Source organism: Plecotus auritus (assembly GCF_963455305.1).
Source record: "Plecotus auritus genome assembly, chromosome: 6".
NCBI classification, from domain to species: domain Eukaryota; kingdom Metazoa; phylum Chordata; class Mammalia; order Chiroptera; family Vespertilionidae; genus Plecotus; species Plecotus auritus.
The window spans coordinates 55549075-55600030 of record NC_137773.1 but is presented as its reverse complement, the minus strand read 5'-3'; the positions used below and the strand labels follow the sequence as shown (position 1 = coordinate 55600030).

The 50956-nt window shown below is 41.7% G+C and overlaps 2 protein-coding genes across 4 annotated transcripts in view; both read right to left on the bottom strand.

The window, feature by feature from the left end:
- LOC308251646 (uncharacterized protein C4orf51) overlaps positions 1 to 16224 on the bottom strand; it is a gene marked incomplete at both ends in the record, with an annotated part of 22813 nt that extends 6589 nt beyond the window's left edge. The window contains 5 exons of the mRNA XM_080675390.1: positions 1095 to 1171; positions 1891 to 1948; positions 2862 to 2920; positions 12745 to 12821; positions 15992 to 16224. Of these exons, the coding sequence (XP_080531516.1) occupies positions 1095 to 1171; positions 1891 to 1948; positions 2862 to 2920; positions 12745 to 12821; positions 15992 to 16224 (504 nt within the window). The remainder of the gene's footprint in view (positions 1 to 1094; positions 1172 to 1890; positions 1949 to 2861; positions 2921 to 12744; positions 12822 to 15991) is intronic.
- A 9998-nt stretch (positions 16225 to 26222) lies between these two features.
- MMAA (metabolism of cobalamin associated A) lies at positions 26223 to 49910 on the bottom strand. 3 transcript variants are annotated; one of them, XM_080672323.1, is made up of 7 exons: positions 49885 to 49910; positions 40093 to 40592; positions 36050 to 36172; positions 32953 to 33123; positions 29740 to 29825; positions 27765 to 27914; positions 26223 to 26607 (listed from the first exon to the last, which is right to left on the bottom strand). In XM_080672323.1, the coding sequence occupies exons 2-7, from the start codon at positions 40532 to 40534 to the stop codon at positions 26311 to 26313; spliced, it is 1269 nt and encodes a 422-aa protein (XP_080528449.1). In that variant the 5' UTR covers positions 40535 to 40592; positions 49885 to 49910; the 3' UTR covers positions 26223 to 26310. The 3 variants fall into 3 exon arrangements, with proteins under 3 accessions (XP_080528449.1, XP_080528448.1, XP_080528450.1); XM_080672322.1 differs by having other exon boundaries at positions 49627 to 49892; XM_080672324.1 differs by lacking the exon at positions 32953 to 33123.
- Between the last annotated feature and the right edge of the window lie 1046 nt (positions 49911 to 50956).

Genomic DNA, 50956 nt, shown 5'->3' with positions numbered 1-50956 from the left:
ATGGCGTTTCCTCAAAAAATTAAAAATGTAACTCCCATTTGACCCAGTAATCCCACTTCTAGGAATATATCCCAAGGAAACAGAAATACCAATCAGAAAGGATATATGCACCCCTATGTTCATAGCAGCACAATTCACCATAGCTAAAATTTGGAAACAGCCTAAGTGCCCATCAGCAGATGAGTGGATTAGAAAATTGTGGTACACTACACAGTGGAATACTAAGCTGCTGTAAAAAAGAAGGAATTCTTACTATTTGCAACAGCATGGATGGAACTGGAGAGCATTATGCTAAGTGAAATAAGCCAGTCAGAGAAAGATAAAAATCACATGATCTCACTCATTTGTGGAATATAATGAACAACATAAACGATGAACAAAAACAGATCCAGAGTCACAGAAGCATCAAACAGACTGTCCAACTATGAGGGAAGGTGGGAGGTGAGGGGGTAAGAGATCAACCAAAAGACTTGTATGCATGCATATGAGTATAACCAATAGACACAGATGGGGGGGTGAGGACATATGCTGGGGGTTGGGGGCGGCCGGGGAGAGGTCAATGGGAGAAAAAGGAGACTTATGTAAAACTTTAAATAATAAAGAATTTAAATTAAAAAAAAATTACTGGGCTTTGAGAAAGTCTGATCAGGCAAGACGGAGCAGCCCCTTGCTCTGGAGGGCCATGTCAGGGGGCGTGGGGACAGTAGATGCCGGAGCCAGAGCAGCCACATGAAGAGAGTGTGCCCAGGACACTAGGCACCCATGTGGGTCCCCAGAGGTGAGGACAGTCTGAGAACTTAATGCCTTGTTTGCAAAAGGCAGGACCCAGCCAATCACAGGTGGAAATCTAGACAGTACAAGAGAAACTTGCTTCCCACTGGAGAGCTGGAGAGGAGAAATGTTCACAGTGCTTTAAGGCAGATCGCTTCTCAGAACAGTCTACATGCCTTTGTCACTTGAATGTAAATTAGGGATTACCTTCACTCCGATGCTAAACACACACACACTAACACCCACACTGCCACACCAACAGGCACACCCACTGGCACTACCCTGGGGATCCACTGTGGGGTGAGAGGTAAAAAGATTCTCACACATCTCAGCAGGAAGTCTGTCCGTCGTTGATTGGCCTTCACCAGGTTCTCAGGTGCTGGTTTTTTCGTTTTCACATCTAACGTGGAGACACAGACATCCAGGGGGTAAGTGCTTGTGGCAAACAGAAGCTCCAAGAGTATGAACAAATGAAGTTTACTGACTTTCCTGAACCTTTTTAAATCAATTGTTCCAAATCCTTCTCTACAATCTACCACACCCCCATCCCTGCCACCACCACCACCTTCTCACGTTTGCTCTTTTCCAGAGCTGCGCTGGCATGTCTCTGGGAGTTCTCCCTCCTTCACTTCTGCATCCTACCGTCCTTATTGTCAGGAGAGGCACAATGAAGTCACATGTGGTGACAGGAGGGAGGAGGCAGAAATGCAAAAGACCTTAACCAGCCTCAGACTCAGAAAGGGATGAAAAAATATCAGATGAAGATCATAATTAAAATAAAGGCAGCCTGGTCAGCATGGCTCAGTGGTTGAGCATCGACCTATGAACTAGGAAGTCACGGTTCGATTCCTGGTCAGGACACATGCCCAGGTTTCGGGCTTGATCCCCAGTGGGGGGTATGCAGGAGGCAGCCGATCAATGATTCTCTCTCATCATTGGTGTTTCTATCTCTCCCTCTTTTTTCCTCTCTGAACTCAATAAAAAACATTTTTTTAAAAAAAATAATTTTTTAAAAAAGAATTGGTGAATCTTGGCAATATGTATATGAAAGTATATTTAAAAAATAATAAAATAAAGGCAGGACATGGATCTAAAGTGATGGTTTAGGGTAGGACTTACATGATTTTTCATAATTTGGAGGCACTAGAGAAAGATCACGAAACAGAATCTGGTGTGCCTGTGAAGAAGAGAGATAAAAATAAATTAGCAATCACTTTCCCAACCATAGAAATGTAACAAAAGTCCTTTTCCAGCATTGTCCTCCCCATTCAAAAGGCCCTTTGGTACTGTTGCCAAAAGCCATTATAATAACAGACACTAACAGTAAAAGGGAAAGACAAAATTGGGGAAATTATTTATAAAATAGGATTGGCAGAAGAGTCCTATCCCAATATGCAAATAGCTTATACAAATCAATAAGAAAAGCTAAACATCCTAATAGGGAAATGGGCAGAGGAAATGAATACCATCAATGCTTACTATTCATGGATTTCATATTTGCGAGTTTGCCTACTCATTAAAATGTATTTGTAACCCCAAGTTAATACTCCAGCACTTTTGAGGTCTTTCAAGGACATGCACAGAGGGGCAAACAATTTGAGTCACTTGACACGCACCTTCTCAGTCAAGGTCGGACACCAGGACACATTTTCCCCTCTTGCTGCAGCTCTCATGCTGTAAACAAGTGTTCTTGTTGGGATCTATTTAGTGCCCTATTTTCTAAATATTTTATGCTTTTTGTTCTTGATTTATTTGTTTAAACTGCCCCCACTCAGTGCTGTCTAGAGTCCTCAGCACAAGAAGGCTGTGATGTGCCTTACAGAGAAAATACGTGTTATATAATCTTCACTTAGGCATGAATTATAGTCCTGTTGGCTGTAAGTTCAATGTCAATGAATCAACAATATATATTCAATAAGGTGTCTTTGCACAGAAACACTCATAAAACAAATTTACGTATTGCTCAGTTAATGAAAATGTTGTGAGCGGAGGCTCATGGGAACCTGACCCTGCATTTCCCCTAGGAGCAATGGTGTGCCGTCGGTTAAGCTCTCTACAAGTAAACCATCATTGAGGAATGTTGGACTTACCACTCTGTGCTTGACATCAAGTGGCTTTTTAAAGGAACTGGTTATATGAGGGAATAGTCCTGCATGCAAACAAAGAGGAAAAACCAGGCTTAAACCCAGTGTTAGAACATAATATTTCCTACACTCCCAAGTGGGCTATACCAACAAGTTATACACACATCACTTATTTCCTTTTAGAATCTGACCAACAGAAAAGTAAGAGCCAGGTAAGATGAAACTGTGACTAAGAGTTAATTCATAGTAAACATTCTGGAGCTTTTGGTGGGAGGGGTGTAAACATTTTTTGAATAATACACATTTCTTTTAATTTTTAAATTTATTTATTGTATTTGTGTGACAGAGAGAGAGTGAATGAGAGAGAGAGAGAGAGAGAGAGAGAGAGAGAGAGAGAGAGATTTGTTGTTCCACTTATTCATGCATTCACTGGTTGATTCTTGTATGTGCCCTGACCTGGATCAAACCCACAACCTTGATGTTATCGGGATGATGCTCCAACCAACGGAGCTACTCAGCCAGGGTGGTATGGTACACATTTCAACTTTATTTTAAAACTAGAGGCCTGGTGCATAAAAATTCATGCACTGGAGGGGGGGATCCCTCAGCCCAGCCTGCCCCCTCTCACAGTCCAGGAGCCCTCAGGGGCGGGAGGCAACCTGGCAATCAGGGGAAGGCAACACCCCCATCACACCTCTGCTGCTGCCACTGCCAGCAGTGCAAGCCTTGACCGGCCCTGGTTACCTGAGCCTCAGGTGGCCCTGGGTGGCTAGGCAGCCACCATCCGAGGCTTGCTTGCGCCTCGGGCCAGCCCTGGGCAGCTGGGAGGCTGAGGGCAGGTCCGGCCGCACCGTGTGCCTGCCGCCACACTCTCCACCCCTTGCAGGGCTGAAAGGACTGGAGGATTCTGGTGGGGCTGAGGGGACTGGACACTGCCATCTTGTGGCTATGGGTGCTGCCATATATGTGATGGTGTGATGGTCAATTTGCATATTCCCTCTTTATTAAGGTGGTACTGATAACAGCTAAGGAGACATTGAAATTATGAGATTATAATAAAAAATGTTATCAGAATAATTCCGTTTTACATGCCCTTTGGCTTTCTCTATGAGGTTTTCCTGACGGGATCCTATGATTAGTTCTTGGTCTTAAGTGATCTGTGCCTCTGGACTGAGAACTAGTGTTTGTTTCCCCCCCACCACCACCACACCCCCTTAGGTGGAACCGGATAGTTAGAATGGGCTGGAGGTGGGTATTCCCCTCCCCCGGGTCAGTTATGCTGGGATAGTACCCTGGCAGATTAAGTTCTGGCTGCCTAGTTTCTCCTGAGGGCAGACCTCATTAAGAACAGTGTCTGAAATGTTTCAAAATGGCTTCTTTTCCCCTCCCTCTGCTTGAAACACAAAGGGGATTTTTCTCTGATGTTTACTCTAAGATCCCGGTCAAGTTCCTGGAAGTAAATCTTACAATACTATAGGGACTCCTCTCTGCCTGGGTCCCCCTGGAGTTTTAACTCCCAGGCTTGTCCACGTTGAGCCTCCAGCAGTTTGTCAATTACAGTTCTGACATTCCTGCCCTGGCTGGTAGCTGGTGAGTCTCCTGTGGCTCCTGTCTCTCTCTCCAATTTTGGGCACAGTGGTTTGCCCGGGATCCACCCTTCTCTTAATGGTCTGAGAAGAGTTGCTGATTTTTCAGTCTGCTCAGCTTGGTACCTGTTATCAGGATGGAGTGATGATTTCCAAGCTCCTTACATGCAGGACCGCAGGTTGGGGTAAAGATTTCTCTGCCCGAAACATTCTTCTATGATACGCAGCTTAAACTCTTAGAATCATAGGGAACCAAGACCATGCTGAAATTCTAGGGCTATCAAATTTTCTCAAGGTCTAAAGCAGCTCTGGTGTATATTTTAACCCTGGCAGATTAAGTTCCTAGTTGATGTATATAACTTATATACCATAAAATTCACCCATTTTAAGTGTACGGTTCAATGATTTTGAGTAAATATGTCAAGTTATGCAACTATCACCATAATACCATAAACTAGTAGTAGAACATTTTCATTATCCCAATAAGATCCCTCACACCCTCTTATGGCCTAATCTCCTTTACTCTCTCCAGTCCCAGGAAACCACTCACCCACTTTCTTTCTGTATAGATTTGCCTTTATTGGACACTTCATATCAATGGAATCATACATCACGTGGTCTTTCATGTCTGGCTTCTTTTACTCATCATGTTTTTGAGGCCCATCCACATTGCAGCTTTTTAGTATGTTATTCCTTTTTATCGATGGTGGTATTCCATTGTATGAATAAACAATATTTTGTTATCCACTTACCAGTTGATGGACATAAGGGTTATTTCCAATTTGGACTATTATGGATCATGCTGCAGTGAACATTCATGTGGTAAGTCTTTATGTAGACAGATGTTTTCATTTTTCTTGGATAAAAGAAAGTAAATACCTAGGTGTGGAAATGTTGGATCCTATGGTAAATTTGTTTCACTTTTAAAGAAAATGTCAATGTGTTTCCCAAAATGGCTGCACTATTTTACATCCCCACAGCCAATGAATGAAAGTTCCAGTTCTCCATAGCCTCAACAACACTTGTTAGTGTCTTTGTGATAAGAATCATTCTTATGGATGTGAAGAGGTATCTCATTGCAATTTTAATTTGCATTTCCCTAATGACTAATCATGTTGAGTTCTCTCAAAATTCTAATTTGATTAAAACAAATAAACACTGATCAAAAAAAAGGGGGGGGTTGTTGGCATAATATGATGGGGCCTAGTCATTAGGGTTGGGTCAAGGGAATGGAATAGCACTTGTCAAATACTCATTGTGATTTGTGCTATTTTACACTAATGCTTTTTAAAACAAGATACCTTCAGCTAAAGTCAAATAAAGATACCAACAATTATTTAGCTAAATTCAAGAAAGACGCACCTATAGTGAAAGCAGGTGGACAAGAAGTTTATATTGCTCATTAGCTCTGATTATCCCATTGGTCATGAATCCTTAGCCTTTCAAAGCTCTGTTAATCTTTATAAATCCTATCATCCTGCCAGAGGCTTTAACTAGTTCTTTGTCACCTTCTGTTAAAAAATTATGTGAGATAATCATTAGTTAGTAAATGAAATTACAATATAATATTAGAGTTTTACAAAGAGTAATATTAAGGCATTTGGTAGATTATGGAGGAGAGAGAGGCATTAGATTTTTTGTTAAACCTTTGCATGTGGGATTTACACATTTATGTCCATCTTTTGGCCAAACTTGGTCATTTTTCTAACTGAGCTAGAAATGTCTCTCATTTTCTCTGTCTGTTTATGAAGAGGAAGGAACACCAGCAAGCTCACATATGTTGAAGTATGGTTAGCTAATGATTTTTTTTCCTTGTGAGTGCACAGTTGATAAAATAGAGCCCACAGTGCAACTTGACCTTGGCAGTTCCAGCTAACCTTTTCAATAAGGACATTTAATGTTATCCCAGTTTTCTAGTGTGTATCCACCTCCCTGCTTCCACTTCCTCATCTTAAAACTGTAACCAAACTGGGCGATTTTGTGGATAAAAACAACAGTGTTAGTAACTGCCAACATAGTCCACCTTTATGTATTAGGCCCTGATAGGATGCTACATGTATTTGGTTTATTAAAGAAAGTTATCAGGAAAGCAAGTATGGTTTGGTGACCATGGCTTTTCCAGAATCGGAGAAGCTTAAGTCTGGAAGTATTCTTCTAGATTTTCTAACCAGTTAGTCTACCTACTGGGTGTCTGTCACAGGACAGCTCTCAGCTGTATTTGAGATTCTGTTTCTGTTTCACAGATTGGGGATAATATGATCTCCTACCTACCCATATCTGAGTTCCTTGAAATTTTGAGTTTCTTGAAATGGAGCCTCATGAACACAGAACATAATGCTGGAAAACGAAGACAAACTATTCTTATCTTTCTGAGTATGTGGTCTTACATTGTACGTACACAAAAGAGGAGACTTTAGATCAAAGATTAACAACACTTAACCTAGAGTCCATGGCCACCTGCAGGGATCCAAGGTGTGTGCTTTGTTGGCTTGCACAGTGTCCTTATAGAGATTTTTCTGAAGGTAAGGGCCCAGAGCTTTCATCCAATTTTTCAAACTGCCTTAAAACCAGGAGGTGCCTTAGACAGAGAGCTGCTAACCACTGGGATAGATGATATAGAAAATCTTCTCCGGTAGATTTCAAAGAATAAGGCATTTAATTATCTGTATATTAGGGTTTTTAAAAAGCTTTCTGTCAATATGGAGTGGAGTTTCTTAAGGGTGATAACAGTATTATTGTTCTGTAAGAGAACATTCTTACTCTTAGGAGGCACACACTGGAGTATTGAAGGACATACTGTTGTGATGTCTGTAATTTACTCCCAATAGTTCAGCAAAGAAGTCTATACAAGCATCAATAGAGAGAGACTGAGATAAAACTCCATATAAACAAATGTGGCAAAATGCTCACAACTGGTAAATCTAGGTGAGAGTAGGTGAATACTGTGTGTACTACTCCTTCAACTTCCCTACGGGTTAAACAAAATTTTAGGTTGTGAGTAAAAGAGTAAGACATTCATTCATCGGCCTTAATTTCACAATGACAGGTAAAGAAGGGGTGCTATTATATTTTACAGATGGCTAACGCAAGGCAGGAAAAGATTAGGAAGACCAGCCAGCAACATCCCAATTACACGTGAGCCATCACCAAGGACAGACCTAAAACAATGCTTTGCCTTCTCTTCCTCTTCTCCCCACCTAACCCCCGCCGCCCCGCAGGCAGACACGGGCTTGTTCACACAGGCCCACTGAAGTCCCTGTGCTGTCCACTGCAGCGCTCCCTAAGTTCCCGGGCAAGGGGGCATATGTAATACTTTCTACAATAAGACTTTTTTAAAAATATGCTCATCTTCGATTATAAAAGATATGGCAAAACTAAATTATTTTTTTAAAAGGAGAAAGTTCACACGCAAAGCACACACAGCCACCTCCTAGTGGAAGTGATGCTTGAACAGTAAAGCGCACAAGGTAACAGATGGCATCTGGTGACCTTCTTAACAACAGGCTCCGCTGCCAACGTCCCCTTGTGTCCAATCTCTGCAGGGGATTTGGAAACTGTTGCCTTAGACTTGAATACTTTCTGGCCATTTATTAGATGGTTTCCTAATTTTCTATCCATTTATTGGATGGTTTCCTAATTCAAAATAGAGATTGCAAAACAAAGTTCCCAACCGCTGAGGGGGAGGTTGTTATTCCTGGGTTGGGGGGCTGGGGGATCGCTTCTGGAATTCTCCGGAGCCTGCTGGCAGTCATCCAGCATATCTGTCATTTTAACGGGGTGAGGACCTCAGTCCCAGGCTAACTGTTTTTCAGGCTTTCTAGATTTACTGGGGGCCAATGGGAGCTTTTATTTTTTCTGTGGTTTAAAAGAAATATATGCACTTCCCACAGCAAGACAGGCAAATTAGTCAGAAAACAAACTAAAGCCAGCATCCGAAGGTCCCTCTGCTGTGACAGCCCCCACACCAGCAGTGAATGTGGGAACCCCAGGGCGAGTCGGGCTTGTTCTAAGTCACCTTGTTCCCTCGCTGCATGCCCTGGCCGGCCACCACGTTGGTCAGTAGGAGGGAGGGGTGGGAGGGGGAGGGATGAGGACAGTTCCGGTGAGGGCACCGGCCCATCGGGCCTTCCTCGTCCACAACCATCCCACAGGGGCAGCTTTCCTCTGTGAGCCGTGGAAGGCAAACCAGTGTGGCCCTGGGAACAGACAGCGAAGACACACATGCCAAAGCCCGAAGAGTTCTGTTCTGCCCTCACCAGAGTGGACTGGGAAGGCCTGGACCAGAGGGAGGTGGTACAGTCAGTGCCCACCAGGCAACGGGTGTGGGAGGTGGCGGAGAAAGGGCAAGAACGTCCCTGTCCCTGGGCATATGGTGGGAGTGGGAAGTGTGGAGCCTCAGGGGAGAAACAACTCAGCTGACAGAGGCAGGACTGTGTGGAGTCTCTCTCTCTCTCACACACACACACACACACGGATGACAGCTAGGTTTCTAGGTTTCTGTTTGGGGGGAAGCATTTATTCCGGGGTCTCCCCTGGTCTCTGCGGGGGAGGTGAGTCTTCCCTGGTGGCCCCACTTTTAGGCTTCGTTTTCAAGTTATTAAAAGAAGCCACTGGAACTGGAACAGAATGAGCAAAAGGGAGGAAAGGCACAGCATGAGCCTGGAAAGATAGGCAGGGTCACATTCCTGAAAGACCTGAAAGGCCTTGCTGAGGAATAAGGGTTGATAGCAAGTGCAACAGGAAACAGAAGCCACATCGGCTTGTTCAGGCTTTAAGATTCCCCTGTGTAAAGGCATGATTTCTGGGGTGGTCTGGCAAGCTCTTTTTGCTTTTAGAAGTCTTTCGAGGTTTGGAGAAGGCTTCACAGAGAAAAAAAAAATGGGGATAAAGGGAGGGAAGGAAAGGGATGTTAAAAATGGACACAAACGCTCTTGAAGTAACATGACAAACCATATCGATGCTGCCTCCTAGAATCTTATTTGGTTCTCGTCCATATTCTCCTATCACTGTCATCCTTGTAAAAGGGTATATGCCAAGAAAGCAGTTCCAGGGAGCTGCTTCAGACCCTTGGAATGTGTTACCTGTAGTCAGCGACTCTCCCAAGGAGATCTTACACACATTGTCATACCTGGGCTTTGATGTGGTCATACGATTTAAAACCTCTTCCCTGACACATATTACATCTCCTGGACCAGCAAGAATAAAAGAGGCCTGTGTAGCCTTTTGCAAGGGTAAATAGGGCTCATCTTAGAGGGGTGCAGGCGTGGGACACAGGGATAGCGCTAAGAACAAGAGAAGAGACAGGGACGGCCAGTGAGTGCTGCCCCAGCTCCGCCAGGCCTGCATGGAGCCATGCTCTTCATAAATTGCTCCTGCTGGAGAGAAGCTTTGGAAGTGAACACAACTTGCTAGAATCTATTTTTGCAGAGTGTAAATGGAAAGTTGAATGGTTTATCAATTTCTGTTTGTTGTACTACAGTTTTACGACACTTGGCTTTTATAGTTATTAGCTATTGCTTCATTCTTCTTTGAACATAAGAGATGAGCATATGCTGGGGCCATAGGAGGGGAAAGCCACAGACAAATAAAAAAATTGGAAAGAAATTGATGGAATGCAAAAGGAAAGCCACCTTCATGTAAGGCAGAGCAAATACTACTGATTGTCTGGAAGGCAGTTGTGAGAAGGAATTTGAGAACTTTTTTGCTATGATAACCTCGAGAATCAAACATAAGCCCTGCCCTTCTGATTTGCATATCTGTATGAATAGATACATTTCTACAAAGAGATCATCAACAGACCACTTTCCACAAGTGGTTAGCAGATTTATACAGTTGGCCTGTATTGGTAATTTGACCCTTGGCTTCATGCTTTAACTCCTTTCATTAAAGTTGATCATCCAAACATTAAACAATGAAAATTGAAAAGAAGGACAAAGAGCCAAGCCAGTGTGGCTCAGTGGTTGAGCATTGACCTATGAACCAGGAGGTCATGGTTCGGTTCCCGGTCAGGGCACATGTAGTCGGCCCTCAATAGTCGGCATGCAGGAGGCAACCAATCAATGATTCTCTTTCATCATTGATGTTTCTATCTCTCCCTTTCCCTTCCTCTCTGAAATCAATAAAAATGTTTTTTTTAAAAAAGAAAGAAAACAAAAGAAGCACAAGGAGAGGTTATCTTGTGGCCAAATGACATAATTCTGCCTTGATACACTGTCACCTCTTAATGAAACGAGTACAGTAAGTCCTCACTTAACTCTGTGGATATAGGTTCTGAACTTTTAAGTGAAACGATGTATAACAAAACCAATTTTGCTGAAGGCTGATTCATATAAGCAAGAGTAAGTTCCTACAGCATCACATCAACGTTAGAAGGAAACGACATTGACCAAAACATTATTTCAGGACCTGCTGTAGCTATCATTTAAATTAAAATGACCATTTGAAGAGAGTGAAAAAGGTGATATGGGAGAAATCTATTAAGAAGTCATCATTATGAATATATACACTTATGTCATTTCCTCCTACCAACACTTCACCATAAAAACGGGAAAGGATAGGAAAACAAAGTCATACCTGTCATATAGTGGCAAATTATTGCTTTTGCTGCTCGTGTTACTACCCTTGAAATACTCCCCCCTTCCCCCCATCTGACTGTGGGACTGCTGGCTCTCAGATCCCCCAGGGCTCAGGTGATCAGTGGGTTAATCAGAATTCTGAAGGGCACAAATAGAATATAAATGTAATAGGATTGTACTTGGCGCTACTCAGATCAGATGCGCTGTCACCTCAGCTTACAATGAATGATGTGACCGGGCTGTTTAATTTCCTGGACCCCAGCTCAGTCTTGTCTCTCAATGATGTAGTGTGTTTCAATTTTATGTTCATTACTGCAAAGGGGAGAAAGTAAGTCTTTCCTGATTTTAACAACTGCACAAATGGTTAGCTGTCCCGTCCTTTTTTTTTTTTTTTTTTTCCTCAACAAACCACAGAGGAATGCATAAAACCCATCTCAAACATGCTAGTCCCATAAAGTCCAATTTCATTAGGAAAGCCAGCAGAACAATGATCATCCCAGGCAGCCGTTATAAACCTTTATCTCCATTCCTTGAGAAACCCCATAGGGCTGCAGGGTAGCTCTTTCACTCTCACACCTCTCCCAGCACACACATACCTCTTCAAGCTTTAAATACTACAGCAAAAAAGTATTTCCAGAAAATTTCCTTAAGTGCTACACAATCCTCATTTGAAATGACATTAGTCTTATTAAACTTGGAAGATTTAACCCTGAGAGATGGAAGTTATATGAGAAAAGCCTATTGTTTCTTCCTCAGAATCAGAGTGTGTAGCAGTATGGCCAGCTCTTTCTTCGCAGTGTGTGTAGTTGGTACCAGGAGGTGCTGCCCAGGGAGGAACCCATTTCTGAACTCCTTGGCATCTAGGTGGAGCCCGGTGACTACTTCTACCATTGGAATGTGAGTGTGAGAGATGCATGCCACTTCCACCTGCCAGCTAGAGACAAAGGACTCTGGGGTCCCAGGGGATGGTGGAACCCCAAGATGAATGAAGTCTGTACCCTTAAATCACCATGTGGGAGATCTGCCTGCAGAACCCCCACATTTGCCTTTAAATAAAGAAAAGAATATATTTTCTTGTTTCAGTCACTGTAATTTGGAGGTTTATCTATTATAGCAGCCAGCGTTACCCTAATTTAACTAAAACAGGGTGGAGGTGGTTATAGATGAGCAAATATCATTTACTAGCTGGTGGTTTATAGCTTTGGTTTCTCTTTTTCGTTCTTTGATGCACCCAGGAAAGCTCGGATTACATTACCTAGAGCTCCATGCTCTGGCACAGTTACATTTGGGGACTAATTGGAGGAGGAAAAGGTTTCCCTAAAGCAGTGGTCGGCAAACGGTGGCTCACGAGCCACCGTTTGCCGCTCTCTTGACTAATGAGTTTGCCGACCACTGACCTAGACTCTCGATTCCAATAATTACAGGCTGTTGTTGTTCCTTGTGATTAGGCCCCTATCCCAGTGGTCGACAAACTCAGTCAACAGAGCGGCAAACCGCGGCTCGCGAGCCGCATGTGGCTCGCGAGCCGCGGTTTGCCGACCACTGCCCTAAAGTAACTGCCATTTTTAAGAGTGACAGACCCAGAGTAGAATACATTCGTTTTCCTTCTGAAGACACCTTGTCTGGCGTCGGCAAATGGAAACCACATGGACTCAAATCAAGAACCTGGAAGTTACAATGAGAGCAGCCCTGCCCAAGGCTCTGTTCAGACTGATGGGCTGCACTTACCTTTACCACCTGCAGTGTCTTGGGGACCAGCCCTGCAGAGTATGGGGCTGTAGGCAGAGGCCTTTGGCGATGACATCCTGCAGAAAGCAAATAGAAGACACAAGTTGTAAGTTTATGGATTTATAAATCACAGCCTATGGACTTAAGAGGGATTTCCACTCATCTTTTCATTTAATTTCTGAAACTTTTGCTTCCTCTCATCCCCTTTCCACACTCCCAACCATAATCCTGCACACCCCTTAGGTCAACCCAAGTTTGACTTTTGTTACACAGGTTCACTGGTGCCTCATAATCAGAATTTCTGAAGGGAGTGGCTTGAAAATCATCATTTTCAACAAAATAGATCATTCTCACGATCAAACATGTGTAGGAACCATTATTCTCAAGAACTATCAAGGGGATGAGAGTGGCCAAGTTTCTATGCCAAAAACCCTGCTGTTTTTACCAAAGTTTTGCAGATTTCCTTGAAAACACTCCTCAGATTGTTGCACACCTTTGGATAATTTTGAAAGAGATGATTTTGACAATATTTTTTCCAGAGTTTTTATGGTTTTATGGAGGATTATATTCTGGAAGTCCTGTCCTTCACAAGTTATTATTATAAAATGAACATAACATAAAATTTACCATTTTAGCCACCTTTAAATGTACAATTTAGTGGCATTAAGCACATTCACAGTGTTGTGCAACCATTACTACTACCATCTCCAGAACTTTTTCATCATCCTCCACAGAAACTCTGTGCCCCTTGAATGATAATTTCCTGTTCCCTCCTTCCCAGCAGCCCTGGGTGACCTGTATTCTACTTTCTCCTACAAGTAGAATCATGCGATATTTGTCTTCTGTGTCTGGTTCTTTCAGCTAGCATAATGTTCTTAAGGTTCTATAAACATGCATGTGTAGGGTTTTGTGCAGACAGAAATTTACAAATCAGTGAAGTAAATACCTAGGAGCATGACTGCCAGATCTTATAGTGTGACTATGCTTAGTTTTGTGAGAAATCGCCACCCCTCTTCTTTTTTTAACCAACGTCCCCATTCCTTTCCTTCAAAGCACATACGGCTTGTTTACCTGGTGGGTGCTCCCTCACCAGACTGTAAACTCCATGAAGACAAGGGCCATGGATGTTTTCATCACAGCCCCAGCCCCAGCCCCAGCATCTAGCCTAAAAGACCTTACACAAAAGTAGGATCTTAAAGAATATTTGATTAATGAATGAATAAATGAATAATTTAATAAATAGAGCATCAAGGCCTAAAAATTGATCCTCTTGCCATCCTTTTGTCTGAGGAATTCCAAAATGCAACTTTTCCCTCATTTTAACCTCGGCAGACAACTGGAATAGATACCAATATTCCATAGTAGCGTAAGTTTTGTGCTACACTCACCTCCACACTCCCAAAAAGCAGGAGCTTTTTTTCCTGCATGGTTATGAATTTTACATATTTGCTGTTAAAACTGGTTCAGAACCAAATGACCACCTTTCCTCCATCTTGCACAATATGGGTATTCAATGTATGTGATGGGAAAAAAAAGTATTATGTTTTGTATACTTTAATATATTCCTGACCTGACATTTTAAATGATCAGTCACTTCATATTTTATTCAGTAATCCCCCTTGGACCATTTTATAGCAGAGATTTTATAGCAGTGTAAAAATGTCTCTTCACGGCCTTCCCAAATTTTAATCAAACAGCTTTTGCTCCTAACTTAAGACATTTGTCTTTGGGTCTAAAATTAACCAAGAGAAAGATTTAAAAAAAAAAAAAAAAAAAAAAGCAAATTTAAACTATAACCAGCACTTTCCAAATGAGCTGAATCTGCCCTCCATCTTCATTCATAACCCTTGCCGTGGCTTAGCCTGTAACAGAATAAGCAGCCATTCTGCAAAGGATATATTTACATTTCTGAGGTTCCAAAAAACAAGTAAACCTCATGAGCTTGTGTTCTCTGTGGTTTGCAATGTCACAGGGCACCTTGGTTGGAATGATTCACATAATGATCACACTCTCAATAAGAAAGAAGTTCCAAGTTCTGTACATTTTCACCAGCTACTTCTGCATTTTTTCTATTTATTAACTATTTCTTTCCTACTCTGATAGCAGCTTTCAAACTATCTACTTGGATACCAGCTTTAAAACTATTTATTTTCAGAGAGGACCCCAGCGGTACTAGAAAGATTCCCCGATCTGGCCAAGAGATGCCTTGAAATTCACAGAATTAGTCAAGGTGCTTCCCAAATTAATTGAAGGATCAACATACTTGAGAGCTATTAGAGATGCAGAGACTGTGGAATAAACCAGACAAGGATCCCAATCAGAAAGCATTTCTGAGACATCTGAGCTTTCAGCATTGTTTTGATCATTTGAAGAGCCCTGGACGGCAATATAACTAATATTTATTAGGGGATTAGTTGAGTGAGTCCTCACATCTCAAGTCGGAGCCAATAACCCAATTGATTTTTCAAATAGATTTCCAGAATTTGGACAAGATAGTTGACAATTAACACACAGAGGGACAACTTTCATCCTGAGTCCTCGTGTTTTCCCACATCTCCATGTACGTTTCCTGCAGCTCTGATTACACTGGGGATTAAACACTCCTTTCCCTCTGCGCACCTTCCCTCCAGCAGGGTGGTTTCCCCACTTTCCAGACCAGCTCAGCGGAAACCTGCTTCAACTGAGATCTTTCTCGCAACAGCCCCTCACTGATAGCATCTCCCTCCCATGTGCTGGTTACATATCTCTGTGGTTTCAGTTACCATATTAAACTGAAAATACTTTTTTTTTTTTTTTTTTTTTGGTGGGCCTCAACATAGGGCTTGACTTATAGCAAACATTTGGAAACTGTGTTTCGGGCTCTCAACACTGCAATAATTGGTAGACATTAGCAAGTGGAAAGCAAAGGAGGATTAGTCAACTTACTTCCTGCTCTGGGGGAATTTTTCAGCTAAAAGTGGTAAAACTCAGCACCTATTTGCTGAGCAGAGAACACCAAATACCTACAGTTTAATAAAACACTTATAGTTTTATGTTTTCAAGAGTACACAGTTCTAATTCTACAAGCACTAAGCTGAAGACAATCATCATTTCAGCTGATAACTGACATTTAGGCCCTTCTTCCCACTGACATTTATAGCAGGAAAATACGCAGACGTTTCTCCCGGGTTTCAATACCCTCTTTCTCTAATAGCATTCTTGTCTATTATAGTGACATATTCAGGTGCAAATTACAAAGAAATCTTACTGGCGGCACTCAGGCCTCTGCTTTCCTGCTTCCAAACAAAACTGGCCGCTTGTGGATTTATCCAGTTCTTTCCTCCGGTAACTGCCCGAGTAGGTTGTCAGAGAAGAATCTGACCATCTCGTTTCATTCTGCCAAGATGCTCCAGCCTTGCATCTGATCATATCAAACTCCTGAGAAGTAAGAGGGCTAAAGGGCAGAAGAATTTGTGGAGTCAAGTAGAGAAAGTGCGACATGGCTATGGATGGCCTGCTCTGGGTGACTTTTCAAGCCCTCTGCATAATGAGGAGTTAATTTCCTTTTAGTGGCAGGAAGTAATTGACTGGGCTCATCCAAAGTTGCCAAGCAACAGATTCCACAGACACTCCTGCCCTCATGCCCCCCAATTTTAACTAGCAAATTTGTAAGTTATTTAACTTTCTGGCCTTTGTTCTTCCAAGCAATATATATTGCTACAAAGTATGGCAAGAAAGCAGGTGGCAACCGCTCTTATAAATAGAACAGTAAATCTTAAAGATGGTGGTTTAAGAGGTGGGAACAAGAGATCATAGGGCAGTGCCAAGCATTCATTTCTTCTAACGGGTCTGGAAGCAAACATGAACTGCTTGTGATGTAACAATAGCAGGTGACTCAAACTGTTTATGTCACAGAGCGATGGTGCTTAGGCTGGCTGCACACAAGGTCGACCCAGGAGCTGTTAAGATAAGCAGCAGCTCAGGCCTCACCTCTTTCCACCCCTGAAGATTCTGATCTAATTGGTCTGGAGTAGGACCCAGGCGTTGGCATTTTTTAAAAGCTCACTCCTGGAGGATTCTAAAGAGCAGCCAAGGTTAAGAATTCAGGTCGTTGAAATGTCACTGTGAACCTTTTTTAGGTTGATAGGTCATGGCATTCAATCTTTTTTTATTCACATGATTTCCTGTATCCGTCATGAATAATTACTCTAAATTTGGTTAATATGTTTGCCTATCTTTCTCCACATTCACAAACAATCCATTGGCAAATAGTTCCTCCCTTCTTTAACCATCTCTTGGAGCAGTTCTCAATCCTTGTACTTATTCAAGTAACCTGTGGAATTCTTATAAATATAGATGTCGTGCCTCACCTCCATCAGCCACTCTGAGCGATCCATCATCAGCACTAAGAACTAAGAATCTCTACAGGGGATTGGATCAGCACCTACGGGGCATGTTACACATTTTGAGGACTGAGCCCTACTTTCACAAACCACAGGTCTGAGGAAAAGCCCAAAAACCAGCGTATTTACATTGTTACACGTTCTGATGCAACTGATTTCTGAATACTAGGAATACTGCTCCAGGAGCTGAATCTAAACAGCCTTTCACAGCGAGGCTGACACACCATAGGGCATGTTTCTTTGAGAATAGCATTATTTGCAAATAATTGCTAGTATTTAAAATTAGGGCCCTAGCCGGTTTGGCTCAGTGGATAGAGCATCAGCCTGCGGACTGAAGGGTCCTGGGTTTGATTCCGGTCAAGGGCACATACTGGGGTTGTGGGCTTGATCCCCAGTGTGGGGTGTGCAGGAGGCAGCTGACCAATGATTCTCTCATCATTGATGTTTCTATCTCTCTCTCCCTCTCCCTTCCTCTCTGAAATCAATAAAAATATAATTTAAAAAATAAAATAAAATGGGTGCACTTTATTGTGTAAAAATTTTTTTAAAATAGGAATTTATTTCCTTAACTTTGAAGTTTGGACCATGGCACCTTTGCCCTAGTAGGATTAGGTAGGTGTTGGCACACCCAGCTGTGTTTGCTCGTGGAGTTGAAGACAGGGATTTCTTCAGAGATCTCTTGGAGGAATCTAGATATGACGAGAAGAAGATGAAGATGAAGAGTGAAAGAGGGGCGAAATGGACTGACCTCTCTTTTTGGCCCACCCAGTGTTAGGTAGCAACTGCTTGTGTGCTTAAACCTTTAGCCATTAGGGCAAAAATGGTGGTTTTAAAGAAATCTCTGCTAGTGATATATATTGTTTTGAGACAGGAAAATAAATAGAACACATTATGTAAGATTATTTGTAGAAAATATTTTAAAACTTTCTTCTTATATTGTGAGGTAGTCTATAAGAATATGTAGTGTAATAAGCTCTTTACAAAACAAATAATTGTACTTTACCATAACTTACCACATTTCTGGTCCTTTATATTATTTTTATTTCTTTTCCCCAAATCAATTACAATATCCTTTTTATAATTATAACCTCAAGAATCAAGAGTAGTAAAATGTAACAATTTAAGTGACAATGTCTAATATTGGGTGTGGATGGAATTATAGCTTAGCTCATCAGTCTATTAGATATTGAACAAGTCTGTTAAAATAACTTAGACTTCAAATTAGAGAATAAATAGAACAGACTAATTAAATTTATTTTCATAGGTATTTACTGTAGAATGTCCTAGAATTCTAAAGGCCTTTGTAAGTATATTATATTTACTCTACAACATCCAAGAATTCTGAAGGCCTTTGCACTCATTCTTGGCTCTCATTTGATCAAATGCTTCACTTCCTTGTCTTGGACACTGGTATTCAGCACTGATTCATATGGTCTGACTTCCAGGTTGAGAGTTTGCACTAAAAACTTCCTTTTGTAATTGAATATGGCAAGTTATGTTGCTCAGTCCCTGGTATGTTAAATGTGAAAAAATCTAATAAAGAGCACCTTGACAATGAACTCTGTATTGTGAGTACATTTAGTGAAAATAGAAGCTTTCAGTGAGTGACCTCATACCCAATAAAACCAGCAGGTGGCATACATATCACCTGATTGGGAGGAGGGGCGGGCCTTGACCAGGCTTCTGTCTAAACACAAGGCAATTATTCTAATAAAGTGTTAACAGATACTAATTAAAAGAGTGTCAGGGTTAAGTTTCAGACAGTTGGGATACACATGTTTCTTTGCTGTAGGACATACAGCCTTTACTATTTCAATGTTCATGGTCAGTCTTTTGAAGGGGCCTAAAAAGTGAGCATTTCCTAAACTTACTGGACCACACACCCCTTTTGTGGGGTGGGGATTATCTTGGGGTATTGCTGTTCTATAACAGTCCATGAACTGAAAAGGCTAGAGGTTTCTACCACTAGGACAAGGGCTGATGTGTCGTCTATGGAATTTACTAGATCTTGACCAGATCTCCAGCCCCATCCACTGACAGCCTGGCAAGAGGTTGGATCAAGCACTATTCTTTTTTTTTAACTGAGACGTAACATCAAACAGTAAAGTACACAAGTACACTGATTACATGTGTGTACATCCATGTAACTACTACCCAGATGTATCATTTTGGTCCCTTTCCAGTCAAAACAGCACACACACACACACACACACACACACACACACACACACACACACTATTTCAATTTCTATCACCAAAGACTGGACAGTTCAGGCTGTAAGCTATGGAGGCAGAAACTTCCTGATGCCATTCCAAGGTAAAACCGAGGAAGAAAACAAAGGCCAGGAAAAGCAGAATTCCCTTGAGAAGATCCCACATAAAGCTGACGCTTCCACCTCAGCAAGAATCTGTCTCCTCCATAAGGTGCTAAATTCTGATATTTGGGTAAGTGTGGCAAACAGCTGAATGAGTATACAGAATGTGTTACAGTCCATAACTGTTTGTGTCAATCCTAATAATATTCTCAGTCCTTGATCTTGGAATAATTTCCTCATGCTTACCAACTGTGTCATTTTGGAAATTTTCGGTCACTTATCAAACACTGTGTGGCCCATGGTCTAAAGGACATAGGAACCAAGGAACCAGTTGCAAAAGGACTAGGTAGAAAATAAAAGAGGGTAAACATGCAAAGGAACAGGAAAAGGAAATTGATAAAATTAATGAGGAGATGCCTACAAGGAAGGATATTTTTCTTTTTAGAAATTTATTGTTTGGTTATTTTTTACTATTTGAAAATTGAAACTGATTTCAAATCTGTGATCCCAATTTTGTTTAATAAACCAATTAGTTTTATAAGGGCAGAACACGTTTTATATGCTCCACCCTTTCCCCACTCCCTGGTGGGTATCAGGCATTATCGCCTCAGGCAGAAAAGCCTGCAGTGGCCAGACGGGTCATGGTGGTTTCTCTGTTGCTCATAGCTAATAGCCTTAGATTGTCTCTGTGATGTCCTGAATCCCTCCCTACAGAAATCCAACCTCCCAGACTTATAAAATTTAGGCCCTTTGGGATAGTCAATGCCCAATACTGAATATCAACAGAAGCAGGGTACCTTGTCAAAAGAAGCATGAGGAATCTCTTGTGTTCCTATGGTTTCATGGGTTTTCAAGGTCCTGAAGGAAAGGCAGAATTGGGAGGTCAAAAAGGCATTCTTATTTGGGGTGGGGAGGAGCATATTAAATCTTTGTAGAATGTCCCTCTTTGAGTTAGACTCAGACGGAGGTTGACACTAGTGTCCTAGGGCTTCTGTATCCAAGTACAACAAACTGGGTGGCTTCAAACACAGAAATGGACTGTGTCGCCGTTCTGGAGTCTAGACATCCACAATCAAGGTGTCAGCAGGGCCCAGGCCCCTCTGGAATGTGGGAGAATCCGTCCTCGCCTCTTCCCAGATGCCAGTGGTTTTCCAGTCATCTTTGGCATTCTTTGGCTTGAAGCTGGATCACTCCAGTCTCTGTCTTCATCATCACAGAGTTCTCCCTCTGCCTTTTGTCTTCACATGACTGTGTTCTTATGAGGACATCAGTCACATTGGATCAAGGCCCATCGGACTCCAGCATGACCTCAGCCTAGCATATCTGCAACAACCTTATTGCCAAGTAAGGTCCCATTCTGAGATACTGGGAATTAGGACCTCAGTGTATCTAATTCACACCATAACAATGATGATGATGCTCTACAAGTCACTGAGTAAAATGATCTGTGTCAGCTCTTATTCCAAGAGCCCCAAGTGACTGGAGCTAGTGAGAAGAACGATGCTGGGACCAGCAACATCACTGGTTTTATCCAGAGGTGGTGTGATTTCTCAAGTTCTTATCTATACATATAAAAGCCAAGCAACCATAATGACGGAACGACCGGAATGACCAGTTGCTATGATGAGCACTGCAGCGGCCAACCAGCCTGATTGGGGCCCCGATCAACCCCAATCGGCCCCCCACACCCTGATTGGGGCAGGGCTGGCCAGCCAACCACCCACGGCCCCTCCCCCCCACTGGCCCGACCACAATCGACCCCATTGGGGCGGGCCGACCGGACCCCACCCATGCACAAATTTGTGCACCAGGCCTCTAGTCTATATATATATATATATATATATATATATATATATATATATATGCCTAAATAACCAGCCGACTGGCCGACTGGCCGACCGGCCAACTGGCTGGTAGCTATGACATGCACTGACCACCAGGGAGCAGATGCTAAACTCAGGAGCTGCCAAGTGACAGCAACTTTGCAGAGTGCCCTCTTGCACTCTGGGACCCCTTGGGGGATGCTGGTTTCAGCCCCATCCCCGCAGGCCAGAGGGACCCCGCTCACTCCGCAGATGCCCTTCAAGCCCCGGTACTAACCCAGGTGTGGCCAGCTAGGGGAGGGACCATGAGAGGTTGGCTCTAGGGGGTGTCCAGCCTGTCTCACCCTGCCAGCCACCTTCTAATTAATTTACTTTCAATGTGCATGAATCTGTGCACAGGGCCTCTAGTCCTAAATAAAGATGCAGTGTGTGCAGCACATCTCCAGTAAACAATGACATTTCTAGAGTTAAACAGACTGATAACCTTCAAAGGAAGAGCAGGAATCATATAAAAGATTATGGTCATCAGGCAATACATTTTCTTTAAGAGCTGGTTTCTAATTCATGTAATAGATGACTGAGCAAAGAGTTAGGAGAAGTAGGCTTGAGTCCAAGTCACAATGGCTGCTTAAGCACTTCACCCCTCTGAAACCCACTTACCCACCCAATAATTTGTTCTGTGGTGGAAATATACATCATGCCTGCCCCACCCAGGAACCTGAAGAAACTGGGCCCTACAAACTGCTCCTGCAGAATAGGAAGGAACTGTATTTATACTTTATTCACCCCCTGAAACAACCCACCACAGATCTCCCTCAGTGACCTCTGTTGGCTCCCAAAGATAAACAGACCCATCCTATTTCTGTCAGGAATTTGAAATTGGGAACCAAGAAACTATGAAGTATTAAAGTGGAAACTAGAGTTGTAAAATATGAGACAAAATTGGAGCTAGAAAGGCCCTCATGACTTGTGTGTTTTGGTAGCATATTACCAATAATTAGGTTAATAATTAATCAACCCTTTCCCTGAAGTTCATGTTTTTTAGTATGACAGTGATTTTTAACTGGCATGCTGCAAGAATGCAATCCCTGACTACTTAGTCAGGGGCACTGACCTCTTTTCTCTTAGGTTGGCAAATAAGAAAATGACAACAGCCAACACAACAATAGCCATTCGGTGTGACTAAATCAAACTTATACCTATTCTCTTTGTCAGATCAGCAAAAAACGTATTTTTTGGTGTGCCACAGAATTTTGGCAATTAGTTTACATGTCCCATGAGCTGAAAAAGGTTGAAAATCGCTGGTATAACACATCAATAACACCTATTTATTTATACCTTAACTTATTTCAAGTATTTGGAGATTAAAGTATTTGCAGTAGATGTTTGTTTTGCCTGCCTGGCATCTACTTTATTCTGTGACTGACATCCCACTTATTTTGAAGACCAGGTCCTTCCCCAACTCCAAGTGTTTCTTGTCAATCATAGTACCCCACACACTGGCCATGAAGACGGGCCTGTGACCTTTCAGGCAGGCCAATCGAGTGCTTCTATGGAACTTTCAGGATTACCAGTAAATCTGTGGAGTCAGGAAGTCCTTCCTCGGGACCCAGGTGCTGCTGGCTGCCACACCTCACATGTGGAGGAAGCCAGGAGCATGCAGTCAACACACAAGAAGAGATGAGGACACGGAGAATCCTCACGTCATGTGTGTTCCTAAGGCTTGCTGCACCCCTCCCCTTCTCCCTGTCTGAGTAGATGAGCCAACAATTCCCTTTTTGCCTAAGCTAGTGGGTTTCTGTTATTTCTAGCCAAGAGTCCTGGCTACTATAGAAGCTGATATTGTTTTCTTTTGTTTTGTTTTTTTAATGTCTAAAATAGTATCTTCAAACTTAAGCAGAAAAGTCTACTGGGAAAACTACCTTGAGGCACCATTTTCCAAAAGAACAAAATCTAAGACAGTGGTTACAGGAGAAAGGCCCTAAAGATAAACTACTGCACAGAAACTTACGGGTTACGCACAATCCCTTATCCACACCACACCACAGAGGCGTCTATAATGAAGGGAATGCCTGTCACTGTACTATCTCATAGAAAGCATGAGATGAAGGTCATGAAGTGCTCCGAGCAACTCTGAAAACAATATTTTTTAAATCTATTGTATAAATACATCATATTTAGGAATGGTGAATTTAAATAAATTTCTTAGTCTTCCTCTTGCTCAATTTCCCTTTGTGTAAAGTGGGAGTAGCAATGCCTCTCTTGAGGGGAGGCTCACAGAATCAGCAGTAACATATAGGGCAAAGTAGGTTTACAGTTGCAAGTACACAAAACAGAGTTTGTTCTTGTATTAATGTTTATTAGTTATTGTATTACTTATTTGTATTGCACTGTAAACCCCGGCATACGTGAAGCTGGGAGAACAGGACTCCACCTGCTGTTGATATGCCAGAAAAGGAGAGAATGCTCACTATCCGGGCATCTTTTGGAGTTGAAAGGCATTTTGAAAGGAGGCTTTTGGGGGACCTAGTCTTCTGCAGAGATTCTATGTTTATTAGGTCCTGGGGGAAGAGGCAGGAGAGCTACCCCAGCCCGAAGAGATGTGAGGATCCTGTGCTCTGGGCACACAGTTTGGGAACACCTAAGCAGGGCCACATTCCCTACAGGAGCAGTGGCAAGGGAAACAGTGGAGGCCCAGCACGAACCTGGCAGGAGTGAGCTGTACCCAAGAGTGTGAGCTTACTTGTGAATCAGTGAGGAACCTCTGGAACTTCCAAAAATACTTGGGAGAGGACTTTCCAGGGGACTGGGATCCTTTGTAATGTGAGGGAATCCCAAGCCAGCAAAATTTGGGTATAAAAGCTAATGTGACTTTATTCTTAGGAAGAACATGTTGATCATTGAAATAGTTGGGTTCCATATGTAACAGGATTTGGTACCTGAGTATGAGCCTAATAAATAGCTGTCCTGTCATCCATCTTAAAACATCTCTCTACAGAATTCTAAGATTGGCCAGAACTCTGAGAATGAAGTCACACGATGTCCTCTGTGTTAATTAAAAGCAACATTAATTAAGAATTTAGACTTGCTGAGAATAGAATAGTTTACTGGCTTACATGTACCCTCACCTCATTCCATCAAGATGCTGAGGTCGCTAAGCAAAATAAAATACCCCAAGATTACCTTTATGTACCAAAGTTTCAGGTACGTATTAACGTACTTTGACTCACACTAGCATCATCTACATTTTACAGTACAAAGTTCACTTTCCTCTGGGGGGAAAAAATTCAATATTTTAGAACTACTTTTGTACCGACTCTAATATTTCGTCAAACTTACCACTAGTGACAAAAAAGTAAACTTATATATACCTCATGGGACAGGATTATCACCAAGCATTCATGTCAAATGGGTTAAAAAAAAGTTCATAAATTTAGTAACCAAGCCCTGACCGGTTTGGCTCAGTGGATAGAGCGTTGGCCTGCGGACTCAAGGGTCCCAAGTTCGATTCCGGTCAAGGGCATGTACCTTGGTTGCGGGCACATACCCGGTGGGGAGTGTGCAGGAGGCAGCTGATCAATTGTTCTCTCTCAGCGATGTTTCTAACTCTCTATCCCTCTCCCTTCCTCTCTGTAAAAAATCAATAAAAAAAATATTTTAAAAAAATTTAGTAACCAACTAACCAAAATACTATTGTGGAAGCAAAGAAAGACAAATAGGCTAAAATTTCTTTCAGATAGTTCCTTTTTAAGAAAAATTTCAGCTTGTTCATCGTTATTCATTTTCCTTGCATGACAATGCTAACACCGAGTGAGTGCCAGCCACCACGCGTTCACCAGCTTCTGCCTTCAGTGTAGCCCGGGCAATGGCTACAGAGCTCAGGGGAGGAGGTGAGCAGCCGTGCTTAGAGCGATTATGAAAGAAAGTTCCTTGCTAGGCTGCAGGGTGATCGCTAATGTTCCCCGCAGCTGTAACTGTACAAGGAACAGTAGTCACTTTAATGAAATTTGGTATGGTTTTAGCAACATGCCTGCCAATTTTGGAGCTCAGTTTGGAACATAGCATATATATGCCTACCTACATAAATTAGTGGTAATTATGCTTTTGACAAAGGCGAAGTCAACCTATGAGGTTTTCTTCAGAAAAGAATTATCCTTCTAAGCTGGAGGGAGACTAATCCATTTAATCCTCACCACCACCCTAAGAGGTAGGGACTATTGGTAAATATTTCTTTAGCACTTACTATGTCCAGGCACTATGTATGTTAAATAAAATAGTCCCTTTCAACAACTCTGGGTGGACACTGTTGTCAACCCCATTTACTAACAAGGGAAGTGAGACACAGGGAGATTAAGCAGTTTGCCCAAACTAAAATTAAATGATGCTAGTCCGTATTATAGATCAGAGACCTGGCAGGGGTGTCCAAGTGTAATATTTCTAGCAACACCTACCAATTATTGAGTGCTAGCCATTTTACAATTTCTCTTTTAGTTATTCCAACAACCCTGTAAAGTAGCTTTTCTTACACTCATTTTCAGATAAGGAAACCTGAACATTGTGCTCACATCACAGCACATTCCAACTGCTTTGTCATGCATGTACATGGCCATTTCAGAAATTCTTGGAGCAGTCACTCATGATTTTCGGCTCTTAGAAACCCTCTGTGTATCATTCTGGCCTCAGAAATGTGGTGACTCTTTGCTTCCAGTTTCTCTTGAAATTCCCAGAGGACACAGAATCAAAGGAGGTACTTTAAGGTACACGATCTACCACTCAGCTTTCTCTGCTCCTGACTGATGAGAATAAACTATTTTACAGGCCACTGTGCCGGGTACAAGAATAGAAGGGAACAGAAAAAAATGGAAAACAGTAACATACAATAGGCACCTTACGAACACTGTCCGACCACCTGACCTTGGCCATCCACATCTAACATTCTTCAGTTTTCAAGCACGGTTCACAAATAGGGAGGCCGAGGGCACCACAGAAGAATCACTTTTAATATTAAAATACTTTATGAAACAATATGTACAATTACCGTGTAGCCTACATCTCATTAGTCTCTGCTTTAAAAGCTTTCAGCAACAAGTCTGCCGCTAGCCCTGGGGAAAGGGCCCCGCTGAGCACCTTCCTTTCCAGGAGAGGAATCTGGCCCCGCACGGTGGGATGGGTCCTGAAAAGTTCTAGCACGCTCTCCTGAATGAGGTTCCACATCCAGATTTTCTGCTGCTTCTGTCGTCTGGATGTCAGCTCACCGCTGGCAAGCATCAGGTCCTGGAATTCTCTCATTTTATCCCACATCTCAGCGATCCCCTCTCCAGTTCTGGAAGAAATACGAACTACCTATTGAAAAGGGAAAAACCAGAACTGTGTTACTTAAAATGATAGAACACACTTTCATGGGACTCTGACACTTGCCAATTCATACTTACAGTCTAAGGACCGAAGCAATGGCAAGGAGGAGACATTTTATTGATGTGTCAAAGTTAATATACTGGGAAATACACCGAGGTAACTTACTAGGATTCCTAAGTGCACAGCAGAAATGAATTACTGATTCAAGGTCAAGTTTTCTAGCCCAGAGATTTATTTGGATTTAGGGTTGCTCAGATGGTCTTCAGAGGCATCCTGGGAAACTGTGAGAGGGTCGCAAGGATGAGAAGGGCCTTGCTAGGTAGGTTTCTTTGAGGCCTGAGTGCCAGAAAATGAAACCCAGTTGAGCAACTCTGTCCAAGTTGCCTGATTCAGCAAATGTTAAGAGCAGAACATCTAGCACCTGACTGCTCTGGACCAACACACACGTGACTGGGGGAGGCTGGGAGCTAAAGGTAACTATGTCATCACTGTTCTCACTACAGTGATTACAGCTTAGTCTTTTTTTCAATCCTCACCTGAGGATATGTTTGTATTGATTTTTAGGGAGAGAGAGAGAAACATTGATGGACTGTCTCCCGTATGCAGCCTGACTGGAGAGCAATCCCGAAACCTTTTGGTGTGCTGGACTTTGCTCCAACCAACTGAGCCACTTGGCGAGGGCTAGTTTAGTCTTTAATAACAGAGTCCTCCTGCAGATAAAGCTGCCCACGTCAATATTATTGCATCACTTATTACAGGATTTTCCTTTTTCTTTTCCCTAATTGAAAACAGCACCCACCAAGCATAATGGGAAGTTATCACTTCAAAAGCCTTTTCTGTCTTACTCAAACTCTATAATAGATCATCAAATCATTAATTACTCCATAATCTTAAGGATGGTTCCTTTCGGAATGGATCTGCTATCACTTCCAAATGGCTCAGGTCAAGCATTAAGCAATCTAATCTATCACCTCACATCTAGTTGTTGGCATCTAGTGGTTAAAGAATTATATTTAAAATCATGACTACATACTCATAATTTTACATACAAGCAAAGACTGATTATATGTCTAGCTGGGGACTTCCATCCTCTAACATGCCCAGTGTACTCAGCGTGAAAAATGCAGAATGGAGCGTAAGCTCACCTTTGGTCTCCAGACTTCTGAACGCTTGCGGAGTAATTTCAGCGCACTCACATACTCTGCTTGTATCCTCCGAGCTGGCACAACCAAGTCTCCGTCAGACTTGGTGATAGCTACCAGATCTGCCATCTCAATTATACCTCTTTTGATACCCTGAAGAGAAAAGGAGAAGGAAGTGATTTATCAGAAATATTTAATTGCAGCAAACAAATGGGACAACTATGGGTACTAAGGTTTTGAAAGTCGTACACTTCATTAACTAATGTCTTCTCTGCACCTTCCCAAGCCCTGGGTACCAGGAATCACAATTACTGACAGAAATTACTCAAAAGCATCACCTCCTGGGATATGAAAGTAATCTGTAATGCCTCTTTTCAGTTTAGAGCCTAACCTGCTGAAATGCATTCAGAATTAGAGTAGCTAAGTCATCAAGACACATGGCAGGAGACAGGCACATTGTCTGGTGAAGGATTCTTCTCATGTGCTAACAATGCAAGATGCAAAAGCACCCATCATTGAGGTGCTTGAGCAGAAAACATCTGTCACCACATCTGTTTCTGGAAACAAAGTCTGTGAAGTTTTCCTTAAATGTACACAGCGTTGTTTTTTCTAATTTGCTGTTGAGGAAAAATAACCTGATGGCTAAAAATGCCTCAATCTCTTGATTTAAATTACATCGCATAAAAACACTGGAAATCTAAGGCCAAACCTTATTTGGAAAATGTAGATTTTTCTATCTAAGATCAATATTTCTTTTCAAATATTTTTAAATGTAATTTTCAATGATTAAGTCTAAGTTAATGTTTCTAGATTGCAGCATCCATAGTCTGCTGTCATTGTTTTTTAAAATTATACAATTGGGAGGGAGGTACTATATAATAAAGAATTTATCTGTTCTTTGTCCAAGGTTTCTGGGAAGTAACCTCTAAACCCTGGGAATTTCCTGAGTGACAGGCGTGTCTGTGTTATTCCATGGGTGCCTGGACTATTCCTGAGTTCAGAATGGGAACTGCCCACACCGGAAAGGGCAACTTTGTGATGAGAGGATTGGACGCTTGGGCCTGACCTCTGGGGAAGGATGGGGGTGGGGGAGGGCCTGGGGACTGAGATCAGTCATGTGGACAATGACTCGGTGAATGGCGTGCGACTATATAAAGAAACCCTAATAAGAACTCCAGACACTGATGCACAGGTGAACTCCCTGGCAGGAGATACACATCAATGTGCCAGGAGGGAATGTGTCCTGAGGACAGAGAAGCTTCAAGTTTGGGACCCTTCCAGACCTCTCTTTGTGTCTCTTCGTTTGGCTGCTCCTGATTTGTATCATCATAAAACTGTGACTGTAATACAGTGCTTCCCTGAGTTCTATGAGTCATGCTAGTTAATCATCAAACCTGTGGGGGAGCCCCCCCCCCCATTTGTGGCCAGTTGGTCAGAGCCGCGGGTGGGCTGGGAACCCCCAGGCCTGCTGCTGGTGTCTGGAGTGAGGGCATCTTCTGGAGGACGGTGCCCTCCACCTGGGTAGGCTGCCAGCTCCAGGTGGTCAGTGCCGGATTTGAATTGCAGGAGGAAAGCAAGAATCCTATTTTACAATTCATAAACCATGGTAGTGGGATCCCGATAAAAATCAAAGTGGTATCTCATGAGGAACTTCTGAGCCAAATGTACTACAAACACCATGTGACAGTGGTCCCTTCCTGTCGGAGCTGCCCATATACTACATCACTCCCATGTTCCATGTGAAAACATCCAAGTTATATCATTAGCTCAAGGTCATAAATTCTATTACTACAGTTGGGAAGAATATACAGAATCTGCCTTTGACAAGTATTTCAGCCAATGTGAATGCTACTGTTTCTTTCCCCACACTAATATCAACTTAATTTACAAAAAAACAAAAACAAAATCCACATTTGAAACTTGCACTTTCAGAGAAGTATGCTTTGTGTTTTAGGGAGGAAAAAGTCAAAACAATTACCTGCAATTCATCCCCTCCTGCTGGTGGCAGCAGTAAAACAAACATGTCAACCATATCAGCAACGGCAAATTCCGATTGACCCACACCTGAAATTTTAAATCACAACCATACACTAAAATGTTCACAGTAATTTGACTTTTTCAACTACAATGACCATCATTTCCATTCCACTTCATTCACTCATTCAATCAGCCTCTCAACCCAATCCCCCTCTTAAACACCCACCTCTGCAGGACTTATTACACATCTCACCCTACAGCACACCTGTCATCCTTCCTGTCTCTCCTGTCCTTCTCATTAGTCTCAGTCTCTAAAAGAATGGGGAACCCCGAGGCCTCCACTCCCTCCTCACTCCTGTGGCTCTCTCCTGGTTTCCCTTCATTAGTGAGCAGCTTGAGCGATGTGATTCTAACCTGCACTATGCCTGCCAATACGTTTTCTTGCCTTCTCATCTTTCTACACCAGCCCTGCAAACCCCTACCCTAAGGATCAGTGTGGTTATCTGGCCTCTATAGGCACACTGGAGAAACTGCTCAAGTGAGGATCTAAAGCACTACTATAAGTTCATGGGTACCAATGTCTCCTGCAAATTCCTCACGGCCCTGCAAAAGCAATGCCCCTAAAAACCCTCAGTCAGCTCCTTCCCGTTTCTCACAGTGGCCATACAAACAGTCAGTGTCCCATAATCTCTCCACATGATGACGACTCTGGTACCTACTGCACAGTGAAATGACAGCAAGAACTTCCTCAGCTTCTCCCTCTCCCTTCCAGCTTCTGCCCCTCCCCCTCCAGCTTCTCCCTCTCTCCCTCCAGTTTCTCAAACTTCCCCTCCAGCTTCTGCCTCTCCCCCTCCAGCTCCTCCTTCCCCCCACCAGCTTCTGCCTCTCCCCCGCCCCAGCTTTTCCCTCCCCCCTCCAGCTTCTCAAACTTCCCCTCCAGCTTCTGCCTCTCCCCCTCCAGCTTCTCAAACTTCCCCTCCAGCTTCTGCCTATCCCCCTCCAGCTTTTTCTTCCCTCCTCCAACTTCTCCCTCTCACCCTCCAGCTTTTCCCTCTCCCTCCCAGCTTTTCCTCTCCCCCTCCAGCTTCTGCCTCTCCCTGCCAGCTTTTCCCTCCCACTCCAGCTTCTCAAACTTCCCCTCCAACTTCTGCCTCTCCCCCTCCAGCTTCTCCCTCTCTCCTTCCAGCTTCTCAAACTTCCCCTCCAGCTTCTGCCTCTCACCCTCCAGCTTTTTCCTCCCTCCTCCAGCTTCTCCCTCTCACCCTCCAGCTTCTCCCTCTCACCCTCCAGCTGCTCCCTCTCCCCATCCACAAATCAGCATATGCAAAACAAGCTCTGCCTCCTGCTTCCTCTGCATTCCCAGCATTACAAGCACTGGCCGATAGGGCCCTCTTTTCTGCCCTCCTCTGGGGCCACTCTGCTTTGTCTCTAACCTTGCTGTGTCTACAGGCTCTTGTCCCTCAGCACATCATGTAAATTGTACTCAAGTCTTTCTCATCTGCAAACCAAACCAAACCAAACAAAAACAGACCAAATCTCTCAACCTCCTCCAATCATCACCAGATTTCCCACCTTCTCTATAGAGCTAAATTTGTAGAAAAAAAAAAAAAAAAGCAATACATGCTCACTGTCTTCATCTGACTACTTCACATTAATCTCAATCCACTTACATGGGACTTCCACATCACCCGCTCCACTAAACTACTCTCAAAACCCTCTCCTTCCTCAGTGTGGCAGAGACTTGCAGTTGTCCATTCAGCATTTATTCTTCCCTACTTCCTGGCCCCAGTGTTACTAGGAGACCATGGACCTGGTGAGAGACCATATTCTCTCTCCAGACCGCCTTTCAGCTACAAGTGATAAACACGCGGAAGCAAGTCATTAGATGGGGTTTCCAGGAAGGTGTACACTATTCTGCCTGCCTTCTCCCTTCCTTATCCCCCTTCTCCTTCCTTCTACTCGGAACATGGATGTGACAGGTAGTGCTTCATCAGCCATCTTTGAACCATGAGCAACCTTGGGAACCAAGTGCTAAGAATGGGGCATTGAGGGCACAGTAGAGCCCCCACATCTGCTCAGGACACCTGCCTCCAAGCTTCTTTTATTTTCAAAAAAAATACACCTCTTTCTCATTTGAATCAGTTATTTTGAGTCTCTAGGACAAGCAGCCAAATGCAACTTCGAGGTTTGGGGTTTTTTTAAATATATTTTTATTGATTTTAGAGAGAGAAAGGGAGAGAGGTAGATAGAAATATTGATGAGAGAGAAACAATGATTGGTCCACCCCTGCACGCCCCCCATGGGGGATCAAGCCTACAACCCAGGCATGTGCCCTGACTGGGAACTGAACTGTGACCTCCTGATTCATGGTCCGATGCTCAACTACTGAGCCACACCAACCAGGCATTTTAGGGTCCTCTTCTCTCTGGATTCTCCTGTTACCACTAGGGCAACTTTCCCTCCATCCAGCCTCAGATGGTAGAGGTCCATAGCCTACAGCTCCATCTCTATTCACATCCAGTCTTCATGCACGCTGCTCTAAGCATCCTGAGCACACTTCCGTCCTCTGAATGGGCCACATTCCCTGGCTCCTCTATCTTTGCAAATGCCCTTTAGCCCATACTTTATGTAACTCTAATCCTTCCTTCAAGACTGAGTTCAATTGTCACCTCCTCTTGGAAGTCTCCCTTGATACCCCAAATCTGAATCAGGTTGTGTCACAAACATTTATCATACAGTAACATAATAGATGGTCTCTCCATAAGAATGTTAATTCCTTGGGTTTCTATTTCAGTATTTTCATCACATAAAATTATGCAATAGGGATATAAAAATGAAATAACCAGGGCCCTGTATTCAACAGGCACCCAACTATAATAATTTTGTTAGTGGACATTGCAGACATCTGAAATGTGCTTAAACAAAATAGGTGTCATGTTAAAGTACCGTTTCCGTAGGTTATCCTGGCACAGGTCTTCTCTGACACTCACAACCCATCACCTGTGCAACAGTTATCCAGATACATGGCTTATTTTTCTTCTAAGGGCAGGATTATAGCCTATATATTCATATCTCTATATAGTCTGAGATATCTTGAATTTAATTAGGCTTTTAGTAAATATCTGCTGAATAACCAATGAAATTAGTTGTCACTCATCTTTATACAGAGTTCATTGGAACAGTATTTTGTTAGGAAGCAGAAAATCACACTCACCTACAGTTTCAATAAGAATGATGTCATATCCCCCTCCTTCACACAACAGAATAGCTTCATTAGTAGTCCTTGTCACACCTCCCAAAGTTCCTCTAGTAGGAGATGGTCTGATATATGCATTCATATCTCTTGATAACTCAGTCATTCGGGTTTTATCCCCCAACAGTGAACCTAAAACACACAGTTACAATCATGGAACACCTATAAGGGCCTGTGATCAATGAGCCAATGTTTTATGACATTTCTCCCAAAACCTCAAATTGTATTTCATATCATTGAGCTTTCCCCCCACATAGTGTATACAATGCTCTCCAAGTAATTTTTTTTTTTTTTTTTTTTTTTTTTTTTTTAGCATTTCTAGCCCATCAAAACCTATAATGGCTTCCCACTGACTAGAGCATGGGTGGGGAACCTTTTTTCTGCCCAGGGCCATTTGGATATTTATAACATCACTCAAGGGCCATACAAAATTCTCAACTTAAAAATTACCCTGCTGTATTTGATCAAACATTTAATTAACCCACCCCTAATGCCTTGACAGGACCAGACCAAATGATTTCGCCGGACATTCCCTAACCCTGGATTAATGGTTCAAATGCAGGTTCTTCAGCCTGACACGGCCTGTCCAATTTCAGCTTCCACTAGGCCCCAAACCAATCTTGCATTCCAGCCAGGGTGGTTTCTTTACTGTCGTCTTAACATTATGTTTATGGTTCTCAACTGGGGGTGATTTTGCCCCAGAGGAAATTTGGCAATACCTAAAGATATTTTTACTTGTCACAACTGGGGGTTAGGGTGCTGGTGGCACTGGGTGGGTAGAGACCAGGATATTGCTAAGCATCCTGCAATGCAGGATAGCTGCTGACACCAGGAATGTCAGTGCCAAGGTGGAGAAGCCCGGCTGTAACGTCAGCTCCCCGCCCACAGGAGCATGTCTTACATATTTTGTATGCTGAATGCTTGTTCACAGTAGGCAATTAATTTAATTCCTACGGTGATTTACTGCAGTATTTTGGCAAACATCAATATTTGCAAATTCTGCAGGACAGAAAGCCCTGGAACTACAGAAATCACCTTGAACATCTTTCTTTTAGCCACATATTAACATCTGAGAATGTAGTGCTGTTCTAACCTGAATTTTAATTTTCACTCTGCCTAAGAGCAAACTTTCCCACATAAAGTTGATGCTAAACATTGAGAACTTGCTTAAAAACACGATCTTTTCCCTTATGGTCCCAGTGTAGAGTTCTCATGGGTTCTAATTCTGGAGCATAGACTCACCACATGTCTCAACTAACTTATTTACTGCACATGAAACTTCTTTCTAAAGTAATTTTCTGCATGAAATCCTCTCTGTAAGTCAACAATCTGCCAAAGCTATACGTGAAATCACTATCCTATAGATCCTAACACACTAACTCCACATTATGAAATTACTCTCCCATGTAATTGTCTTTGCCAGTGAATCCAAAACTGTTGGGTGCAGGCCCTTAGGGAGGTCTCAAAGCTACTGGAGGTACGTGAATGCAAAGCACAAGGTTTGCTTCTCAAACCTTAATGTAATGCTATTTTTCAAATGTATATACTGTTGTAGTAATGAGGTAGAAATCTGTACTTATAGTATGCTGTGTATCTCTGTTTATTTTTTTTCTTTCAATGTTTATATTTTGTTTTACCTGGGAAAGGGGACCCTCATTTTGGGTTTGAGAAAGGTCAGGAGCCACATAGCTACGCAACTTGGATCAGACTATTTTATGTCACCATTTCTGCTAGTATTGCCCCAAGCTATTATTTTCTTTTGCTATTGCAAGTATTCTAGAGTATTATGGGGGGTGGGGAACGGAGGGTAGCCTTCTCACCTATATGGAAATGAGGGCCACTGTAAAAAATTCTTCATTCAGGTATATACCTTTAACAAAGTTCTTGGACTGTAAAGAAGACACTACATTGATATGAATTTTATCTTAACCTCGTGAACATAAATTTTATTTTATAATTAATCTTTTATTATAGTGAATCAAAAACTGTGAATGTTCTCAGCCAAATTTCTCAATGGGTGGTAACATGAATTGTTGTCAACCTCTCTATTAATATAAAGCCCCAGAAATATTACTATATTCTCTTCACTTTTTAGCCTTAAACCCACAGAATACAAAGCAAACAATTCCACACAAAGCACACGGTACTTCCTCATTCACAACACACACTACTTTGTAAATGCCTATGTTTCTCTCATAAGAAATAAAGCCCCATAAGGCCAGGAGGACTGTGTCTTATTCACTGTTAGACGATACAGTACTTCCTTGCACAATGCGTCACCTATAGTAGGCACTGAAATACTTGTTCAGTGGGTAACTGTAACGTGAGAAGCTTAAATCATCAAGGGGGTAAGAGAAGAAAAACCTTTCCTATTTGTATGGAATGCTTTATGTTTTCCTTAAATGATCCTTTGCAGAACCACCTTTATTCATTTATCTCTGATGTGCTGCAAATTAAACTGAGTGACTGCATGACCTCGAATCAGTAAGTAACTGCTGAGCGAGCACCCTGTGCAGTGAACTATGCTAAGTGCTGTAGCGGGACAGCGGGATACCACATGGGCCCTCTAAGAGCTTTCTGTTCAACTGAACATGTCATGTAAACAAGTGACAAGTTATAAAGCTATAAGGTGGGGGGTTTTTTTTGTGTTGTTTTTTTTTAAGCTTAAGAAATGTTACAATAAGAGGAAAATAACGAATGAGGAAGGACCCATTTTCTGAATTGTGTAGAAGCTGATGCAGCCAGGAAAAACAGGAGGGAAGAGGGGCGTAACCTCAGGTGTGATAAACAAAGGGATGAAATTTGCTTTTAATTATCTTCAATTTGTGGCATTGTTCTCCTAGTTCTCTAAGTACGCAGGCCAGTCCTGGCCTAACCTGGTCTATAGAGCCCAGTACCTCCTTCAGCCTCCACCTCACCCCCAGAACTCCCTTCCTTCAGTGAGGCCAAACTCAGCTAGCGGGTAGAAGTCACCTGACTGTGCCAATTCCCACTAACTTGTAACAGGGAGCCCCCCAAGCCCCTGCTCTACAATTTAAGAAGAGTTGGCAATACTCACCACCACTGGTACAAGAAGAAGGATCCACAGCCAGCACAGACAATTTGTGCCCTCTCTCAGTAAGCATCTTTCCAAAATATTCTATAAAGGTTGATTTTCCGGCACCAGGGGGCCCAGACAATCCTACAGTGAAAGAGATCTTGTGATTTAATAAAATAAATGATGATTTCTATTAAAATGTTAACTTCCTTCTGTTTCTCCTAATTTATTAAAACCATTATTGTATTTTAACATTTCCGAAAGCAGTAAACAAAAATCCATTTATCTATCTAGTTCCTAAGTAATAGAGATATAGGAAGGAAACCATTCTGAGTTCCCTATGTTCACCAAATTCGCTTTTTAAAATTACAAAATGTGATCTCCTTTTTACTATAATGTAGATCTTTGGGACAGACTTCATCACCTATGTTATTAATTTGCTGAACTTCTACAACATCTGCCTACCTCTCATCATGATCAGTAGTTACTCCACCTACCCATATTCTGTACACTTTATCTTCCTGTTGGAAAAAAATAACTCATTACTCTAGGAATTGCTAGTGATTGAGAAAATAATTTTCTACTTATAAATTTTTCCCATTTCACCCATAATTCAAAGAATCCTATATAAAATGCCAATATGCAAATTGACCAAACGGTGGAACGACCGGTCACTATGATGTGCACTGACCACCAGGGGGCAGACGCTCAGTGCAGGAGCTGCCCCCTTGTGGTTAGTGCACCAGAAGCTGGGCTCACAGCTGGCAAGCACAGCGGCAGTGGCAGGAGCTCTCCCACCTCCACAGCAGTGGTATGGATGTCCGACTGCCAGTGGGGAGCGGGCCTAAGCCATCAGTCAGACATCCCCCAAGGGCTCCCGGACTGCGAGAGGGTGCAGGCTGTACTAAGGGACCCCCCCTCGAGTGCACAAATTTCGTGCACCAGGCCTCTAGCATAATATAAACTGAATCCTGAAAATAAATAATTTGTCTTTAGAAAAGCAGAGGGTATTATGCTAAGTTAAATAAGTCAGGCAGAAAAAGACAAACACTGTATGGTTTCATTTATATGTGGAATCTTTAAAAATAAAAGTACAACAAAAAACACACACAAAACTAAAAAAACAAAAAACAGACTCATAGAAACAGAGACCAAAGGGATGGTTGCTTGCCAGAGGGGAGAGGATGGGAGGATGAGTGAAAAGGAAAAGGGGAATACAGTCATTAATATTGTGATAAGTTTACACGATGACAGATGATTACTAGAATTAGTGGGGTGATCACACTGTAAGGTATAAAATTGTTGAATCACTACATTGAAACTGAGTACTTGAAACTAATATAACTACTATAAGATTGTAAACCAACTACATTTAAATAAAAATATATATTTACTGAATAAAAGGAAGGGAGGGAGGGAGAGAGAGAAGAAAGGAGGGAGGGAGGGAGGGAGGGAGGGAGGAAGGGAATTCCCCTACTTGCAGAGTTAGTAAAGCATGGCAGGTAAGAGCACAAACTCAGGAGCCACTGGGCCAGTTCTCTTTCTAGTTCTGCCTTTGATAAGCTATGTAATCTTGGGTAAGTTACTTAACCCTTCTGTACCTAAGGATGTGCTGCAATAAAATGGATGTAATAGCACCTATCTCTTGAGGTTGTTACAAGGATTAGATGAATTAATTTTGACAATATGTTTAAAACAGCTCGTGGCATAAAGTAAAAGATATATAAGTGGATGCTCAATAAAGTATATAAAACATAAGCATTTAATTGTAACTATATTCAAAAGTATGTATGGCATATATAGCATGCTTGGTTCAGGGCAGGTCTCTGTCTTAAACCTCTCTATGGGTGCTCAATAAACATTTGTTGCTTTTATTTATAATGGGAATAAAAACTGCAACAAAGACACAGGTTTATCCGGCCTCCTAAGAGCAAAACGGAAGAACCCAAAAGGCACTGAGAAATGGCGAGCTGCCAGTCACATGTGAGTTACTGGTTAACACCAGATATTTCTGGGACATTTTTTCGTCGAAGACTCTTTAAAGCCTAAGAGATAAATACTTTGTCATCACTAAAATTTCTTTGGGAGTTTGCTAGTTTGTCTGCATAAAGATTATTAACACCCTGTGTAGTATTCTCAAAGAGCGAGCTCCCTCAGTGAGGGCAGAAGAATAAGATGTAAGATGTGTGAAAAGTAACACTCTTTTTAAAATTATCTTTAAAGCATTTATGTCCTGTTACCCTAAAAATTAAAAGGTTTTAGTCCCCATATCACCAATAAATTGAAACATGAAAGTGTAATGTAATGTCAGTCAATTTTTAAGTATACTTAACTCATTCCTCACAAAATCTCTGCACTTTGCCCACCACTGTAAATTATTTTTAGTGAGAGGGTTGGTTGGAATCACCTAGTTTGCCATCATGGACAGCTCTCATGCCACCCAAAACTGACTTGCTTAAATCCTGATGGTTAAACATATCTAAATTGTTTTTAAAATGCATAATTTCAAAAATACAACAAGCTTATGTGCAATTACAGAAACAAGTCAACTATTCAAGAAATCAAGTGAACATTTAATATTTTCAGACAGCAAATAAATATGGTCTCCACTTTAAAATACATTTTGGTAATGAGATGGTTGTGCTTGGAGCCAAACCACTCCCAAAAACTCTAACAAAAGTACCTGAGAGAAGTGAAACTTTCCTAAAGAAAGACTAATGAAACCTTCAAGAAGTAGAATTTTAAAATGTGACAAGGATTATTATAATTGATATCACAAAAATTGGGAATTTACTCTAGACCAATAAGCTGAAGGACTACCAAGACAAAGAAATAAACTAATAAACAGTTCTTCCTATTCATATTTCTGTCTGGGAGACATAACAAAATTCTTGCTAATAGAAAACTTATGCTATTCTTTTTTTTTTAAGAGAGAAAGAGAAACACCGATGTGAGAGAGACATTGATGGGTTGCCTCCCCTGCTCACCCTGACTGGGCATCAAACCTGCAACCTGGGTATGTGCTCTCACTGGAAATCGAATCCACGACCTTTTGGTGTATGGGATGATGCTCCAACCAACTGAGCCACCTGGCCAGGGCCTTATGTTATTCTTTTAAAATACAGAGCCTGGTTCAAATGGCCAGAAATCTTTTTTCAATATACCAACACTAATATTTACAGTGAAAAAACATTTAAAATTCCTAACATCAAAACAACAATGAGATACCATCTCACACCTGTCAGAATGGCTATCATCAACAAATCAACAAACTGGCAAGTGCTGGCGAGGATGAGGAGAAAAAGGAACCCTCGTGCACTGCTGGTGGGAATGCAGACTGGTGCAGCCACTGTGGAGAACAGTATGGAGTTTCCTCAAAAAGTTAAAAATGGAACTCCTATTTGACCCAGTAATCACACTCCTAGGAATATATCCCAAGGAACCAGAAATACCAATCAGAAAGGATATATGCACCCCTATGTTCATAGCAGCACAATTTACAATAGCTAAGATTTGGAAACAACCTACTTCAGCAGATGAGTGGATTAAAAAACTATGGTACATCTACACAATGGAATACTACGCTGCTATAAAAAAGAAGGAACTTTTACCATTTGCAACAGCAGGGATGGACCTGGAGAGCATTATGCTAAGCGAAATAAGCCAGTCAGAGAAAGATAAGTATCACATGATCTCACTCATATGTGGGATATAATGATCAACATAATTTGATGAACAAGAATAGATCCAGAGACAAATGGCAGGAGAGGTGGGGGGGTTAGAGAGCAACCAAAGTTGTTGCATGCATATTAGCATAACCAATGGACACAGACACTGGGGCGGTGGGGGCTTGCCCAGGGTGGGAATGGCTGGGGGTGGGGGGGAGGAGTGTCAAGCGGGGAAAAAGGAGACATATGTAAAACGTTAGACAATAAAAAAAAATTCCTAACGAAGTTCTGAAAAGAAAAATCCCCCTTAGAATGCAAAATATTTAGACTTTTTTTTATATATACAAAACTTAGAAAAATATTTCCTGGACAGATTAAGAAAAAGAAAAGACTGACCCACTCTAAATGCCCGTGGTTTTCCTTTATTTAATTGTTCTTGTTCTTTGTGGTAGACCAATACTTTCTGAAGAAGCACCTGGGCCAGCTCTTTTTTCCTGTGGTGAGTTGATTCTATAAGAGTTATGGCCTCTGCTAAGCAGGCCCTTTGCCCTTGGATTAGACCAGTATAAAGTTTATCCACAAGTCTTTGTTCTTTATCAGAAAGTCCTTCTGTATGTTCCTTTAAGGTTGTCTGTACACATAACTGTCTCTTTAAACCATTTGACAGCAGCATCCACTTTGTACAAGGAAGTCCAAGAGAATCAGAGGGCCGAGCACATGGGCCTCCTAATCCGAGATGAGTTCTTGAGTGCAAGATGAAGTGGTAACGTCGGAAAGGTGTTCGCAAAAGGCCTTTCAGGAAGCACTGGTGAGGATGTAGCAGCACTGGGATATTCATTTTGTTTGTAGCTGAAGAAAACACTGGACTTTTTTGGCTCAATGTGATTTGTAACACCCTAAAAACAACAACAACATATTTTTGCCAGTTCAACATACAATTAAGATGCTGAAGTAGTAAAATTACAAGGTTTAGTGTTTTTGCTATATTCTAAAACACACATAATCAGGGTTCTTGGTAGTACAAATGGGTGAAAGTTTCTTACCAATCTTAAGAGAGAAGACCCCTCCTTGCCTACAGTGAATATTCTGAATAACCCAAATCATGGAACTACTGCTATATGGTGAAGGCCAATATATATATATACATATTTTCTTTTAAACAGGAAACAAATTCACACACACACACACAAAAAAAAACATTAGGGCAGAAATTTTACATCATGCTTATTTTCTTCTGACTACAGATCTTATATTCACCTTAACAATTTTCTCAGATCAAACCCTGTTCTGAAGCTCATTCAAAATATATATATTTTTTAATTTCTCTGTTTGGTTTTCTTTTTAGAGAGAGAGAGAGAAACATTGATGTGAGAAAAGAAACATCCCTAACTGGGATGGAACTTGCAATGTGGGCATGTGCCCTGACATGGAATCTAAGTGGTGACTTTGAAGCACGGGACAATGCTGAACCAAGCCACACCAGCCAGGGCCAAAATGTTTTCTTAAAAAAATTCCTCTGATGAGAGCTAGTCTCAGCACAATATATGTGACTAGTAGTGCAGGCACTTGAGGTATAAATTTAGATAGAGTATGTACTTAATAGACTCACTCTGTAACACAGATATTTGCAAAGGATGGTCTAACATACACACACAAATGACAAAAAGCCTTCATGTGAAATGAGCTGTGAGGACTGTATTCCAACCAGATCAGTGTATCTCAAAATATAGTCAGAACCTCCTGGTGCTTATTTAAAATGCATCTTCTCAGCCCCACGAATCAGAATCTCTTTATGTAAGCATATTAAAGTTTGAACCACTATGGGATTAGTTGAGGATCCTTCAATTTACTGACCTTCTCCACTTCAAACTATATTAGACAATGAAAGCTCAGCATGCTGAGAATCAGGAAAATACAGAAGTTATGAACCTCAGTAACTCTCTGCCACTTAAGCTATTATGACCTTGGGCATCTTAATTAACCACTCTGTGCCGCAACTTTCTTGTAAGAGAAGAGGTAAGAGAATAGGATGGCTGTGAGAATGGAATGAGTTCATGTAAAAAGCTTGGAACAGTGCCTAGCACACAGTAAGAGCTCAATAAATGTTAGCTTTTATTATTATTATACCAATTTACAAAACTTAGTAAAAAATTAGGCCATAGACCAAGTTTGCAGTGGCAAACAAAAACTTACATATTGCCTACCAAGTTTGGGTTTATGATTACTTGAAAATTTTGGTTTTTAAGTACCTCATGGCACAATGAAATAAAATTACTTTATTACTCCAAAGTACATCTAAATTGTAATTCAAGGCCAATCAACACAAAAATAGTTTTAGCAAAATAACATTCTATTGGGAAAAGAAAGAAATGTTTTACGTTTGTTTATTAGAACAAAAACTGCTCGTCATTTTTCTGTATGGGTGGGAGAAAAAATAATGTCTTCTGTTTGTACAAAAGTAGTCTTATTCTAAAGGGATAATGTATTAAAAATGTGTAAAAATGTTTCTAAAAAATAATTTTAAAACATTCATTACTACCCTTGACACAAACACTCAAAAGGACATTTAAAACAAACAAAATACAGTTGCTATGTTTAATAAAACTCTCTTTAAGATAAAATTTAGAATTTTTATAATTTTAATGAGAAATATTTAATAATTATTCATGACTTAATTTTTATCTTTGCCATCACTTATAACTTTCTTTATTCTGCATTTAGATTTCTTTATGAAAATCAAACTTGATGAGTCCCTAATTTAACCAGTTATTGTGACCATCAGTATCCAATCAATGTATATTTATATGACATTTTCTAAATTAGATATAAATTAGCCTATATACTCAAACACCTAGTAAAAAGAACTACGTGAAAAGTGAAAAAAGTGATAACCATGTTTTAGCTATGTTTCTATACACAGAGGTCCTATCAGAATCATCATCTTAATGGCTAGTAACCATTTTAAACCATGGTAGTTTTTTTTAAAAAACCACCTATATGCTACAACAAAAATAGATGTCTGGGAATGCATATCTTCTACTTTCTTGCCTGCCAAATTCCTACTTAGTTCAAATATCACCTCTCCTAAAATACTCTTCCCCCACCTTACCTAGGCCATCAATGCTCCAAAGCCTTTACTCACATCTCAGGTACAGTATCTGTCTTCTTGTGTTCTAATTTATCTATTTATAGATCTCTCTCACCAAATCTCATCCCTCGTCCCAGCTGATAATCCTCCCAGAGAAAGGACGAGATCTTCTTCTTGATTTCCTCAGGATCTAGCACAATGCTTGGCACATGGTAACTGTTTACTAATTTTTGTTAAAGGTTGGTGAACGGATACTCTATCTACTTTATGTTGATCTACCATACTACAAAGAAAAATTTGAGTAATAATCTTAACCCAAGAATCCTGACTAAAAATATTCTACTGTCTAAATTCCCTGTTTTGAATCAAGGTATCTTTTACATTAATTTTCCAAAACAGAAAGACAAGTTTATAAGGAATAAAGCCCAACAACAAGAGCTTTATTAGGTGAAAATATGCCCACTTATGATGATGCAAGCAAATAACATTCCCTAAGTAAATAAGGCAAATAAAAATCATCTAATGAATAGTACATAGATTGCTCTAACATTTAAAATAGTGATTTCTTACAATTTAATTGCAATCTTTCTCAGAAAAATCTATGTCAGCCATCTGGCAAGTTTATGGTTTATACCAGTGGTCAGCAAACAGCGGCTCGTGAGCCCTGGTTTGCCGCTCTGTTGGCTAATGAGTTTGTCGACCACTGGTTTATACTGAAGAGTTTATCATAGTTTGGGATTGTAAAGTTCTATGCCCTTTGATGCCAACACAAATCTTAAAAGGTCTTTAAGTGAAAAGAGACAGGAAAAGGATACCATTTTTTTTTTAAAAAAAAGTTTAATATTACAGTCCTAAAAAATATGGAATGCTTCATCAATTTGCATGTCATGTGCAGTGGCTATGCTAATCTTTTCTGAGGATGATACCATTTTACTCCATTCTTTTGCCCAAACCAAAAAGCTATCCAGATGTACATAGTTCTAGGTTTTTTATACCTTCAAATCTCTCCCTGGGGACTGATTTTCTTGGTGCCCCAAAATCTGTGGACCATCTGAATGGCAGAGCAGCAGCTGCTGCCTTTTATTGAATGTTTATTATGTGTGAGACATTGTGCATGCATTTCCTCAGCTAAGCCTCACTACACAGATGAGATTCTGTTTTACCAGGGCGGCTCAGGAAGGTCACAATGACTAACCAAGGCCTCTCAACTAGTGGCAGAACTTGGGAAAAACTATGGGTTTCAACTCTAGATTATTGTATAAAAAGAGGAGTGGTGTCACGTCACATCAAAGGAACACCAAATAACCCTTTCCTTTTGAATACGGAATGATGATGGCAGGCTGTTTACATTTTCTGTGTAAACCTTATCAGTAGGAGATCTCAATAATATATTAGATGACAGAACAGACCAAGTTTCTAAAAAAATGTTTAGTGTTTTTTGCTCCACGAAGAATAATTCACACCTGATAACTAAGAGCATAACATATTTGAACCAATTAACTTAACCAATCAGACTTTAAAGGAGTCTATAAATTTTTTAAAAGCCAATATAACTCAGCCTGTATGAGCAATTTTCTAGCCTTATATATATGTCACAGGCACAACAGACTAAGTCTACTGGAGTGGCAAAATCACAGAGGTAGGGAGGACTTCCCACCTGCTTGTGTAACTAAGTATCTATTCCTACTTATGGGAACAAATTAAAGAACTTGGCCAATAATCAAATCAATCTGTTTCAATGAATTTCCAGGATTCCTGGGAATATAGTTTCATCCTATCTATGATTTTAAGCTGAGCACTACCAAAATACAAGAGAAATTTTGTAGCATTTACAACATTCAGTAAGACACCTCAAAGCTCTGCCATTCCTAATAAACCAGAATGTCAATGTATTAATACACAATAGAAAGCATCAAGTGGGCAAAAATAATGAAATGGGTTGGTAAGTGCATCCTCTTCCCCTACTAGAGGGTTCTTATGGACAGCAGCATTTTAAGATTCACATTTGTTCTCCCCAAAAATATCTTTTATATCCATTCCCTTCTCTCCAACCTCATTCCCACATTTCTCTACTATAATGGCTTTTAAACTTTGACCACAGTCCATAGCGAGAAATACACTCACATCAGTCAACAGAGAGTCATATAACTGAAACAAGTTTCACAAAACTTCACATACCCCTATTACATGTGACACACCTTGTCTTTTTTCTACTCTACTTTTTAAATGTAGACTGCAACCTCCCAATGGGCACAACCTTAATGAAAAACCCCAATCTACTACAGCCATCTCTACGACCATTATTAACTCACCTTCCATACTAGCACTTATCTACAGCAGTTCCCTGGACTCCTTTTTATGCCCCTTCAGTTGTCACTCCTGTCTCCTGTCACCACATACCAGTCACATCCCTCTAGTATAGCAATGATCACACTGTTTTGTGATCATTTTTTAAAATCAGTCTTGCCTAGCTGCTCACTGAATAAATGAATGAATGTATGCTATAACTTTGTACGGGTCAATAATTCCATTACGTTAATTATTCAGTCAATCGATGTTTGAATACATACATTTTTTCTAGACTTTAAAGTAAATATGTATTTATTCTAAGAACTTTCTTTTTAAAGTCTGGTTTCAATATATGGATATTTTTCTTCATTAAAAATTTGCTCAGCAGCAGCCAGTCTGACTTGGGATATTTGTCTTGAAATTGATCCAATTAATATTTTCAATTTCAATAACTACTCTGGCAAGTAAAAGCATACAGGATTTCCAAAATCAATACATTAGGTCAGTGTCTGAGGCACAGCACAGTTCATACAGTCAATGCAGTGTTATACCATGTGTTTCCATTTCTCAATGCTAATCACTTTTGATTTGAAGATAAGCTGCCAGATGCCATTAATCTATTCAGCATCTCCCACCACCTCCAAAGAAGGCTCAAAGAAGGCTTTACTTTCTCCTTTTCATATAATTTCAGGAAATTTTGGTAGAGCAGGATGACTTTTTAAATAAGCAACTTTTAAATAGGTCATTGTTATATAGTAAGAGTAACACAGAACACACACTGAATTCATGCAGGGAAGATTCTCAAGTTCCCTGTCCATTTTACCTTTATCACTTTTCCCGATTTTTACTTTTAGGTTTCAATCTACTTGGGAAGTCTCTATTTTTCTAAATTCCATCACCATTAAATGTTTTCGTTTCTGCTGCTACTACCTTAGTCCAAAACTGAACTAGTTTTAGGGAGCTCCTACATTAGCCTAGGCAACCTGGGCAACCTCTACCACTCTCCATATGAAAATATTAAGACCAACACATCAAGGTCACAGTGAGTATCACATGAAATAGTGTGCATGAGAGAGCCTAGCACCAAACAGGTGCTAATTAACTGTAAGGAATTTTCTCTCTCTCTCTCTCTCTCTCTCTCTCTCTCTCTCCAGTCTCCTGTGTTGGACTTCACAGTAAGATTCGTATTGAACCATGAATGTGATTGATCTTATTATCCACATCGAATTCCTCCAACGGGGGAGGAAAAACCAAGATGGCAGCTTAGGTAAACACCTAAACTGCTGCCTCGCACAACAATTTCAAAAGTACAACTAAAAGACAAAATGGACATCATCCAGAACCACAGGAAGGCTGGCTGAGTGGAAATTCTACAACTAGAAGGAAAGAGAAAAGCACACTGAGACTCAGAGGAGCTGCAGAAGGCAGAGTACAGAGACGCTCGCCAAGAGGACTGGCAACTGATTACGCAGCTGGCTTTCTCAAGCAGGAGGGAGACAAAAGCTCCTGACTGTGCTGAACTCCAGTTCCGGGCCAGACTCTGGGAACCCAGACTCATTCAGGGAGAAACTGGACTGTCTGGCAGCGGGCAGAACTCGAGGGTGGCTTTCTCTCAGAGGTGCTTGCAGCGATTACCACGGGACACTGAGACACAGGGGCCTCTTAGGGCAGGGCTGATGGGAAACCATTGTTATCTGCTCAGCCCTGAGACTCTGCCCCATCCAAGCTGAGCACAGAAGCTTTTGCAAGTCTTGTCTCATAAGGGTGTCTCCAGAATAGAAGTTCTCCCAGTGTAGACACAGCTGATCCTCACAGCCAATTGGCTGGGAGGTCAATTCCTCCCAGTGATACCAACATCAAGGCTTAACTACAATAAGACTGTGCACACAGTCCACAAAGGGATGCACCAAGAGTGTCCACCTCAGGTAACTGGGGAGGCTGAGCCACTGGGCCCTATAGGACACCTAGCACACAAAGCCACTCTATCAACTCATGGAAGCAGCCAAAATGCGGAGACAAAGAAACAGATCACAAATGAAAGAAATGGAGGAAAGCAAACGACTGGATATAGAGTTCAAAACCATGGTTATAAGGTTTTTCAAGAATTTTCTAGAAAGGGCCGATAAATTTAGCGAGACCCTCGAGGATATGAAAAAGGACCAACTAGAAATTAAGCATACACTGACTGAAATAAAAAATAATATATAGAGATCTAACAGCGGACTAGAGGATCGCAAGAATCAAGTCAAAGATTTTAAATACAAAGAAGCAAAAAACACTCAACTGAAAAAGCAAAAAGAAAAAAGAATCAAAAAATATGAAGATAGTGTAAGGAGCCTCTAGGACAACTTCAAGCGTACCAACATCAGAATTATGGGGGTGCCGGAAGAAGAGAGAGAGCAAGATACTGAAAACCTATTTGAAGAAATAATGACCGAAAACTTCCCTCACCTGGTGAAAGAAATAGACTTACAAGTCTAGGAAGCGCAGAGAACCTCAAACAAAAGGAATCCAAAGAGGACCACACCAAGACACATCATAATTAAAATGCCAAGAGCAAAAGACAGAGAGAGAATATTAAAAGCAGCAAGAGAAAAACAGTTAGTTACCTACAAGGGAGCACCCATATGAATGTCAGCCGATTTCTCAACAGAAACTATGCAGGCCAGACAGGAGTGGCAAGAAATATTCAAAGTGATGAATCGCAAGAACCTACAACCAAGATTACTCTACCCAGCAAAGCTATCATTCAGAATTGAAGGGCAGATAAAGAGCTTCACAGATAAGAAAAAGCTAAAGGAGTTCATCACCACCAAACCAGTATTATATGAAATGCTGAAAGGTATTCTTTAAGAAGAGGAAGAAGAAGAAAAAGGTAAAGATAAAAATTATGAACAACAAATACATATCTATCAACAAGTGAATCTAAAAATCAAGTGAATAAAAAATCTGATGAGCAGAATAAACTGGTGAATATAATAGAATCAGGGGCATAGAAAGGGAGTGGACTGACAATTCTCCCGGGGGTAAGGGGTGTGGGGGGTGCGGGAAGAGACTGGACAAAAATCGTACACCTATGGATGAGGACAGTGGAGGGGGGTAAGGGCAGAGGGTGGGGTGGGAACCAGGTGGAGGGGAGCTATGGGGGGAAAAAAGAGGAACAATTTTAATAATCTGAACAATAAAGATTTATTTAAAAAAATATTCCTCCAACGGTTCCCCACCCTAGGACAGTGGTTCTCAAAGTGTGGTCCCAGACCAGCAGCATCTGCATCAACTGAGAACTGATGAGAAAGGGAAATTCTCAGGTCCCACCCCAGACCTTCTCAATCAGAAATTCTCCAGGTGGGGGCCAGCAATCTCCTTTCATAAGCCTTCCAGATGATTCTGATGTATGTTCAAATGTGAGAACCACTGACCTAGAATAAAGTCCAGTCTGGCACTGTAGTTTCCCAAACCAGTTTTCTTCCAGTTACTGTACTTGCTTTCTCAGACCTATTCCAAGGAAAGTTTACTCATTATCTCTACTTACTTTCCCAACTGAGATTTTACTCACCTTTTGTCCTCTCCCCTCTAAGACACCTCTCCTGTCTGACCCAGCTTAAATCCCACTGTTTTCCTAAATCCTTACCTAATAATCCGTTTCTAGGAATTTTTTCCTCATTCAATACCAATTATTTCTGAATACTCTGGTGATAATCTACAGAAATCACAAATTGCCTGTTCCTGGCTCATAAAGGGGGTGTGAGTAAATTGATTGCCAATAACATTTAAATTTTTTTTTAATTACATAGAAATATATACTTTCAGCTTGTGTTGGGGATTGTTCCCACATGGCAACAATCAGCTGAGAGGCAAATGTTTCAAGCACTCACCACCACTTTCCAAGGCAAGCACAGGTTTTCTTTAGGCAACTTTGAATATCTCAAACCATGACTCCCTTTTCTTATGGTCATGTAACTTTTCACATGTTTATTTTTGTCTCTAATAGAATACAAGCCTTCAAAGAACTGAACTGTTTCTGTTTTTCTTTTTAATTCTTATTGCGTTAAACAAAAAATGATGTGAAGTGCTTACTACATAGAAGAATATTCTGGGCATCCTGGACGACCCCAAAATGATTTAGAACCTGCACAGACCTTCAGGAAACGTTTGGTTTTCTATCAACTTGGAAAAGATATAGCCTTTCTTTAATTTTGTTTTCGAAAAGTATGTGTACTAGGGTACAACTCGTAAGAAAGTTTTTAAAGAAATATCATTTGGTACAGGTTGTCTTTCGATTTCTAATGAGAAATGCAAATTATCTGAATACAGTACGCTTGCTGAAAGAGACTTAGCCCGTGCCGGGGCACAGTATTTGACAGATCCAGGTCCTGTTTAAACCCTGTTATATTCTGGATTTCACTTCATACGAGTTTTAATTTTACCTCTAGCAGTAGCTACACTGGACTATCGTGCTTTTCATGGACCCACGCTACGGTAAACCCCTCGCCGGGTTTGGCAGCGGCAAGGGGCGAGCCGCCTTACTGTGGCACAACGGTAAGCTCACAAACCTGCCCCAAGTGATGAAAACTTGCACACTGTTTTCAGAGCATGTCCCTCTTAAGGAGAAACAAACAGGGAACCTTCCGAAGCTTTGAGCCATTTTGCTGACGCCTGCCCGTCCACACATCCGCACACAACACATCACCCCATTCAATATTCTTCTCTTCCTTCCCCCACCCCAGATCCTCCAGGGGGCGCCCCCGAAGTCGACTGGGCACCCCCAGCGGACCGGCTCCAGCCGCGCACAACCCCCGCCCCATACTCACCCACCAAGGCCACGGAAGTGCAGCCCCGCCCCGGCCCCGCCTCTTCCGCCGACCGGGTTCGCCTCGCCTCGCCCCGCCCCGCGCTCTCCGCGGCGCGCAGGCGCAGCGCCCACTGCCGGGCGCTTGGGAGCCGAGTGGCAGCTCGGGGCGTGGCCAGGGTCCCGGCGGACGTGGCCGCGGGATTCCGGCGTGTGGCGGGGACGTGTAACGTGACGGCCCGCGGGACTGTGGCCGGGGGCCGGGAAGTTGTCGCTAAGTGGAGCGGGGGAGGCGGCTTACGGCCTTTCCGGGGGCTTTTGCTTTTCTGCAAGTGCAGATTGGATCTCTCTCCTGCCGGGCTCGAGGGGCACGTTCATCCCCTCCCGGCCTTGGCGCTTGGCGATGCCGGGGAGACCGAGCCAGAGTCCAGCCCGGGATCCGCATACGCAGACCTCCGCCTTCCGCTCCCGAGAATCTTAAAGTTTCGGGTCGAGGGAGAGACATGGGACGTTGGACAAGCTGATGAGATTAAGAAGACTTAGACTCCGCAAAGCAATTTCCAGCCTAAATACTCAACGTGCCGCCGAAATATAACTCAAATTTTTTAACCCTGACGTGGTTTTTAAAGGTTGAAAGCCTCAGTTTTTTCTTTTAAAAGTCACCCATTCGTATAGATTAAATTTCTTAACTTGCACCAAAAGCAAGGACCCGCGCTCACTTCCTTCGGATGGTCATCTGAGGGGAAAGGCTCTCGCCAGAAATGGAGATGAAAACGAACATACTTAAATATTTGCTACCTCCCGGCAGGGCAGAATGGTAACTAATATTTTGAAAACCTATTAGATTACGTAATAAGTAGTAAAACCTGAATTTTATCTGAGTTCTGGGATTTTTAAGCAAAACTGATGTCTCCAGAATGTTTGGTGTGTAATGTAACCATGACAGCATCGATGGGCAATAGCAAGGATCACGTTATGGCCAATAGAAAAGGTGGGGGCTATATTATAATTAGTATCTGGAACTGAGACCCCAGTCTTCACATATGATTTGCATAGTTGCATACATTTGTGAGGAGTTAGGCCTTCGTCAACTA

Bases quoted from the DNA above. Each gene is read 5' to 3' on its own strand.
- MMAA (XM_080672322.1), bottom strand. From the start codon at position 49,760: ATGTGTTGTGTGCGGATGTGTGGACGGGCAGGCGTCAGCAAAATGGCT. The intron at 40,593-49,626 runs GTTTGTGAGCTT...TGTTGTTTTTAG, and splicing joins GTTTTCATCACTTGGGGCAG to GGTGTTACAAATCACATTGA. The intron at 33,124-36,049 runs GTGAGTATTGCC...TGTGTGTTTTAG, and splicing joins TTCTTCTTGTACCAGTGGTG to GTTCACTGTTGGGGGATAAA.